The sequence below is a fragment of the Mytilus galloprovincialis genome, chromosome 2, assembly GCF_965363235.1.
Source record: "Mytilus galloprovincialis chromosome 2, xbMytGall1.hap1.1, whole genome shotgun sequence".
Classification (NCBI taxonomy): Eukaryota; Metazoa; Mollusca; class Bivalvia; order Mytilida; family Mytilidae; genus Mytilus; species Mytilus galloprovincialis.
The window spans coordinates 83,262,374-83,326,714 of record NC_134839.1 but is presented as its reverse complement, the minus strand read 5'-3'; the positions used below and the strand labels follow the sequence as shown (position 1 = coordinate 83,326,714).

General features: G+C 32.1%; 5 protein-coding genes and 1 long non-coding RNA gene across 7 annotated transcripts; 4 read left to right on the top strand and 2 right to left on the bottom strand.

The window, feature by feature from the left end:
• Nucleotides 1–3,643: 3,643 nt before the first annotated feature.
• On the bottom strand, nucleotides 3,644–11,951 carry LOC143064621 (acyl-CoA-binding domain-containing protein 6-like). Its single transcript, XM_076237567.1, has 7 exons — nucleotides 11,788–11,951; nucleotides 8,078–8,142; nucleotides 7,434–7,530; nucleotides 6,893–7,084; nucleotides 6,212–6,301; nucleotides 4,605–4,635; nucleotides 3,644–4,133 (listed from the first exon to the last, which is right to left on the bottom strand). The coding sequence occupies exons 1-7, from the start codon at nucleotides 11,941–11,943 to the stop codon at nucleotides 3,994–3,996; spliced, it is 771 nt and encodes a 256-aa protein (XP_076093682.1). The 5' UTR covers nucleotides 11,944–11,951; the 3' UTR covers nucleotides 3,644–3,993.
• Nucleotides 11,952–13,862: 1,911 nt separating this feature from the next.
• Nucleotides 13,863–16,282, top strand: LOC143064620 (protein meiotic P26-like). The gene has a single exon (XM_076237566.1). It carries the CDS (start codon nucleotides 14,097–14,099, stop codon nucleotides 16,212–16,214), a length of 2,118 nt encoding a protein of 705 aa, XP_076093681.1. The 5' UTR covers nucleotides 13,863–14,096; the 3' UTR covers nucleotides 16,215–16,282.
• Nucleotides 16,283–17,395: 1,113 nt separating this feature from the next.
• Nucleotides 17,396–32,896, top strand: LOC143062435 (Golgi-associated plant pathogenesis-related protein 1-like). The gene is made up of 4 exons (XM_076234130.1): nucleotides 17,396–17,516; nucleotides 21,432–21,726; nucleotides 23,288–23,386; nucleotides 32,177–32,896. The coding sequence occupies exons 2-4, from the start codon at nucleotides 21,456–21,458 to the stop codon at nucleotides 32,356–32,358; spliced, it is 552 nt and encodes a 183-aa protein (XP_076090245.1). The 5' UTR covers nucleotides 17,396–17,516; nucleotides 21,432–21,455; the 3' UTR covers nucleotides 32,359–32,896.
• Nucleotides 32,897–37,288: 4,392 nt separating this feature from the next.
• On the top strand, nucleotides 37,289–41,891 carry LOC143064619 (Golgi-associated plant pathogenesis-related protein 1-like). 2 transcript variants are annotated; one of them, XM_076237563.1, is made up of 4 exons: nucleotides 37,289–37,441; nucleotides 38,094–38,403; nucleotides 40,692–40,775; nucleotides 41,082–41,891. In XM_076237563.1, the coding sequence occupies exons 2-4, from the start codon at nucleotides 38,142–38,144 to the stop codon at nucleotides 41,312–41,314; spliced, it is 579 nt and encodes a 192-aa protein (XP_076093678.1). In that variant the 5' UTR covers nucleotides 37,289–37,441; nucleotides 38,094–38,141; the 3' UTR covers nucleotides 41,315–41,891. The 2 variants fall into 2 exon arrangements, with proteins under 2 accessions (XP_076093678.1, XP_076093679.1); XM_076237564.1 differs by lacking the exon at nucleotides 37,289–37,441 and adding an exon at nucleotides 37,565–37,738.
• Nucleotides 41,892–50,022: 8,131 nt separating this feature from the next.
• Nucleotides 50,023–59,996, top strand: LOC143062433 (arylsulfatase J-like). The gene is made up of 7 exons (XM_076234128.1): nucleotides 50,023–50,208; nucleotides 50,747–50,916; nucleotides 54,042–54,156; nucleotides 56,322–56,417; nucleotides 57,760–58,003; nucleotides 59,133–59,284; nucleotides 59,655–59,996. The coding sequence occupies exons 1-7, from the start codon at nucleotides 50,034–50,036 to the stop codon at nucleotides 59,918–59,920; spliced, it is 1,218 nt and encodes a 405-aa protein (XP_076090243.1). The 5' UTR covers nucleotides 50,023–50,033; the 3' UTR covers nucleotides 59,921–59,996.
• On the bottom strand, nucleotides 59,623–62,827 carry LOC143062434 (uncharacterized). The gene is made up of 2 exons (XR_012974748.1): nucleotides 62,662–62,827; nucleotides 59,623–59,969 (listed from the first exon to the last, which is right to left on the bottom strand). It is a non-coding gene; the product is annotated as an uncharacterized LOC143062434 (long non-coding RNA).
• Between the last annotated feature and the right edge of the window lie 1,514 nt (nucleotides 62,828–64,341).

The following is a 64,341-nucleotide window of genomic DNA, read 5'->3' as shown; positions in this document are numbered from 1 at the left end:
TTTCAAAACTAATTCAACTGCACATGTAAAATGTAATTTACGTAATCTGAATAGTTACAAAATAGCCAATCCCGGATACAAGTGAACAGTATGAACACTGTACTTATTGTGTTTTATTTTTGTACTATCAAAGAAGGTATTTCACTTCGTATTTCCTACGTTAATTCTAGGAGGAACCCCATTCCTAACTCTATAGTTACAGTCATGCCTTCAATTGCAAATGTATTCCATGCAAGCATACTCAGTACAGCATTATAATTTAAATGTAACAAGAAAATGTTTCCCTGTGCAATATGTTGCAAAGGCATTTCAGGAACTTAATTAACTTTTTTAAAAACTTTTAATATTAATTGGAACAAAATTCGTGGAGCTATGATTTTTGTTCCGAAACTTATTTCACATTTATTCATAAAATTAGTTCCGGAACAAATTTTACAGTGCTGGAACATATTTTTTGTGAAATAAATGGAACATATTTCCTATGAAATGAGTTCCGGCGGAACAAATTTTTTGTTACACATGGTCCTGAGCCAATGGTATAAGTCTACAGATTGCTTGAAAGCAACCGTATCCCCAAAAAACTAGATGTGTCAAAGCCACACGAATGGCCCCATCTCAAAAGTTGAAAAATCTGCAATTTCAATAACACATGTGGACACAAACATGATGGTAGTCTCACATATAAAAAAATCAGCTCAAAATCTGGAGGCGTATAGAAAAAGTCTGAATAACTGTGATTTTCAACAATTTTCAAAGTTGCAAACCCTTAATTTTAGCAATAATAAGCGGAGCGGGACGAAAGTTGAACTTGATCTTTAACTCATCATGAGTAACTCACATACCAAAAATCAGCCAAATATCTGAAAGCCTTTAGAAAAACAGTCTGTATAACTTGATTTTCAACAATTTATCAAAGTATTTATTAGCCGAGCGGAACAAAACTTAAACTTGATCTGTAACTCACTCATCTTGGTTAACTCACATGCCAAAAATCATCCCAATTTCTGAAAGAGTTTAGAAAAAAGGTCCGTATAACTGTGATTTTCAACAATTTAACCAAGTCCAAAGCCTGTAATTTCGGAAAAAATTACCGGAGCGGAACAAAACTTTAACTAGATATCATTGAGATGGGAGCCATCTCTGTGGGCCCCGCTGTGAATAATGTGCATTAAAAAATTGTATCTTTACCATAGGACATGGGTTTGTCAACTGAAATCAAAGTTTTTGACCTTGACCTTTGACCTATGAAGTTGTAAATAAATTATGACACACCCTTTGGTGTTGGTTTATAAACATGTCAAGTATAAACTTTGAAATGATAAAGGTTCTCAAGATATAGAGCGGACACGATCTTTACCATAGGACATGGGGTTGTCAACTGAAACCAAAGTTTTTGACCTTGACCTTTGACCTAGGAAGTTGCACATAAATTATGACACACCCTTTGGTGTTGGTTTATATACATGTCAAGTATAAACTTTGAAATGATAACGGTTCTCAAGATATAGAGCGGACACAATCTTTACCATAGGACATGGGGTTGTCAACTGAAACCAAAGTTTTTGACCTTGAACTATGCCCTAGGCAGTCGTTCATAAATTATGACACACCCTCTGGTGTTGGTTCATATACATGTCAAGTATAAACTTTGAAATCATAACGGTTCTCAAGATATAGAGCGGACACGATCTTCACCACAGGACACAGGGTTGTCAACTGAAACCAAAGTTTTTTTACCTTGACCTTTGACCTAGGAAGTTGTACATACATTATGACACGCCCTCTGGTGGTGGTTAATAAACATGTAAAGTATAAAGTATGAAATCATAATGGTTCTCTAGATATGGAGCGGACACAAAGTGTTACGGACGGACAGACGGACGGACGGACAGACGGACGGACAGACGGACGGACAGACTGATCACTATAGGGGACCGCCTTTGGCGGGACCCTAATTAGATCTGTAACTCATCATGGTTAACTCACATACCAAATATAAACCCAATATCTGAAAGAGTTTAGAAAAAAAGTCTGTATAACTGTGATTTTCAACAATTTATCAAAGTCCAAAGCCCGTAAATTTGCCAAAAATTAGCGGAGCGGAACAAAACTTTAGCTTGATCTATAACTCATCATGGTTAACTCACATACCAAAAATCAGCCCAATATCTGAAAGAGTTAAGAAAAAAAGTCAGTATAACTGTGATTTTCAACAATTTATCAAAGTCCAAAGCCCCGTAATTATTAAAAATTAGCAAAGCAGAACAAAACTTAAATTTGATCTGTAACTCATCATGGTAAACTCACATACCAAAAATCAGCCCAATATCTGAAAGAGTTTAGAAAAAAAGTCAGTATAACTTTGATTTTTAACAATATATCAAAGTCCAAAGACCGTAATTTCGTCAAAAATTAGCGGAGTGGAACAAAACTTAAACTTGATCTACATGTATAACTCATCATGGTTAACTCACATACCAAAAATCAGCCCAATATCTGAAAGAGTTTAGAAAAATAATCCGTATAACTTTGATTTTTAACAATTTATCAAAGTTTAAAGACTGTAATTGTGGCAAAAATTAGGGGATCCAAAAGAAACTTTAACTTGATCTGTAACTCATTATGGTTAACACACATACCAAAGATCAGTCCAATATCTGAAGGCGTTTAGAACAAAACTCTGTATAATGGTTTATTGCTGAATGATAGAATGACGGAATTTCGGACAAGGGTAAAACTATATGGCACCGACAACTTTGTTGCGGGGCCATAAAAACCTAAACAAAATATGCGAAATGTTCATTAACTCAAATTTTGTTCAAAATTGACCATAACATTTCATCTGCTACCAGATTTTATCTAATTTATGAACAGTATTCAAAATAAAACAATGCTTACATGTCAAACCCTATCATCGTTTTTTAAGTCTCTGTTCTCATATTGGTTGCCATGTGCTGATGGAATCATCACAAATTTTTTTTCAACTAGATACTCCAAGGATGATTGTGGTCAAATTTAGTTTCAAATAGCAAAGTCATTTGACAGAAAAAGAATTTTGTAATAATTTACTGGCAAACAAAAGACGAAGGACACTGAGTGAAACTGGAATGACTCATAACGGAAAAAGTATGGTCCAGATGAGCATACAGAATCAAAATGCATAGTTTATCAAAGACAATATGGGAAATTTAATATGTATTTTGAAAATCACATGCAATTAGCCATTATATACTTAATCTGAACTTTTTTTTAAAAAGATCATGTTTGTAGAAATAATGCCTCTCATTTTCTAGTACGATGTTCAAATTTGCCAAAACTGGCTGTAGGTTTCAGAAAGCTCTAAGTTTTAAATATTCAATAAATGTATAATGAAATGTCAATTACATTATTATTCATATCATTTATAAGATTTTCTAAGAAATAATTTGCTTTATCTATGATAGATGCCACACAATTTTGTGCAAGACTATATGAATGACACAAACACTTTGTTATGAGACTAAACGGTAAAACCTGTTACATTGCATATCTAAAGTCTATTCTTTTTGTCATATGTGTCTTATTTAGAATCCAAACAGAAGAATATACATGACAATATCAGCTCCCTGTCTTCGTGCTGAATATGGCAAACATTCTAGTTAACACAAGTGTCAGCAAGTTTAATAAAATGAAATGTAACAATTATGTTGAAATAATGACTTTTCAAGATCACAGCAAAATAAGTACATAATATACAGATAATAAAATCTGTTCCCCATTTCATACCCTCCCTGAACCTGCAGATACTCCAACCTTCTCCTCTTAGGCAAACTCTGGCTAGCTTCAATCTTTCTATATAAAATAGCATTATGGCCATGACACCATAAAATGTTATGCATCTAATAGGTAGATGCAAATAAAAATAAATAAAACATTTAATGAAAATAATTAACAATAACAACGATTGTTTCCATTGACTTGTAATATAATAATGCCGATTGAATGTAGCTCATATCAAGTTCTTCCCAGTAGTGTCCTAATCTCTTCTGAAGTCTCTAACTCTGAGGGTGAAAGTCCATCACTATCTTTCAGTGATTTGTCGGCACCATGTGATAACAGTATCTGCACAGCCTTTGGATGTTCACAACTAACAGCTGAAAAAAATATAACAATTCTCATTAGTTCAATTCTATGCATGGGCCATGGGGTTAGAATAGAGATAAAAGTCTTAAAAATAAAATGAATCAATATAATGCCTTTCATCTTTATTAAGATTGAAATAAAATAATTAAATCATGCAATGCAACAATAAAATTTGACTAATTTGAAATAATAAACTAAACATTATCATTGAACCATGAAATCAGGTTGAGGCGAACTTTATTCTCAGGCCTGTAAGTTGCAATGATTCTACATTCAAAATATAATTGTACTTTAACTTATTGAACCATAGAAGTGAGTTCAAGTGTTAGAAGAAACTTCCAACCATAAGGCATCTGTATAATAGAATTTGATTAAGCAGTTATTTTACCTACTGTAATATAAAGTTTCAAACAAGGAGCTAATGTTTCTGCAGCAATTGTATGCTTCTCATACTGTAGCTTTTGTTAGAAAATAAAACTCACCATAATGAAGTGGAGTCTGATTGTCTTCATCCTATTAAGAATAAGATTTCTTGTTTAATAACTTTCAAGATCAGCAAATATTTTACATTTCATTTATAATAAGCAGTTGCTAATAGCATAAGCTTATAGGGCAATTCTTCAATTAATGATTAAAACAGTATGCTCCTATTCCACGTCAGAATTTACTCATTTTTACCCTATGAACTCACAAATTATTTTGTTTCTCAGTCACATGAGTGTTGTTTTTGGGTGTTTGTTTAAATCAAGTATTTTAATCTAACAAAATTGATGTGAATGCTTCTGTTTTCATAGCCTGGGATTTGGGGGTACTGCACAACAAAGATTTTGCAAGAATCCCAGCCTAATTCTATCAATCACAAAAAAACAAGTAAAACTGCGAGCTACTGCTCACTGATGATACCCCCGCCGAAATATTTAGGTAAACAGGAAGTTTTTGAGTGATGAACTGAAAACACATCCCACAGTATAACTGATTTATAAAAACCCCGAAACCAAATTTCAGAATTCCTTGTCAAGTAGTTCCTGAGAAAAATGCGACGAAAATTTTCAACTTGGCTTTTATGTGTAAAATGATACAAGTGTCCGGTAAACAGGAAGTTGTTGAGTGATGAATCTGAAAACGTATCACAGGGTATAATTGACTTATATAAACCCCAAAACCAAATTTCAGAATTCCTTGTCAAGTAGTTCCTATGAAAAATGTGATGAAAGTTTTCAACTTGGCTATCATAGGCGGATCCAGGGGGGGGGGGGGGCTGGGGGGCCCGGGCCCCCCTTTCGTGGGAAAAATTGTTGATTATATCGGGAATCATTGAAGCATGACTGGAGCGGGCCCCCCTTTAGTTCAGTCAGCGGGCCCCCCTTAGGGAAAGTTCTGGATCCGCCACTGGCTATTATGTGTAAAATGATGTAAAATGATACAAGTGTTCGGTAAACAGGAAGTTGTTGAGTGATGAATCTGAAAACGTATAACTGACTTATATAAACCCTGAAACCAAATTTCAGAATTCCTTGTCAAGTAGTTCCTGAGATAAATGCGACAAAAATATTCATGGGACGGGCAGACTGACGGACTGATGGATGGATGGACAGACAGAGGTAAAACAGTTTTTTTGAAAGCAGGGGTATAAAAAACAGTAACCCCCGTTTTTGAAAGCGGGGGTATAACTATCCAAAAAATTGTTTTAACGTTATCTATCCATAAAATAAAAGCAGATTTTTGACATATTCACCTAAAAACAAATTATTTAAAGATCAGTAATTACTAGGGATGTCAACAAGTACTCGAGTATCGCTCGGTAGTACCGAGTATCGATTACCAAAATGTTATCCGACTAATTGGTTTCCTGTTAGAATAGTGTTGCTTTCGAAGTTTAAACAAAAATGTTTTTATTGAGATTGCACCCTCCCTCCCTGGAAATTATATATTTGAATTAAAATTTATAAAAATTAAATTGCCATTCTAATATTTGCATTTAACTGGACCCTGGGGGTTAAGCAAGAAAGCATAACACTTCTTACACAATCATTCCATACAGAGATTAGACAAACTGAAAATTTCTTAAAATGGACTAAAATTTCCTTACCTGGATATCAATATTTGCCTTTTTATTCAGTAGACATTCTACCATTTCACTTAAACCTCTGTCACAAGCCCAGTGCAGTAAGGCCATTCCCTGCAATTAATTTGTCAAACAAATACATATCAACATGAGTAGTTAACAGTTATGTTTTAACTTCTATCGTACTGTTGTATTCTTAAAACCTTTAAAGTTAAAATAATACATTTTCACATATATATCAGATGATATTTAAAAAAAACTGTGAAAATCTTTTTGAACCTTTCGTTAAATAAATATTCTTATAATGATACTATTGATGATTATGCAACATGCAGTGGTCAACAGTCTAAGTCTAATAAAATTGATTTTGCCATGCATTGTGATCAATATACTTGAAACAATGATATAACAGCACTGCTATATCATATCAAAATAACAAGTCATTTGACTACGATCAATCTTCATTTAATAAAATATGTATGAAACTGTCATGCTTTGTTGATAAGTCTTAACAAAAAAATACTTTAGAAAAATTCTTTAAAATTCGGTTTAAATCGGCTTAGTAGTTCAATTTCATCAAATGTATTCAAGATTTCAAAAATCATATCTTCAGAAACCTGTATTTTGTTCTCTTTTCTATATATGTGATTGAATTTGTGCAAGACATATTCAGTACTTTAAATAATACAATTATTGATTACTAACTGCATCATCTAAGCCATTGATGTCAATATTTTCACTTTGCAGTATTCTAGACATTTGGTTAATGTCTCCTTCTTTACACCAATCAAACACTGTCTTGTTTTGATTGTCTAACTCTGAGTCTGTGTTAGACATCGTGCTCACTGATATCCAGGATGATCCACCAGTAGATTGCTTATCATCAATAGTATCCATCTGAAATTAAAACTGTGTTAACAATTTTTTATTGATAAACCTTTATAAAAAGAAACCTAAATGGATTCAAATTTTGACTGTATTCATCACTTTTAACTAATTAAGAGCATCAATAGAACATGATGATAAGAAAACATGGACCACTCTTAAGAAATGTTCTATCTTTAAAATTAAATTCACTATATATAAAGAAATAGGATTTTACATTATACTATTAAAACAAATACTAAAATACAACTCCTGGAAATATTCACCTGGTTGTGTTTCACTTTTTATAATCAAATATCTATTGACAAAATGATCAAGCTGGATAACTAATGTATTACTATATTGCTATAATGATATTCACCTCCGCTTCCCATCCAGGGTAAAGTGAAGTCATATGTGAAATATATTCCAACATGGCCATTTCTCTTGGCTTATCTCCAAGTTTCTTCCAAGCTTCCCTATATTACAGGAAAAAAGATTTTTTTATATAAACCCCTTAAACACAATATGAAATGTATGTGTAAGTGGTTTATGCAATAAACAAGAATCTGAATCCCCTCTCTCAATAAATATAGATAGTTGGTTAACAGTAGTCAGTCAAATTTTGGTTAAAACAGATTTGGTACAGTGTACATGTATCTGATTCAAATCATATAAACAAAAAGTGGCCCAATATTTTGTTACTTGTAAAAAAAATTCTGAAAACAACTTTTTGGGAGGGCAATGCTTCTGACAATTACATTGTGTATTTACAGCAAGTTAATTAGTTCTCTAGATTTGCTAGCAGGTCCAACAATTAAACAGTATACATTTAACCAGTGCGGAAATTGAGTAAAAATGTGTTCATATGTCAGTATTTTTTTATTTGTTTCATCATGTTTGGCTCTTTTTTCGCCTGAACTTATTTTGCTGTTTTAGTATATAATTTTGGATCTTTTTTTTTGCTTCTGCCATTCATTGTAATCCAAAAGTTTTATACATTTGTTTAACATTTCTTATAATTACCATTTCTGTTTGCCTTGAAAATCAAACATCCCTGGCTTTTTGGAATTACATTGTCCTTCTGTTGCCTAAAATGGAGTTGGAAAACTATCACATTATATTACTCATGTTACTTTTATACTTCATTTATTTTAAACACAAAAAGTCAAATCAACAACATTGATGAAACCAGCAAATCTTTGGTTTATCAATTTGCTTAAAAAAAATTACATGTACATGTATTCACAAATGGATATCAAAAACTTCTTTTGTTTAATCTATATGTTGCTTATCTTGTCAGTAACAATCCCTTAGTAGAACATTTCAGTACAGCTTACACAAATACCAAATGATGCTATAAACATGTTAAAGCAGGGATTACAGTTTCAGCTCTGCATAATGTCATAACTGCTCTCTCTGGCCTATTGGAATTTCTTTTCTGTCATCTACATTGTCAAAATTATTTTTATTTTGCTGTATAAATATTGTATTTGCAAAACAATTAAGGTCAAGAAACAATATAAAACGCAAATACAATTTTTTTTTACACAGTTGCCAAAAAAAGCTATTACTTGATAATTTATCAAACATTATCAAACAAAAGAAAAAAGAAAGAAAACAAATGTTGCTGCCATTGTAAACATTGGTAACATATATTATATGATTATTGTGTCAATTATCTAAACCATTGTAATAAATTACTCTGCTCTTGGTTATTTGGAATAAAATATCTTATCTTATTGATACTACAACAAATTCAAATAATCAGTATATTAATTTTAAGGGCGCACTACGTTTGCACGCATTTGGGGATTAAAATGTTTTACTTTTGCCCGCATTTATCTTACTGGTAAATGCAGGTAAAAAAGGGTATATAATGAAATATAAATAATATAAAAATTCATTTACTTTGAAAATATATTTTAATCATATGTTGTTTATATATATATTGTCTTCTAAGACAACATATAAAGTGTGGGTGATAAATTCTGTTATAACTTAAGGCATACATGTAACTTCATTGCGAATTTTTCAGGATGAACAAGTACCCCGAATAGTGATCTCTTTAAAATTTGTAAATAATCTAAGTTAGTTTGTAAAGTGTTGTCAAGGCACGGACATTTGAAGCTTTTTTCATATTTTTTTTAATATAGCAAACAGAGGGAAAATCCTTAATATATGATGAGTATTAAACTTTCCAGATTGATAGAATATAATGCAACCGACTTATCCTGCTTGTATCTAACTTCTACCTCCTCGTGGGTGACTTAGACTAAAGGAAAAGGTACTTTTACTTACAAATAATTGAATAAATTTATAGATAAATAAGTGTTATTGCCTAAGCTTACATGCGTTTACCTGTCAAATAAATGCGCTCAATTGTAATGAAAAGCTGTGCGCAAACGTAAGGATTTTTGCGTGCAAATGTAATGGTAATGCGCATAAACGTAAATGACACTTAATTGAATTGAAAATGAATTTGACCTCACTCAAGGCAGTGAAATATGTTACATAAATCTGTCATTCGCACAATTGATATGTCTAGGACAAATAACTAAAATGTTGAAATAAGTTTAGCATATATTTCAAAGTTTGGAACAAAAATGCCATTTTTGGCATAAAAATGGAAATATCTTTTTTAACTCATCGGTGACCTATATTTTTTATTATTGTTTTCTAATGAGCTGTACATAAACTAAATAATTATAAAATTTAAGCGATTTCTGTAATTTAGTTCTTTTTTTTATTTCAATACTACCTGTATTTCTCCTATTAGTTCAACAGATAAAAGGACATAAAAAGAAATATATGCTTCTTTCGGACGCAGATTGTGAGCTTAAATGAACTGTGACCCCATTTTTTTTATTTCATTTTTCTATTAAGTATATGATAAAAGATCATTTATAGAAAAATATAGCGAAAACCTTCATTTAAAAAAAAATATTTATACCCTCGAGCCCCCTTAAAGCGGGGGTTTAATCCAATAATTCCGTAATTTTTTACATTTTCAAATTAAATAAACTGAATGGAAAATTTCCCATGAAGATTTCTTAAATGGCTTCAATATTATTACAAACAAACGAAAAGTTTATTTAACGTCTTTTGCAACTTTTACCTTTATTTTTGTTGTAAAGAAACCTTTCTTGTTTGATAGCCAAGCTAGTTTGTGTTGATTACCATCATCTGTTTCACTAATCACTAAAGATCAAATCCCTTAATCAAGGATTTGTATATAGACCTAACCAACATGATAATTGGTATGTGCTAAAATCAAAATTTGGCAGTGTCTACCCGTACCTGCGTGCTGGTATGAATGGTCAAATTGCTGTTTGTAGGCTATGCGTACCCACATCCGGTTTTATAATAAAATGGCACAGGATCGGGATGAAACGTGAAATATATACAGAGTTTGTTGCAATAAGTGAATAAATTGATTAAAACTACACAAAAATTAGTGAAGAATTTAAGTTTAACTGATTCAATTTTTCCGGTATTCAGGGTGGCAAAACATTCCAAATAAACTTGACAGGAAAAGGGCCTTATACAAAAGATTTGTTTTAAATTTTTAGTTTTAAATCAAATTTGCCACGTTACATATGCATTCATTAGTCAAGTTTATTTTTTCTTATGTCGAATACTTCTAGTTTTTCTATTGTAAACCGTTAATGATATAATGGATATGTCTACTTTTAGTGCTTTCCAAATGGAATGTCCTTTTCACTTTAAACTTGGAGTGACTAATTTAAAAGATGGGCAAACATTGGTTTAATTGGCATTATTACTCGCTTCTTTAATTTTTATATAGACATGGAAGCTTTAATTTTAGAAGTTTTAGATATTTTTAAAATTTCAGTTTCTGTTTTACATTTTACTAAAAGATTATTTTTAAATCTGATAAGGGTATTTTTCAAATGCAGTTAAATTTAATTCTTTATATTGGCATTTACAATTTATAATAGTATTAATTTTTTAATATGTTTTTCTTTTACAGGGACTGTACAGTACGTTTCATTTTCCATCAGTGTGCACACAGGGGTTTGCATACGTATAGATAGATAACCCTTCAAATTGTAACAAACCACTGTGGTGTGCATTTAATATGCAATTTTTATTGTGTATTATTATCTAATAAATACAATTTGAAAATATTATTTTTCATACTCTTCACTCGTTCTACACAAATTCCCCATATTATTGATAATTTTGGTTTATATTTCACCACAGACATATCACGTTTCTTTTGGGATCTGATGGCATTTTATTATAAAACCAGATGTGGGTACTACCCTACGAATGGTAATCTGACAATTTGTCCCTGCATGCAGTACGCGCAGACACTGCCTTAAAATTTCAGGTGTCATTCCGTCATTTCAAGTGTTATTTGGATAATGACAGTGAAATTTAGTCATTCCAAGTCTCATTCAGATAATGACAGTGTCATTTGGTCATTTATGTTCCCTGTCACATGATTCAGTGGGATAGACAACTGTGGAATCATATAATATCATGTATATTACAAAAATTTGGGGATGACTGAGTGCATGCGGCTGCCATTTCTCAAAAGATAATGGAGATGGGTCAACCTTTTTTTCTATAAAGGGTAGTGAAAAACAGCATTGTAAGACAAGTGCTGAAAACTGTCACTTGTAATATAAATCAGTTTTTGACTTCTGTTTTGAACTATTTTTCAGATTTTTTTGAACATTTTCTTGATCAACCATATAATTTAGCACCTGTTTGTATCGGGCATAAAAATATAATAGATTGTCGCCACTCTGAGATCCGGCAACGTGTCGAAGATACTTTGATGCACCCTCAAATAAATCTTTTATATCTTCTTGCGAACAATCGCCGAATTCGTCTGCCATGATGGCGATTGTAAATCTCATCCGTTAACGGGTTTTCATTTCCGTAAACACTAAAACATGTACTACAGTATCCGTAAGGGACCCAGATTTAAAAGTCAACTTAAACACTAATATCATATTTGTATAATGTTTTGTCAGTGGCATTTTATATATGTTATTTTATTTAAACGTGTTTACATTTTTTTTGTTTAAATGTACTTAACTTATCATATATTATCTTTTCTAGCCACGATTTCTTATCTTATGATAAAAGAGGGACGAAAGATACCAAAGGGACAGTCAAACTCATAAATCTAAAACAAACTGACAACGCCATGGCTAAAAATGAAAAAGACAAACAGAAAAACAATAGTACACATGACACAACATAGAAAACTAAAGAATAAACAACACGAACCCCACCAAAAACTAGGGGTGATCTCAGGTGCTCCGGAAGGGTAAGCAGATCCTGCTCCACATGTGGCACCCGTCGTGTTGCTTATGTGATTACAAATCCGGTAAATAGTCTAATTCGGCAGGTCACATTCATGAAAGGGAAGGGGATTGTAGTTACGACGTAAGGAACATATCCGATATCATTTATGAAACGGTTATTCCATAACGGTCAACCAACTCGTGATAAAGATGAACCGATTGCATCGACGTAATATCATGGGCTTCCCGTTTGTGCCTCGGTACGCTGTCCTGAGCTGGCTCGATGAAATAAAACTGAAAATTGAAAAAAAAAATAGTGCACTGTCTCATTTATTATTTGCAATATTCCTGATTGAAATCTTACAAAATGGATGAACATTATGATAAAATTTGTCTTAAAAGCATAAAATTTCCGTTTTAATGATGCACAATAGATAAAGGGTCACCGACTTCGTTTTTACAATATGCATCATTAAAAAAATGTGTTCTTTGGGGAAACAATCCAAAAAAAAAAAAACAAAAAAAAAACACTATCTAATCGTAAAGTCATCGCGTTGCAGACCGTAAAACGTTGATTTTTGACGATTTTCACTTCCAACAAGATAACAAATTGATTATGAGACAAAACGAAGTAGGTATAACCATATGTCATAAATTATTTTACACATTAAAATAGAAATTTATGCGTCGACAACATATTAGTTTTTTTTAAGAAAAGTCTATGGAAAAGAAATTAGAGATTTGACTACTTTAAGACAAATTCAAGAAAGTTATTTGCTCCGGTTGTTCGCCGATTTTATGTGCTTTCTATACAAATATTCACCTATATTGAAATAAATAAATCTGTTATATTTCAGATTATTAAAACGATAAATGTATAAGTTTTTCGATTTTTAGTTGTAGTTCATCGAGCCAATTTATGACAACATACACAAACGGAAAGGTCGTGATATTGTTAAAGCCTGACTCTGAAATAAAGTAGAGCAAAGTTGTTTCCTTGGTTAATTATCTCTGTCAGTGATGTATGTTTAATAAATACATAATAAGTATATCATTATGCCAGCAGTATACGGGACTTCATTGTTAAAATATTGCTGATACATATTCCGATTTGAGTTATATTAAATTCTTGAAACATATTATAACAACCTTGATAAAGTTTTAATTCCTTTGCACTTCACATGATCTTCCATTTTCTTTTTAGAATAATACTGATTGATATGACTAAACACCATGGTAAACATTCAAGGGATAGATCAATTCAACGCCTTAGTTATTATTTTTAGTTTGAATTAATTTGATCAACTGCATTTTGGTTTTAGTAAAGTACTTGTTAACATCACAAGGAAAAAGTATTATTTAAATCTGTATAAATGGAAATTTCTATACATTCCTTATATATATTATTACAATTGAAACTTCAATTTTTCAATTCGATTTAAAAACCATTCACCGTTGCTATTTACCTTATCAACAAACTTTAAAATTAATAGAATTCAAATATTCAATAAATACAAGCATCACTATTCACTTCATTGTATGCCGGTGAAATGAAAAAGTTATTCATTTGGATATTTAAATTTTTCACATTAACCGAGCCAACCGTCAAAAAGAAATCATTTCCATTTCAAATTTCATTTATTTCTTTTTGCTTCGAAAGAATAGCTTTATACCAGTGAGAAGTGAATTCGATCTATCTACTTCAGATTTCAAAAACTTATATGTAAAACAACCTATTAAATTCAGCGGAAATTCTCATTATGTCAAATACGAAAGGGATAGACAGTCCATCAAAATCTTTAGTCCGATCCAAAACTGTGATTATGGAAAAATCAAATGTGATCCATCGAAAATTTGACGAAACTGTCTTGATTTGTGGAATTTGTTCAAAATGGCTAAACACACCAAGAACTCTGCCGTGTTTGCATTCGTACTGCGAAAATTGTTTGGCAACAAACATTAACGAATTCATTACACGAAAAAGCGAAAAGAAAGACGACAGCAGAAAATCCAGAGAGTATGAATGTCATCAGTGTAAAAAGACCATACAACTAAAGAGTGCACCAACTCCAAACAAATGGATAGAGGCATTTCCGGTCAATCATTTTCTAATGGATTTATTGGATATAGAATTATTAAGAAGAGGTGAGAAAACCTGCGGTCCGTGTTCTAGAAATGGTGATACAACAGTGATATTGTCTTGGTGTAAAGAATGTCGCGACGGCCTCTGTCAGAATTGTGCCAAAGTCCATAAAGGAATGCGCATATCTATGGACCATACAGTACTTTTAAAGGAGGAGTTTATGAAAGAAATGGAATTATTGAAAGATCTTCAGGAAGAATGCAACAAACATACCGGAAAAACGCTTGATTTATTCTGTGTGCTAGAAAAAGAACTTTGTTGTCCAAATTGTATTGCAGAGGAGCACCGTAGATGTGACAGAGTTATTTCCATTTCCGATGCCGTTAAGAAAAGTAAATTAGAGAAAGAGCCAGAATTTCTCAACAAAACTTTGGAGCAATACGGAAACAACATAGACGGAATGATTGGTGATCGATCAAACCACCTGATGTACTTGGAAGAGGAAAAAACCCGACTTCTTGAAAATTTTGCATCGATACGTATTAATATCATCAATATCCTGGACAAACTTGAAAAAAATCTAAAACGGGATATTAGTCAAATCCACAACGCAGAAGTTAAGAAGTTACAGATAGAGATGGACATCAGTAAACGAATGCTTTCAGCTGTATCTAACGCTCACAAGTTGATGAATGTGGCTGAAGTACATGCTTCCGATTCTAGACTTCTGCATATGATGGAATCCATTAGAACGCAATGCATTTGGTATGAGGATGCCATGGGAAAACTGCGGTCTCAAGTCCAGGATTGTCAATATCTGTTTGAGGTGGGTCATGCTATAGAAGTAATGCAAACAAAGGTAAAAGAAATGGGTAAAATATCCGTGCGGTACTCCCCGTCAAAATTACCGCCATTTCCAAATGTTATTTCCGTTGAACAGAATAATACCCATTCAAACCTTAATAAGTCTACTCTTTCCTTGCGTGGAAAACGTTCAGAGATGGTCAAAACCTTCAGTGCGCATGAACATGATGAGGTGAATGATAGTTGGTTCACAGGTGCTGCGTTTCTTTCAGATGGTCGGCTAGTTTTAGTTGATAGACAGAACAGAAAAGTTAAACTGTTTGCAAAGAATTATCGACAGCTAAACAGTATAAAATTCAACTCTAAACCGTGGGATGTGACAGCCATAAGCCCCTCCGAGGTTGCAGTGACACTTCCGGAAGAACGAGCAATCCAAATTCTGAATGTCAGCGATATCGGATTTTCTCTTGGAGATTATTTGATTACAAGTGAAGCATGTTATGGATTGACATATGTCCGTGGTAAATTTTTCACTCTGGCCTACGATGGATTACCACCATCACTAAAAATCCTGGATACTGACGGAAAAGAACTGGCATCAGTTGCATATGACGACGATGGGTCGCAGCTGTTTTCCCGTCCTATTTATATAACTGCGAACGGGAAAGGTACTATGATTTACGTTGCCGACGAACGACGTGGATCTGTGACAACACTAATCGAAACAGCAGAGCATTGCTATTCCTACTCAAGTGTAGATTTAGGTCATGCAGCCGGTCTCGCTCTCGACAATGAAGAAAATTTATACGTTTGTAGAAATCACGCCAAGAGTGTCCAAGTAGTTTCTCCAGAAGGTGACAGAGTAAAGACTCTTATATCACATGACATGATATCATATCCTCGCGCTATCGCTTTTGATGTAAATGATGAGCGTTTGCTTATAACTCAAGGAGACAAGAGTGAGGTGAAAGTGTTCCAGTTAGTATTATAACTGATCAAGTCATAAACTTTTATACTTCATGTATCTAATAACTTTAAGATTAAACTTGAAAAAATATACTTATTTGTGAATTTTTTAAAGCTCTGAAAAGATAGTTCATGTTATTAACTTCACACAATAATGATACAATAATTAGCATTTATCGGTTCCCCCTCCCTTTCACCCCCCCGCGCTTTCACCCATAACACAGACTCTCAGAACATTTTCACGTAAATTACTCATCAAAACACTATAAAAAAGGGACGAAAGATACCAGAGGGACAGTCAAACTCATAGATTGAAAATAAACTGACAACGCCATGGCTATAAATAAGACGACAAACACTTTACAGACAAATAATAGTACAGAAGACAAAACATAGAAAACTAAAGACTAAGCAACATAAACCCCAGCAAAAACTGGGGGTGATCTCAGGTGCTCCGGAAGGGTAAGCAGATCCTGCTTCACATGTGGCACGTATTGCTTATGTTATTACAAATTCGGCAAAAAGTCTAATGCGATATAAAGTGGGTTCTGACATTAATTTAGACCATTTTGGTTGCATTTGATAAAATATTCGAGATAAAATGTTACGGGATAGGATACCTTAAAACTAACTGTGTCGGAAGATGATCCTCCGTTATTGACATTTCATTGAATGTTAAAATGAGAACTTAAAAGACTTTGATAATGATTATAACTGAAACAACAATATGTCACTGCTAGAAATTATAAAAAGGTGACAATAATTCGTTACAGTTTGCAAAATAGAATGTTAAAAAAATCTGAAAAAAAGAACAAAAAAGAAAAGAGTTGGCAATACCGATTAATAATGACATACCAGTACGTTAGTTTAGGAGAGTAACGAAAATTTTGTCACAATTAGACAGGAAAAGACAACATAAGCTTATCACAAGTATACTGTAACTGGAATTTGAAAATAAAGACTGTGTTGCAGGAAAAACAAAAAATATGGAACTCTATACGATAATACATGTACTACAGCGCAACACATTCACAATTAATCACATGTGCGTCTGTAACACTGAAAACCAAAGGTCGGACAATATAAGTAGTTCTATAATACTTTGTCAACATGAATGTATTTAAAAACTTCTATGGAAAGATTAAAGGGGAAATAAGTCATTTTTAAATGAAACTTTGACATCTGATATACGGTGTTGTACATTTAAAACAAATGAATGAATTTAAAGTCATTGTATTTATGATTTTGAAAACAAAGAGTGCAGGTTACCATTGAAAATAATAGTTATTGTAGAATATTTAACATGGGAAACCATATTAAGACACTTGTAAGTAGTATTAATTATCAGAAATGTTTAAGATACATAAAACATTGTTAGTTTGCATGAAAATGTCTAAATTCATATGATAAAAAGGAAGTCTTGTTTGAAACAAAACGACAGTCAGGATTATATAACCGAAGTGGCTTAACATTGATGATTAATGAAGAGTTACCTGTACTAGACAAAAGCTTGCTTATCTTTGTTATTGGTAAAGACGTGATTGAAGACATATCGTTTCTGTAATCCAAAATTCAACTTGTTCGTAATTGCCTCAACTTTTTTTTATTTCATTAATAGACATCTCTACTTGTTGGAATAGACAACAGTTTGATGTACTAATTTATTTAACAAAATTCCTACTACTAAAGTAAATCAAAACCAGGGCTATTATTTTCGTTCTTCATCTGAGAATTGCAGTGGTGTCAACAATGGTGAACAACAACCTCTATCTAAAGAGGTTGTTCAGGCAGGCCCTTGGCACTGGCGAGGTATTCTTTTCTAGATATTGCTAGACGTAAACCAAATATCGGCAAGGTAAAGAATATTCAGAAGAATGCTTGAGACAATATTCACCTCATCATAATCGACCAATTTTAAAGTAAATATACAGAAATAATAAGATGTGGTATTATTGCTAATGAAAAAAAAAAAAACTATCCGGCAGACACCAGCAGTCATGGATATAAGCAATTATACGTCACAGTCCGCCCTTCTACAAAGAGAAAGATCCACACAACCAAACAAGAAAACATACGACTTGAGTAATGCTTTTCTGAAACAAAACCAAATATGAAAGACGGCAACCAAGACAACTACTGACTAAGGACAGACACACAGAGAAGTGAAAAGGTTTAACATCATGTTTGTGAGCAGTTAATCATTACTACCCTGTGACAACTTTGTAACAACACACCATAATAGTAAACTGTAAACAATTAAAAAAAATGAACTGACAAAAATACCGAACTCCAAGGAAAATTTTCCAATCAAATGTCAAAATTTAAAGCTTAAACACACCAAAGAAATGGATAACATCTGTCATATCCCTGACTTGGTACAGACATTTTCGTATGTAGGAGCTGTTGAATTGAACCTGTTTTTATATATCTAGCATGAGAGTCGCATAAAATTCCATTATATTGACAACGATATGTGAAGAAAACAAACAGACATCAAATGTATTATAAAAAAAACAACACTGGAAGACCATCGTGTATTATTAGTGAAGTTGATACGAAAATGTTATAAACAAGGTCTTGTAACCTTCCGATGAACTTTTTATTAGAAAAAGGACGAGGCGTTCTTTGACATACCCCTGGTACATCAACTGCCTTCTCAGACACTGGTAACATTTAGAAATGGCTTAACTCAATAGTTTAATTGATTCTTAGCACAAAACAACTAAAATTAAAAACCAATTGTTCAGAGAACAATTGAAGGTCTTTCCACATCTAAGCCATTGAAAAGAATCTAGTTCCGGTTTACTCAATGTTAAAATTGGCATCCAATCATAAGTTTCCTTATACTGATTGGATAGATAAATTGTTTCTATATATTTTTTAATTAAATAAAGGAGATAATGTACTACTTCCGGTGAAGAAAATGTCACTTCCGGTCTCATATAATAGCTTCTTTCACACTGATTCTAAAAATATATAGTTTCCATATATACTTGTTTGTGTAGAACGGGAGATAATTGGTCACTTCCGGTTTATCGAAAGTCATTTCTAGTCTTGAGTGATAAGTTTATGTATCTATATTACAAAATATATGGATTCCGAGTACTTTTAAATGAATAAAGTGCAAAAATAGGTACTTCCGGTTCTCTCAAGGAAACTTCCGGTTGTAATTTTTCAAGGTCATATGTCACCTAACCTTTAGTAAAATGTCACATGGCTTTATAATGAACCAAGTTGAAGTTATATTCAAGTTACCTTATATAAAGACATTTCAGGGGCACTTACTCCTATAAGATGCCATTAAATTCTCATCCTCATAACAATAAAGCAATCATTTTGCACGTGTTCTTTTATATATACCTTTCAAAATGTTTGAGAAAATGCAAAAATAAACAAAAGTCAAAATTTAGAGCTTGACCTTGACCTTTGACCTTGACCTCATTTTTTAAGCAAGGACCTAGGGATCTCAAATAAAAAGGTTCCAGTGTTATACGGTTAAAAGTTTATGAGTTGAAAAAAACATACCAACAAATTTATTTTGTAAAGGTAGTTAACTCATATACAATTTCATCGAATCGCTTTGATCAAAATTAGTAAAAAATTCCTGAGGATGTATCGAACAATTTGAAAAAAGAATCTTGTCGATATCTTATTTTATTACAAAGGAGATACACACATTTGATGAACAGTGAATAGGGAGATAACTCTTACAAAGAAAACTTAACAGGGTGAAATTTAAAAGCGCATATAAACTGTACAATACAATATAAAAAATATCTAAGCGACATATTGCGAAACACAAATTTTAGAATTTGGCGAAAAAAAATAATAATCAGAAGAAATACAATGGGTCTTTCCACAGAAAAGTGGAAAGACCTAATAAAAGGCACAACGTACCAAACTTAGATACTTGAGCCAATTACAACCAATAAGTAAATCATGTTCTCCCAGGCAAAAATATCAAACAGATTACGCGTGAAGACATAATAAACAATCTAAATAAACTATGGCTTTGTGCCGTGCAAAATTTATTCAAAGAATTCATAAGTGTACATTTGTCGTATCTAAATTTAGGGGCACTTTAAACAATACCCTTGTTGTAAATGAGAAATGATCCCGTTTATACAGATACAGCCAACTTCAAAGCCAAGTATTTAATCTATGAAATAATTAAGCGAAATGTTTGATCTACTAAAATTGGTTTGATGTGTGATAAATGTACTGGCTGTGTGTAGATATGAAAGACAAACATGTCAAAAGTAAAACTTACGAATTTGCATGAAGGTAGATACTATGATCTCAGTACCAGAGGGACATTCAAACCCATAAGTCAAAAATAAACTGACAAAGCCATGGTTAAAAACTAAAATAGAATCTTAGTTTCTTATGATCTAAAAAGAATATAAACGGACAGTTTTAGGAAGGTTTGTCATATCAGTACAGAAGTATCGACTATTGAGCTGGACTGATAGTCCACCGGCAGAGGAATCGACCCAGTGCTGTAAGAAAATGAAAACAACACGTCATAAAAGTCATCTGTCCGAAGCACTGCGGTAATTTACAATGACACACCTATCCACAAAAAGACAAATTCGTTGATTATGTAACCAATTGCAGGTCAGCATTTATCCTTTAAGTATTAGTAGAATCCTTTGGTATATTTTTGACATTTTTGACTTCTTGTCTGTTTGTTTTGTTCACGCATTGTTGCCAATATAGTGGAATTTGATGCAACTGTCATACAAGTTGGAGGTTGAGCTAGCTATAAAACCAGGTTAAATCCACGATTTTAATTTTTACATAAGAAAATGCCTGTACCAAGTCAGGAATGTGATCCATTCGTTTGATGTGGTTGAGCTTTTGATTTTGCCATTTGATTAGGGACTTTCCTTTTTGTATTTTCCTCGGAGTTCAGTGTTTGTTGTGAATTTATTTTTTACAGTAAGAGCAATTTATGTTAATGACAGTAAATTGGTTTAGATTAACGAAAAGCAACAACAAACATTACATAAAAGTCGTGGTGCAGCTTTTAAAGAGTGTGCCAAGATTATATATTTGTCAGCGTGCATCCTGCTTTTAGCATGGAGTAATGGTGTTACAGCATACGAACACCAAAATCACTTAAATAATTTGTGCTGCTTATTTCTATGATAAAAAGACTATTTGTACAGAAGCATTATATTATGACAGACATGTGAAAATATTCGAAATAAACAAACATGCATTTTGATTGTTTTTGTAGTTTTCGAACGTCTGATCATGAGAAATGGGGAACAAGAACAGTGTATACGTTGATGTAAATCTTAAAGATGAATTTTTGTCAGATGCGTTAAATACGCATAATAAATATAGATTAATCCATAACTGTCAACCTCTAACACACGCAGAAGATCTCAGTGAACTAGCCCATAAAATAGCGTTTTATAATTCTACTAGAAATAAAGACCTAAGAGGTCGACTTACTAAGGACAGAATAGAGAATGCGCTTGGTGAAAATACGGCTGTCAAAATATTAACACGAGACCAAGATTACTCAGGTAAACTCCAAATCAAAGAAAACTTGAATATTCTTTGGTATATACATGTATAGCTACTTCTATCATTGAAGATATACACAACCAAAGGTAAGATATAGACCTTGTATAATCTAAGGAAGGTCGCAGTCAATGTTTGATAGACATTAAAATACAGTTTTAAGGTTTCGTTAACCATTTTAAACATTTTTTTTTTATGTTTATGTTAGGTTACAGACGAAAATTCGGAAACGAAATTCCAATTGCAAAATAACAAAGTAGTTCTAAGATCACCGGGTTAAGATTATTTGAAACTAACAAAATATCAATTAATCAAACTTAGTTCAACACATTTTATTTATTGTATGTAAACTATAAACGTTTTGTGAAGTTTGTATATTAGACAAACTAAGTAGTTTGAATACTGTCTCAGTAGTTGAAAATGATTTTGTTTATTATTCATTTGTATATTTTGCCCAATGGAAAGTTGTTACTTTACTAAGTATAGTGATCTGAAATCCTCAAAATTTAACATCATACATACAGAGCATCGTTGGGCTAAACATTGTTAGACTTGGTTATACAATTTAAACATTAAGCACATTTAATACCAACGGAAGGTTGAGGGAAAATATTAACCACATTAGGGGGAAAATCAATATATAACAAATGGAACATAATTTTATATACAAGATAAAAATTGTTCTACCTACAGACATAATTTTGCATAACATAACCCTAGATATGAAACACATGCCAAAAGATGCTGCTATATTGTGAAAAAAACATAGTTGTATTTCTATTGTATATCTTATAATATTACCAATATTTTACTTACCTCTCAATTGTGTACGTTTACATTCATCATACATAACACATGCCAAATGCACATGTCCATTGCACATTAAGACATTCAACATGTAAATTTACTTCTATATTCTGTAGTTTCAACTACGCATACTTTCGAAATATAGTAACATCTTCTCATCGATCCCATCTTATGCGAATAATTTTAAAGATAGGCGGAAGATACAAAAGTGGAATTCAAAAAATAAAACCCAAATTCTTCCCAAATGCAGACAGAGAAAGCGGAGTTTTTAGTTAACTTCATATTTGATTTGTTCTTCAAACTATTTTTATTGGATTACCCTTATATACGACTTTTGTAAATAAACTCATCATAGATACCAGAATTGAAATTTTGTATACACAGCCAGCGTCTGGCGTATCACATTTTAAGCCTGTTTTTTTTGTCTTGTTTTTTTTTTATGCCGATGAGGTCACTGGTGGACCCTAAGGATAAGAATTTTTTCTACTCCATTCACATATAACATTTGTCGTGTTTAGCACAAACTTTCGAATTTATTGGTCTTTAATAGTGTTTTGCTTTGTATATATATATTGAATTGGTCGTTCAACTGTTTCGAGTACAGTACCACTGATTACTCACAAGAAGACGAAACGCGTCTTGTGAACCAAATCATAACCCAGGTATCTTCGATGAGTTTTCATTTGTTTAGGATTTCCAGTAAATACTCAGCTCAGAGAACCTTTTTATTGCTAACTGATTTGTTTTATACTATAGGAGAAGAAGTTTCTAGAGACTGGTATGATGAAATTGAGTACTATAGAAATTATTTTGATAAAGAACCACCATCAGAGCTGAAAAATCCGGATGTTAAAAGTAAGAACAAACATTTAAATGGAAATGTATGTTATAATTTTTTACTGGTGAATTTCAAGCAACTGAAAGTCCTGTTTACCCTTCGATGTAACTCCAGGTTCAAATTCTGTATGAGATGGGAAAAGTAAACCATCCTTAAAAGCAGATTCGTGAAACGATGTTTCTCCCAGGAAGCGGAAGATACCAAAATCACTTTTAAAACTCATTAGTAAAAATAATCTTACCAAGACTTTTAAAGTTAAGAGAGGCAAAAGTTAAGGTTAAGACAATTATACAACAATTCTAGTTGAAACTATATCTTTGATCAAACTGTTTTTCTATCAACAAATAAACTAAACTCAAATAAACGCTAATAATATAGTGTTGTAAAATTTAAACGAATTGCTTTGGCCATTCTACAATAATATAAATTTGTTGTTCTGTTCATTAATTCAATGAAATTCTCAATATATTATAATTCATTATTGATATACTTGTTAGTCTGATTTCGTCGTCTATTTTACTTATATTTATTGAGTTACGTGCTATTTGAGGTGGTTGTTATTCAATCGTGTATTTGTGGTTCTGCTATAAGAGATGAAAAGGAAGAAAGTGGAACATAATCAAGTTTACGCTTACATTTGGCATGTGTTGTCCATATTTATGAATCTAATAAATGATTACCTTCTTTTATATCAAAGTGATTTTGATGTTGACGATCAAAAGTATTAGTTTTCACTAAATTTTCTAAACGAAATAAGCTTAAAGAGACAGGATCTAAGATTTTCATACTCATATACATTTTTACATATAAAGTACGAACGAAATATATTTGGTACACATCTTAACAATCTTTTCGCGCTAGTTTTTTGTTTAATCGGGAAGATAATTTTTGTTGTTACAATAACAAATAATTCCAAATCCACCACATATTCCTAAATTTGACTTAATTAGATAAAAGTGAACACAATTCTGTAAAATTAAATAAAAATAATAAACTCGGCACGAAAAAGAAATTTTTCATTAGTATGCTATATAAGGTTGGACCATGATACTTATTGGTAAAATGATTCAATATATGGTATAGCCAATATGTAGTTTGTTGCTGAAAACCGTGTTTGATTGACCTTTAAGTTATTGGTCTTTATTATGTTACTAGGTCGTGGCTTATTGACGTTTTCAATATCACCTGTAATTCACAAACTTCTTTTTTGGCTAAAAGTACGAAAAAGTACGAATGATATTAACACAAAGGTGTGATCGGTCATTGGCCACACGCTTCCAGTGTTCAGTACTGTATTACATCGTTGAGTAAGTCACATACTTACCCTTTCGAGTGATATATATAAATATATATCAAATGCTTTATACAAAGGCTAACAAATCACCTATACAGCAAGTGTCAATGACAGCAATATGTTAAATGATTCATTAGTAAAATCTAATTTCATCTGTCTGATTGAACTATAAGTAGACCCAATAAGTGTGCCATTTTACTTCTCGTTGTCTCCGTTCAGATATATAACTTTTCTTGTATAGTGTTGTGTTCCATAAAAATGATATGTGCCGAACGTACATATTTTAGTGAATGAAATTATAGATCTGTATTGATGATAAAATTTTTTTTTATCTTAAATCGTACATTTTCCTTCTATCATTATCTTCCCTTTTTTTCTTTAAATCACAGGTGATATTAAAAACTTTGAATTTTTGAAATACTATGGCTTTTCTACCGCAGGAATAGATTATCTTAGCTGTATTTGGCAAAACGTTTAGAAATGTTTGGTCCTCTATGCTCTTCAACTGCGTACTTATTTGGCCTTTTTAATTTTTTTATTCGAGCGTCACTGATGACTCTTTTGTAGACGAAACGCGCGTCTGGTGCAAATTTCAAATTTTAATCTGGTATCTATGATGAGTTTATTTTCTACAAATATAAAATGATATTCAAAACTTTCGCGTATTCGTAAGTTGCGTTTGTATTTATCAGTCTACCGATCATGGCGGTTCTTTGTTTTTGTAAGGCTGTGCACTCTAAGAAGCTGAATGGATATATAGTGTGTGTGTGAGGAATTTCACCAATTTGTTCGTTCGTTTGTTCGATATTTAATCGTTTATTCGTTTGTTGTTCATTAGTTTATTGGTTCCATCATTCTTCTTTCTCATTTCTGCATCCACTTCTCATCCTTAATCATTAGATATAATGATGTGAAATTGTCAGATAATTGCGTAATCGTCGACTATTTTTGCATGAGGACAAATTTTACAGTGGAAGTCAGGGGATGAAGATAATTCGAAACTTCAGTAAATATTTAGGGTTTACTTCCTCAGATGTATCTTTCATATCTATTATTCAAAATGATGATATGACGATATGAACAAATCACTTTTTTCTTATTGATTTACTCAAGTACTTGCATCTCACAAAGCCTTTATGGGAAACTTCAAAAATGTTGAGCTCTATGTACGATTATCTTTCCTTTCGAAGAATTTTAATCCAATAAAGATGCCCAATTTTCAATTTAGTCTCATTCTAGCTAGGTTCAAGGGTCACAGTAACAAGGATCACATTAAAAAACCGAGCTGTAAAACTGGTGTAGATATTAAAATCACACAATTTAAAGAAAAGGTCTTGTCCCCAAACATTAGTTTCTCAAAACTCAAACATTGTTAACACTACAGCCATTGCTATAACGTTTTGTTTTTGTCAGGCAACACATGCTTGTGTTCTATTGTTAAAACACAAACACGCACGAACTTTATTAAAACAGGAAGATGCAATTTGCTACTCGAATTCGTACAAGTTAGAACCGGAACAGTTAACGTTAATTGTTCCACTCAATGAATATTTTTTTAGTAGAGTTATTAACCCACCTTTGGAAGAATACGTGTTGTCATTCGTTTTTGTCTCCCCATCGTTAAGCGATCAGAATTTATATGCTTATAAATGTACCTTACAAGATTGAAATCCTATTTTTTCATGAACTGGACGGTTTATTGTGACATTTTAGTATGTAATCTCTGGATTTTTCCCGTATGGGAGTAAATGATTAGCTAAAGTGGGCATATTTTGGGTTGTCTATGATGTATTCAGCCACATCTGTTTGATTTAGGAACTTTATTTCGGAAAACTTTTGTCGGGTAAACACTATTTAATCTGCATGGTAAACAACCATTGAAACAACTATCTGAGTAGTCAAGAGGTGACCTTTTGCAAGGCAAAATTTCTGTCCCATTCCAACATTCCATTTTTTTCCAGTGGCAGTCTAAATTGCGGTATGGTAAAATTTTGATTTCTTGTTTTGAATTTTTGCTTATGTTCTTTGTCTGTATGCCTTTTTGTGTTTCTTATTTTAAATATGACGTATCTGTACTAATACATCCTGTCGTTGTGCTACTGTGCTATGGTAGATTCTTGTATTCTCGTCTTTCATTTTTACTAATTTCCTTTGTTTATATGCCTTTTTGTTTTTCTTTTTTACATATTTGTTTGTTATTATAGTGATTAAGATTAAACACAATGCTGACTGCTGTACAACATTTTATTTTTACATTGGTACCTATTCTTTTTGTTTGTTTTGGTCACATATCGTTGCCAATATAATGGAATTGAATGCTACTGGCATACATGTGAGAGGTTTAGCTAGCTATAAAACCAGGTTTAATCCACATTTTCTACATTCGAAAATGCCTGTACAAAGTCAGGAACATGACAGTTGTTTTTCATTCGTTTAATGAGTACTAGATTATGTTTTTGACATTTGATTAGGACTTTCTGTTTTCATTTTTCCTCGGTGTTCGTTCTTTTTGTGATTTTACTTTCAATCCCTTCTTTTTGGGACAGTTTTTTTTTAGTCGGCAAGTTAAATTTTGTTGGTACAACAACAAGTCATTCGCAAATTGGCACATATACTAGTATTCATTTAATTTTAATTCACTTAATAATGCAAAAGAGCACAAAAATCTGTAAAATGAATAGATAAGGAAGCTTTGTAGACAATAAATTCAGAACCTGGCTCGAAAAAGAAATCATATATAAATTATAGATAGTTTTGCCCGGATCACGATACATGTTTGAAAATTAACTCTTTATATGGTATAGCCAATATGTTGTCTGTTGCTGAAACCGTGTTTGGTTGACCTTTAAATTAGGTGTCTTTATTATATTATTATGTCGTGGCTTATTGACGTATTCATTATCACCTGTAATTCACAAAAATCATCCTTTGTAATTATTCTCCCACTTTTTTTGCTTAAAGAACGAAAAACTGAAAATTAAAAAAAAACAACTTTATAAACGGCAAACTATTCACCTACGCAACAATAAGTGACAATTACCAATGACCTTCATGTGTTAAATGATTGCCGCTTAGAATCTCATCTGTCTGAATGAGCTCTGAGAATACCAAAGAATGGTACAATTTCTATATTATCGTCTCAGTTCAGATATAATTCTGTTCTGGTAGGGTTATGTTCATAAAAATTACACATGCCGACAATTCTTTTAATCTTTGAAAAAGTGATTGAAAATATAGATCTGATTTTTTTTACTAGAAATCGCACTTTTTCCTTATCTCATGATTTTCACCTTTTTTGAATTATATAGAATGATATTGTTCGCTTTTTTTACGCGTATATATATTATATATATATATGCATCGGTGGTATTTGTATTAATCATTCATTTATTTGTAAGCATATTTTATTCTTTCATAGTTGTTCTATTTTTTTTTGTTGGTATCGTTTAGGCTCCGCACTCAGAAACTCACCGTATATATAGTGTGTGCGAGAGATTTCGTCGATTTTTTTGTTTGTTCTTTCGCTTTTTCGTTCATTTGTTCATTCGTGTGATCTTCCACTTCTTAATTTGTTCTTACATTCTTCTTTCTCATTACTGCATCAACTTCTGCTCCTTATCACATGATTTAATTTCGTGAAACTTTCAGATAATTGTGTAACGGTCGACCATTTTGACATGTGCCTTACATATCTTTCTTGGCATGAAGATACAGCCCGTAACAGAGAAGTGATCGAATTGATGTTTCTTTACCGTCAAAATTAGCTACGTTATCGACAAACTTAATTGAGTAGTGACCGAACTATTGGTTCTATAACGTTAAAAAGATTGACAATGCTGACAAACTTTCATATGTCGATAATCAAGTTTAATACCGATAATATTGAAAAAAATTCTAATAATATGAAACAAAATATGTCCATGCACCATTTCGATTGGGCGAAAAATAGTCATTTCTTCAAAGTCAGAACAGAAAAAAAAAGATTTATGGAAGGACGTCTTGATAGTATTATTTCCTTTACAATTTTACCCAAAACTAAAAGAAATATACTGGTAAACAAGTAAAAAGGTGTTTGATAGGAATGAAGTCCTTTATTTTTTCGGACTACAATGTGTCCTCGTAGTGAACACACCCGACTACGCGTGCAGTAAAAAGTGTACTCTTACGTCGGATACCGGGCAGTTTCTTTGTTATATCTGTACTTTATCAAATACATGTACATGTTAATATTTACTTAATATTAAATTGGTAAAAACTATTGCTGAAAGCCTGTTCAGGGTTTCTTTCTTGTGTATGATTATATAATTTTTCACATGCCTGAACTCATTGACGATAATGTAAGGTGCTCTATCAGACAAAAATGGATTTCTAGTTCGGGTTTGAAAAAGAAATTTCGTCTTTTCTTGAGCCTGTTTTGTACATTTAGTTTAACAGATATGATCCAATGGAAATTTTCACATGGAATCTTCGGTAAATAGGAAAATGAAAAGGTATGGGGTAATTTACAGAGAGACCACACTCCATCCATGAGAAAAACGGAGGGAATTTAAAAATCTAGAGGTCTCCACAAGGCTTTCAACAAGGGTGGAATCTCACTCCTTCTGAAAAGCTCAAAATCGCCCCAACGTGTACATACGTTTGGTCATCAAGAGATTCTGGTTTCTCTTTTTGTGTCTCATAAACATTCAATTCGGATTTGAATTTAATTTACCGAAACATTTCCGTACATTAAATCTTAGGACGGTCAGAACATTTTAAGGACGCAACAGATCGAAGTACAATTTTAAGTAGTACATAGATGTGCAATAATTCAGCTTCCTGTACATGTTCATGAAGTTCTAAATTTTGAATGTTGATTTCTTTAAAAAAACACCATTTTTTTACAATAATAAATCTCAAAATGTCCGTTAAAAAGGAAAAAGTTTGACCATGAAAAATCACATATCTAAGAAAAGCAGTCGTTTAATTGATTATAAGAAAGTTTCAGTATATCATGTCAAATTTCTTTAATTTGGGAGTTTTCCTTTAGTTACAAATGTAGCTCCATGTCTGATGGTGAAATAAAAATGAATGTCTCAGAAAGTGGTGAATTAGTTTCCATAAATGACAGATGAATCGGGCCAAGCTTAGTAACTTACAGTAAACATGCAGACTACTGTAACATTGACGCACGCGTCGAACTGTTTAAAAGATTTGTGTTTATGACCAAAAATTTATATACAACTTCATTTAAAAATTAATCTGAATTTCATAGCGCGTCGTCACAATAATGAGTTATAAAAAAAAATCTATAACCAGCAGATCTATACTTTTATAAAGAAAGTATTCTTGTACAAAAGGGTATTTATTATAAAATGGTCCTAACAATAGAATAGATAGTTTACCCAAGGAGGTTATATTATATAACCTCCTTGGTTTACCACAGAAATCTTAAACGGAAGTTTCGACAATTTTAAACAGAAGAGATTTGAAAATAAATTTAACTTAAAATAAACACTGAAATAATTTTTTGTCTTCATTGCACTAACCGACGAGTTCATGTTTACAGTAGAAACAGTGGATTTGACTCCAATAAATTCATTATCATTGTAGTCATGAATATTTATCGCTTATATTAAATTGATAACGATTTTATCGACAGGTCGCACCAACTGTTTCTACAGCTAAGATCAGTTACATGTAACATGATCTCGTCGATTCGCACGACGAAGCCATATGACAGAACACACATTCAAGATTATGTATTTTTGTTTTCGTCAGTTCGAAAGTATTTGATCATTTCAACTCCTTTGTATTTCATAATATGTGTCATGAACAAAGACATATGTTCGATTGAATAATGATTTCCTCGTAACAAATGATAGAAATTTCGGAGATCCCGTATTTGATCCTTTACCGTTAAAATGCCAATGCCAATGACAGAGGTTGATTATAAAAAACGTTTTACTGTGTTAAAAAAAACTTCGACTTAAACAATGAAAATTTACACGTTGGACATGAAATATTTTGTCGATGAAGAAAATTAAATTATATCACTTCTGAAATAAGTTTGTCGATAACGTAACTTATTCTGACGGTAAAGAAACGCGAATTCGATCACTACTCTGTTACGGGCTGTAACAACATTTGGGGTTTACTTCTTTAGAAGTTCCTTTCATATCTAATTGATTTGTTTATAGATTGTGTAAAGTGCAAATATACCTTATCGACATTCATTACAATCCGGATCAGTTCTGAAATCCAACTTTTTCATGAAGCCACAAATCAGTTGAAGCTAACTGGGCACTGTTTGAAACGTGCATTTTGCTTTCACCAAAACGTACGCTTGTTTAAATCCTAATCTATTGAATCAAAGCATTATTATGACTTTTTGTCTTTAACAAATTGGTTTTATAAACAAATCATAGATTCAAAATGTTCCTTTTCTTAACAGTTTCCCTCCGTAAGCTCATCACTCGTGAGCTTTGTATTGATACCAGCAAGGAATTTTCTAATTTATTGTTTCTCTCTGGATTGGACTGTGAGGGATTGGAATTAAACGCAATATGATATATGATATTGTTCAAAATGTGTGGTTACAAAACATACGGAAAAGTGTTTCAAATGAAACGCTTATGAGAGCATTTGAATTAGTCATTTTTACCTCATCTGAGATTTGCCCTAATTTTTGTAAAATTTCATTAATTATCACAAAATATTTTAATATTTGATACCGTGATATTTCATATGTTATTGAAGATAATAATTCTAGTTGACATATAAACAGTTACTATAGCTATATATATTTCTTAATTTTACCGCCTTGGCCTTTCTGCGCGATAATTTTCCGTCTCAAGCTGCTAGATTTAAATTGGTTTTTTTTTTACAGTCGATGAGAGTGGGACATCAATGATGTTATAGTATAAGACAATGACGATGACTACTGAGGAAAAAAACAATTCCAGAATATATATGGTCTTTCAACTATATTTTTGTCTGATTTATGTCAAATAAGTTATTGAATTATCGCCTTTAAATAGAATGAAGCCGAGAAACTCCCTCTCGATTTCAGAACCGTGCGTTTCTTAAACTATAAAAACCAAATCATCCATGCACTTTAAAAACAATGAAACTGTTAAATTTCACGAAAAAAAAATCCATGAAGTTAGGTCAATCTTTAATTTTATCCTCCAAGAAAAAAATATGCTTCAGTGCACATATTGATTGATTTTTTTAATCGTAAAAAAATCAGCGTCTTATATAATATTTATTCACCCCCCTCCTCGTCTTTTATATTAGTAGTTGAACTACTTAGGAAAAAACACTCTAAACGAAAACGCAAATCACTTGTAAATGATACTATCCAAGCACAATATTTCGCTTTTTGGTAAGTGTCACTACTACCTAGTTTGAAGGCTTTTAAATGTAAGTTTAAATCTAAAGTAAATCTTCAGTATATATGATGTAGTATATTATAAAATTATGTAATAATAACTAATTATTGAGTAATTCATATTTTTTTTTATTTAAATAGATTTCACAAACTTCACACAACTTTTATGGAAGAATAGCAGAGAAGTCGGATTCGGTAAAGTTAAAGCTAAAAACCGTGTAATAGTTGTAGGCTGTTACAGACCAGCAGGAAACATCAAAGGACAATATCAACAAAATGTTTTACCACCACTTCAAAAATCGGATTGTTGCTCTTGTTGTTAACTGTGAGGAACTCTAGAACTATTTATCAAATTTTATTTCTTGAAAGGTTCTTATCAGCATTTTGAAGTTTTGAACTACATTTGTTGTTCTAGAATAGTATAAGAACATGTATCGAAATGGTTCCCGAACTTTTCGTCAAATGCTTCCACAGCAGTATCTAACTTACATAAAGACCTGTCGAGATTTGTTAAAGATTGGCATATGAAAAGTCTTAAATTGAACCAGATCTATATAAGTTGTTAAAATAAATGAGAGTCAAAAATGAATGAAGAAATTCAACTATTGATCGAATACTTATAAAGACGACGAACACAACTATGCAACGTGCACAAGTAAATTACTAGTTTACTAGTATGTGTATTCCCACATTGTTTTTCTTTTTTGAGAATCAGCAAGGGTGCGTTCACTTTTAAAATTATATTAGGTTAAATGAAATGTAATAAATATAATATATTAATTATAGGCTTGGTGATTGTTTTTTTGGAGATGCTTTCATATGCTGCTAATTGACTGCTCAATAAAATAATGAATTTATGTGTCACTGTTTTGAAGTTCAAAAGAAACTATTTGATTAAAGAAGGAAAGAAAACCCAACCTATCTCGTAGCAGCAAAAAGAAAAGCATGTCTATCGAATGCTCCTAAATCACAACATAGTTCCAACCCGACTATACTATACACAATTGAAAAATCGGCACAAAATGAGTTATCAGTTCTTATGTGCACAAAAAAGCGTTGAGTGAAAAAAAGAGAGGGTATGAGAGACGTGTTTTACATACAGAATAATAAACACCTTAAAAGAGCTTTATTTAAGTCATAGACAAAACGTAATGACTTTTTTGTTTCAAAATTTTTAAAAACGAAATATTGTAATAATAATTCGTTGTAAACATGTAGTTTTTGTTCAATTTGGTCACAATAACCTTTATGAATGCATTCTTATTGTATTATTTGTCAAGAAATGTATTACAAGTCAATAATTCAATACATTTGAATTCGTATCCATGTGACGTTTAATTTAACCCTTAACTTGATATTATTGACGCATGGGTTAAGCATGCTCTGTAATTAGAAAGAAAAGAATGTCAACATTGAAAAGTAATCAAGGTAGCCAAAAGGAAGAATAATTTTTTTTGACTGACTTGGCCCACAAAAAATATTGTAGTATAGGTAATACCATGATTTCCATATCATTAATCTTTGAAATAAAATTAAACGGACCTAGACAAATCATCATCATTCGATTGCACGTGTGTCCGTCCCTCTGTCTGTCTTTTCATGTTTATCCTGCAATTAGCTAACTGTTGTTGCTTTATTTTTACATTTACCTGCTCCCATGCGGGAAACATGTTGATCAAGCGGTTAAATGGATATTTCTCTCTGGGGAACTGTCCTTTTGGGGGTCCTCTTCGTGGTCCGCGTTTCAAGTGTGTCGTTTTTTTTTCGAAAATTCAAAGGCAAAGATTTGGATTCAAACAATTAATGCACAAGTACCGGGGGTAAATTGCTATCAAAAACAATAAATGAACATTTTCGAAAAATACAAAATTTATTTGAACTCACTACGAAACATGGGAAAAGCTCGGCGAGCCTCTTTTTTTAGTCCTCTATCTAAATCTCATACAAATACATTTTATATTTTCCGACAATGTACATATATTTTGTATATTTCCGATGCTGTGATTAGTTCTATTATCGACATTACAAAAAGGTTGGATAAGAAGTAACCGATAGTATTATACTTTTACAAGAAACCTTATATTTGCAGATAAGATGGTGATGCAAACTGTAAAATGTTGTGGTTTTAGTACCAACTATGCCAACAATATAGCAAGGACATAAAACATAGTTCATTGGTATTTTTTAACTTGCAACGATACAATATATTGTATATTCAGATATTCATGAATACTATATTAGATGATATGACCATCGGCAGTTTTCGATGGACCTCTGGAGTTTTAATCAGATGGCCTCAAATCTGAAATTCACAGGAAATACTAGTCGATTGTAAACTGTTTCTTTCGTACTTTTGTAAATTAATTAACTAAACGTTAATATCAAATATGACAAATTGTGTCACACCAGTTTACATGAATTTGACAGCTATAGTCCCTGTAATCAAACGTGTGTATCTTACACAACAGACAAAAGTCAAGTTGGAGAATATAATCTTTAAATAAACTTGCAATCATCTTTCAGATGTATCATAATGCTCGACTCTCATTGGCGACATGAAGAAGGAACGTATCTTATATCATGACACTAAAGCTTACAATAGTGGATATTGTTGAAACAATACACCTTAAAATAATTAAAATGAACTTAGCTTACATTGCTTGAAAACTGCCTATTCTTTTATCTGCCTGCTTTGGTTTTCATATTTAACAATTTTTCTGAAAACCTTCAGACAGCTGTAGCATTAAAATAGACCAAGCCAACACTTTCATCGACTGCGACTTCAATGCAAAATATTTGCGATCCTTGATCTATCATGTATCATGATCACAGCAAAGACACCCCAAGGGTGACTGGGGTATAGAAATATGGTCACTTGGTCTTTTCCCGACCGGCAGTAAAACGCTTGCCGAAGTGGGGCGTCCGTTTGGCTGTGCGGGATGTATTAAGTTCGCAGTCACGTCCGGTCAGAATGGGGACGTTAAATCCGATGCCTCGTGTAAAGAGAGTGCCACGCTCTTTGCACGTTAAGAACCCTTGCAACAACTCTTTGAGGGGTCCGTAGGTGGCCTGTTGCAAGGCAAAATTTCTGTCCCTATCCAATATACCCTCATTTTCCTGTGGCAGTCCAAATTTCCCCGACCATCATCCCAGATGGCCTCTATTGTATCAACCTACCTATTGTATTAATTGTGAAGTTGTTCTCGTCCTGAATATGCATGAAATATTTGCCACTGGACGTTAAGCAACAAACAATCAATCAATCACAGCAAAGCACACACTCATCAACATTTAACGATAGACTAGAACTTCCCAGTTACAGACACTTGCATCAGGATTCATTCACACATATCAGTTATATTGCAATGCGCTGCCAGTATGGTAGAACATATAACTACAATTCACAATCTTCTTAGTTCTGATGAAAAATCGTTCGTTTGGAATATGATAGTAAATAAAAGGGATAACAGGAATCTTCAATTCTAGACAATACTACAGACCAATTCAACCACACATATCCGACTTCTCTTTATATTTACAATAGTACAGTAAGTGTTTGTCTCTCATCATGACTCATGAACTAGAAGGTCCTCAATATAAACAATGTTAGACGACTTCAAACTTTTATTTGAGAAACAAAATAAACTCACCACAGATACCAGACTTGAAATTGTATAAGCCAGAACCGAATTTCGTCCTCAACGGTATCTTCAATGACGCTTGTATCAAAAAAAGTTAAAAGGGTAAAAGAAAGTAAGCAGTTGAAGATCACTGAAGATAACAAATTCCGATAGTTTAAGTTGAAAACAGCTACGGTAATCTATTCCTGGAATTGAAATCGCTATTATTTCGAAAAACCTTAAATTGTGTAAACAGTTAATTTATAATTATGACCATATCAAAAGTGCTTACAAACAGACCCTATGCACCTTCCTATGGCGTTTAAATATCTTAATTCATAAGGTACGATCGTGTGTGTTCATTCTATACGGATTTTATTAGCAGGAGGTTGTTTTTGCTTAAAAAACCTGTTCCAACGGAGTTATGAGGAAGAGAGGCTTAAATTGACGATACATAAGTTTAACAGTCACATTTCTGTGTCTGTTTAATGATCTTTAATCGAAAGTAGATTGAAATAACAAGAAATAGGTTATTTAATTTCAATAATCAACCGGTCATATGTATCGATTCAATTATTCTTAAAACGTGGGAAAATTGATATTGAAATAAGCGGACTTTATTTACTAAACAAATATATTGATGTTATTTTATTATTAATATTTTCCAAGATTAGGGTTCACTAAACGTAAATAACTCTTGTGTAAATGATAAGTATAAAGTTTTCATGTAGTTGGATTTATTATATGATTTTATGTAACAATATGTATGAAAGTGAATCATATAATAAATATCTTGTTTTTATGATCTTGACATTAGATTGATTCAGGCGCATATGTCGGCTAATGTTTACTATAATGGTCATTTAGCATGAAATTTGATTTGTAGCTGAATTATGAATGTACTTTTGAATGCTTTAGCATTTAATGCAGCAGAGTTAATATTAAATTGACTGAGAAAGTTGCAGTCATTTTATGTTAATACCGCTGTGTACAAACAATCCATATTCCTATATATGTTTAGTTCTGAAATTATCTACGCAACCTTGGTTTTCAAATTGTTTGATTTTGGAGGTGTTTAAAGCTTCTAATGAACATCTCAAAGAACACAGCTCGGACGCACTACATGAGTGAACTGTCATTGTTTATTTACAGCAGAATATCAGGAGTACAAATACAAACATACATGTATTAACATATTCGATTTAATAAATGTGCATAGTTTCATTGCTATCTCTCAACGATTCCTGTTTATATATAAATATGAGTTCTTCAAAGTTTTATTACATTATGTCTTGGATATAGTACGTACTAATACATATGTGAAGTTTTTGTTCAAATTTAAAAAACGAATGTCATAAGATGACAAGCGTGTTATTAATATACTGTGGTTTGAATCAACTCTTATATAACTTAATACAAAATTGTTCTATAAAAAAAGATTTGAAGACTGTAAATCAAGTAAACTACCCCTAAAAACGATTTGTGTTTGTACATGTTGACAAATTAAAACAACCAAGGTATATACTGACCAAACATATTTCAAACACACACGTCATTTATACATCTACGTTAATCTAATTAAACCTTTCTAACATTGATTACTCTACATATATTGTTCTTTAAATGATATTTGATCTATATAGGAAGATTAGGTAACAAGCGAAATAGTTTCACTTGGACTGTTTTTGACAAAACATGAACTTAGACCAAATCTTCATTGGAAACGACTAAATGTTTACCTTACATAGTTATAGTTTATATTGTTGTTTCGTCGGTTATGTGTAAGGTACGTATATTCCTGTTTTGTATCATTTTTCAGTATACTCGTAAAACATTTAAATGTAATGATGTGTATGAAGCACAAATTATTCTTCATATTATATATAGATTTACGGTTGAACTTTTAATTTTATATAGTTATCAAAGGTACCAGGATTATAATTTTGTACGCCAGACGCGCGTTTCGTCTACATAAGACTCATCAGTGACGCTCATATCCAAATATTTATAAAGCCAAACAAGTACAAAGTTGAAGAACATTGAGGATCCAAAATTCCAAAAAGTTGTGCCAAATACGGCTAAGGTAATCTATGCCTGGGATAAGAAAGTCCTTAGTTTTTCGTAAAATCAAAGTTTTGTAAACAGGAAATTTATAAAGACTTTCCATTATGTTAACGTTGAATATCAAATATGAATGCAAGCTTACAAAATGTTTTCGCTATTCATTGTATAAATTCATTAAAAAAAAACTATAATAGTTTATGATTTCAAATTTCAATCTCTGAACTTATACATGTATTTGTTAATTTTTTCAAAATCTTTCCTACATTCTGTTTTTTTTTCGGTTTTGATAAATAAAAAAATATCTTTTTGATAATAGCACGCAAATACTTTGAAAAAACGGTTGTAAAAGACATGTTAACGACTTTCTTATACAGACTACACAAAAGCCACAATGGTAATGACTAATATTCCATCTTCGAGATATGGGAGGAAAACCAAGTGTTCCGGAAATCAAGAAGGATGACTGGAAAGATATCGCTCTGCGTGCGCATAACAAAGTCAGAAAGCTACACAATGCACCACCTTTAAAATATTCCAAAGATCTTAGCATGTACGCCCAAAATCATGCACTTTATTTAAAGACTAAAACAAAAGTACATAGAAGTGGCATGTACTGTTCAGGAGAGCATATTGGTGAAAATATAGCAGAACGTAATTTACCAGCATCCGTCAAAGAATATGGAGGTATGATATAAACAACTGTACAATGGTCTCTTCTTTGGAGTTTCAACCAAAAATGGAGAATTGAATCTTCTTTCATTGTACTCGGTACCAAAATTACTTAAGTGTCCTTACAAACATAGAATTATTAGGTCTGCTAAATGATCCATCGACCTCTTTCCTAATTATTTTAAACGTCTACATTTTATCTAATTAGTTATATGAAAAGATTGTACTCACGAATCGCCGTCGATGATTAACATGGGGTGGAGGGCAGAGATTTTAAGAAATTTTAGATCAATCTTAAAGGTACATATATTTATCATCTAAATATAGACATTACAGACACAAGGACTTCTGAAAAGAAATAACAATGATGTTGAATAAACAATCAATTTTCTATTGTAATCTTTGTTGCCAAATTTTAGTTGGTACATTTCTAAAATTAAATATAGCTACGATATTCGATTGATTCAGTGATATTGTTGCCTTTTTTCAAAACTACCTCTACCCCTTTTTATTGGGAAAATAAGCGCAATGTTCATCAAATTGGGAAATTTAGAATAAACCATGAATTTGACTGAAACTTCAATTTACAGACCCCCTTTCAAGAATCAAACCCTGTTTTGAAATAAGACCCCTTTTTGACAGTGATGACACATAAATAGATCCTCAAATCTGCATATATAGTCATTTTAGACATGAAAAATGTATGAATAGGTGTCTTTCAGTTTGTATTCATGCACAATTACTACTGAGACTGCACTGTTTGGGAAAGAAGTTGTCTTTTTGGGAATAATTTTAAGCCATATTTTTTTCAAATTGGGATTCTTCTCCATGCAGGGGAAAAAGCCTTTATTCTCCACTAATTTAAGGCAAACAATATCACTGTGATTTACATCTAATTCCTAACTTTTACTATCAACACGTGTCTTTATTTTTTGCTTGGGTAATCTTGTCTACACTACTGTAAACAAAATGTTTTTTAGGTATCGAAATAGCATAGATGTCATTGAACTTTCATTGATACAGAACGAAAAAGACATTGCTGCTCACCTGATCAAAATTTAAAGAGACAACGACAGCTTTTCCATGTTTCTGGTATCTGATCATGTCTCAACGCCGTGCCATATAAAAAAAATTGGGGTATGATTGCAAATGACACTATTCACCCCAAGAGACAACATGATGTTGAAGTTAACGATACAATTCACCATACGGCCTTTAACAATGAGCTAAACCCACCACATGTTCTCTTACTCTTTATATTATCACAAAGTCATTATTCCTCTAGGCTAGTTTGAACTATGTTTTGGTAATAACTTAGTGGCCGCGTTTCCTAATTACACACTGGAAAAAAAAAAACATTTGTTTATCCGCTCCTCTGGGACTTTTCGACAATTTTAAAAAGAAAACCTTTTTTAGAAAATTGTTTGGATTTGTTGTTGTTGACTACTTTGTGTACTTAATACGTTTAACATTGCGAAAGGACTCAAGTCAAAGATTCGTTCAAATAATGATGTAAATAAGTGTGGTGAATGTGATTATAACAGTACAAATAAGGTAACAATGAATAAACCAGGTGAGCCATCATATAGACCTGTACTTTTTATTCTTGTAAATAATAATCACATAATAAATAACACCATAATCATACGTAACATGTTTGTTGTGGGTGAAATTACATTTTCTGGTCAATACGATATACTCTTAGTAGGAAATGTCAAACAGGAAGTTAAAAATACGATGAATAAAGACTAATTTCATTGGATGATTGGAAGGCTACTCTAAATCTGGTACAAACTCTAAGCAGAAAAATGCAAACGCTATATTAGACAAAACAATTATGAATATTCATTACTCTGTTTTAAAATAACAAGCTTTTTAAAAGACTGCTATGAATTGATAGTATATAAATAAAGAAATTAAATTTTGCGGGAAATAAATTCTCTTGATTTTTCGTACATTTTTCATTGGCACCTCTTTTCTTTTTTTTTTTAAAACGCTGAAAAAATAACAAGGATTTAACAAAATTTTCAAAGTGAAATGTACAAATAAATGTAATCAAATCATGGAAAGAAAAGTAGGGATAATGGGCAGTGTTTTTTAATTGCATTACATGGATAAAACCAGAGGACTTCCGAATATCTGGCAAAAAAAAGTAAAAACTAGAGGAGCGAACGTCCATAACTGTTATTCAACATAATTACATCCTAAGTATATTACAACTGTTTTTGCTTTTTTTTTTCAACTTTCAAAGGTGACTGTGTATATCGAATGTAATGCATGTAACATTGTATCTTTTTAAACAGGAAAGGAGGTGACAAAAGACTGGTATAATGAAATAGAGCAATATAGTTATTACGACAACGATCCTCCAAATCGAACCAAGACAAGTAAGAAAATACATTGAATTGTAAAGTTTATCTTCAAAGATTTGCCAGTAATGTATGTTAAGTGTTTTGCTAAATTAAACGATTTACATTTTTATACCCTAATTAAATTGCAAATAGAAGCATTCAATTCTTATACTTTGCTACGATCATGAACTTGCGATTTATAGCATTTTTTTTTCATTTAGTTTCCCATGCTGCCTCGAAATTTCGAGGCTTTCAATCACTCAAAATTATTGATTATTATGAAACATACGTCTATTGTAATATTAAACATAACATCATAATAATGATTTTTTAAACTTTCAGAATGCCGAAATTTTACACAGCTGATCTGGAAGGACACAAAGGAAGTAGGATTTGGTATGACAGTGAAAGGAAAGCGCGTGATTGTAGTGGCATGTTATAAACCAGTTGGTAACGTAAAAGGAAAATATCACGAACAAGTTTTGCCACGTCTAGTTCAGGAACCATCTGAAAGAAGATTTTCCAAGTGTTTATCTCCACGTGATAACGAATCAGATGATGATGATAATATTTGACATTTGTATCAATAGTAATATTTACGGTACCAATTTAAATGTACCAGATACGCATTTCGACAATTAATGTCCCTTCAGTGATCCTCAAAGCAATCGAGAAGCTTTTATGTATCCCTTATATAAAATTACAAAATCATGGATATCTTAAATGTAAAACATCTCTTAAGTATGTGTTTAAGCTTTTCATTTAATATGCTGTTCCTATGTTTATGGAGCTACCATTTGACCTTTATGGGGTGGGGACTAGGATGAAAATTTTTGTCCAGCATTTCTTTTTTAAAGTTTTTATCTCTGTCCTGCCTTTTTATCTTTCACTCTATAAGGTCCGACCTTTTTTGTCAGTTAATCCTAACTTTTTTTTACATAAATTGTCATCCTCCCACTTTTTTTATTACTAAAAATACCTGTCATGCATTTTTTTAAATTTCATCCTAGAACCCCCCCCCCCCCCCCCCCTTCATAAAAATCAAATGGTAGCTCCCTTAACGACATTATTTTCAATGGTTTTTTAATTTGTTTTATGCATTTACATCTCATTAACTGCATCTTAGTATTAATAAATGATATGTGTAGCATTTATACTTTCATTTCAAAAATTGTGACACAAATCTATAATTATATTAAATAAACGTAAGAAGCGGTAAAACATCTTCTATACTATTAAACGAGAAAACCTCATTTTGTGTGTCGCCTCTCTTCCTTCCACGATTAATTAATCACCATGCCTCTGTGTTATATATGTTACATGCATAGTCGCATCTGTCATCCTTTCTTATGATTATTCAAATTGAGTTATTTTTGGAGAAAAACGACAAAAGAAGTCCGGATATTGATTCCGTCATCAGACTGACTTTTAGTCATAGATAAGACTTCCGGTTTAAAACAAACAATCGTATGATAGATACTAAAAATCGAAAAATAAATAAGCCAATCAGAGCGTTCTCCATATCATCTATACTATTAAACGAGAAGACCTCATTTTGTGTGTCGCTTCTCTTCCTTCCACAATAAATCAATCATCATGCCTCTGTGTCCTATAGGTAACATGCATAGTCGCATTTGTCATCCATTCTTACGACTATTCAGATTGAGTTATTTTGGGAGAAAAACAAAAAAAGAGTCCGGATATGATTCCGTCATCAGACTGACTTTTAGTCATAGATTAGACTTCCGGTTTGAAACATGCACAAATACAACCAATCGTATGATAGATAACAAAAATGAAAAATAAATGAACCAATCAGAGCGTTCTCCATATCATGGTGTTTACATCGCAAGGCCCACAACTATTATACCTCCTTATAGAGGACAATTATTTTTCGCGTTTATCTACATGTAAACTACGATTATACTACTTTAATATATAGTCTAAGAGACTCTCTGTATTCTGTCTACTGTTTTCTTTGAAACGTTTACTATTTAAGGGGTCATACCAGTTGCATATATATTAAAATAAGTAAAACATGTTACACAAATACAACCAATCGTATGATAGATAACAAAAATGAAAAATAAATAAGCCATTCAGAGCGTTCTCCATATCATGGTGTTTAGATCGCAAGAATCACAACTATTATACCTCCTTAGAGATGACAATTATTTTTCGTGTTTATCTACATGTAAACTACGATTATACTACTTTAATATATAGAGACTCTCTGTATTCTGTCAGGGACTTTCTATGTTAGTATAGAAAGTTCCTGATTCTGTCTACTGTTTTCTTTGAAATGTTTACTATTTAAGGGGTCATACCACTTGCATAAATAAGTAAAACTTCATCTAAAACTACCTCGACCAAAAACTTTAAACTGAAACGGGACAGACGGACGGACGACGGAAGACCGAACGAACGAACGCATGGATGCACAGACTAGAAAACATAATGCCCATAAATGGGGCATACCAATTTATTGTTGAAAGGGAAAATAATGATTTGGCAAAAATGAAAGTAAGGTAGAGATTAGAGGAAGGCAGGACCTTTTTGGGGGCGTCGGGATCGGGTGTTTTTAAGCTCCTGGTTTTGGGATTGATCCTTACGTGATCCGGTAATATATTTTTCTATTTCGGGATTTCGGGATATGAAGTTTTTTAAAATTCTGCATCTCGGGTTTTCATGGTTTTAAGCCCGGGATTTCGGGATCAGGACCCCTCCGACCACCCTTCAAATTAGCCTTAGTCGGTCTTGGTCATTTATACAAGATTCATATCCTACCATTGGCATTTTAATAAGGCTCCCAAAAGATAAAGCACTGATGGATTGTCCTAGCAGCATATTTTATTAGACTAATAATGGTCTATATATAAGCAGTTACATTTATTACATGTTTAAAACGGTGCAAATTTTTAATTTGATTTGACTTTTACCAAATTTTAAAGAAGCATTGTAGCAAAGGAGAAGAATAACTGTGGTCTGAGGCCAGAAACACGAAATAATTGAATTTAACAGAAAGGAAACAAATATCGGACTTTGGAAAAAGGAAGAGAGCTTTTCATACCTTTTATGGAATTCTCCATACATAATATCTTTGACAAAAAATCATCCTGTAATAGTTCACAAGCTGTATATGCCCGCGATTTCGCGGGTGTGTTCTAGTGGTGTTTAAATGGCAAGAACCACAACTATTATACCTCCTTAGAGAGGATAATTTTTTACGCGTTTTATCTACATGTAAACTACGATTATGCTATTTTAATATATAGATCCTCTCTGTATTCTGTCTACTGTTTTCTTTGAAATGTTTACTATTTTTACTATTTAAGGGGTCATACCAGTTGCATATTATATATTAAAATAAGTAAAACATGTGGAAACACGAATTGTCCATAGTACACAGATGCCATCTCGGCACTATATTTACTAAGTTTCGAGTTGATTGGACTTCAACTTCATCAAAAACTACCTCGACCAAAACTTTAACCTGAAGCGGGACAGACGGACGGACGTCACGAACGAACGAACGAACGAACGCACGGATGTACAGACTAGAAAACATAATGCACATAAATGGGGCATAAAAATTTATTGTTGAAAGTGGAAGTAGTGTTTGGCAAAAATGAAAATAGGGTAGAGACTAGAGGGAGACAGGACCTTTTTTCGGGACTTCAGGATCGGGTGTTTTTAAGCTCGGAATCTGGGGATTGATCAATACGGGATCCGGGAATATATTTTTCGATTTCGGTATTTCGGGATATGAATTTCTTTAAATTTTGCATCTCGGGATTTCATGTTTTTAAGACCGGGATTTCTGGATCAGGACCCCTCCGACCACCCCTCAAATTAGCCTTAGTAGTAACATTTATTTCATGTTTGAAGCGGTGCAAATTTTTTTAATTTAATTTGACTTTTACCAAAAGATGCATTGTAGCAAAGGAGAAGAATAATTGTGGTCTGAGGCCAAAAACACGAAAATAGTTGAATTTAACAGAAAGGAAACAAATATCGAACTTTGGAAAAAGGGAGAGGGCTTTTGATACCTTTTCTGAAATTCTCCATGATACATAATCATCTTTTACAAACATCATCCTACAACAGTTCACAAGCTGTATATGCCCGCGATTTCGCGGGTGTGTTCCAGTGCAGTTTAAAGCTCCAAAAAGCGTTTACTAGAATATCTTCCACAACATGTGATGTCAGCCTATTCTAGTCATTAAGATTCAGATTTAATATTTTAAACATTAAATTTCTTGTTCATCAACCAACTTTTCTTAAATCGATTATTGTAATAAAGTGTCACCAATTATATTCAATTGTTTGCTTTGAATTACAAACATGTTCGTTCTCATTGATTTTTTTAATGAACTGAACTTATTGAATCTTAAACGTAGAATTTCTGATGCATACTGTCCATCATAAAAATAGTCACATGTGTTGTCTGACAATAAGATAATTTATGCTTAAATTAAAACTAAAATGCTTGTCTTGATTTATTCAAACATTCGGTCAACTAAGTTCATATTGATAAAAATAAAGACCTCAAAAAAATGCAAACAAACAAATCAAACCAACAAACCAACAACCAATAAATGACAACAAACAAACAAAAACAAAACAAAACAAAGGAAGAAGGAAATATATAACATAGACAAACCCAAATGTGCAAAATACCAAAGGACTTTGATTTAATGATTATTATGCATATGATTTTGCAATAAGTTAAATTTAAGTATTTTTCCATTGGTGGGTTATAAGTAAAAAAAGTTGTTGTAGTTGCAGTAGTATCCCTTATCATGCTTGTATAGTATGGTTATTTAGCGAGGATCTTATAGTGCTAAAAAGTCAAAAACTTTGTTTTGTTAAGAGTAAATAACACTTTTTAGATTTGATGCGTTCAAAGCACGTATCTGGGTGCAGCTTCACAAGGAACGCTCAACCCCAAAATTTCCAAATTTAATACACAGAGAGCCTTATGGGCGAATATGATTTGATAAAATTAACAGTCAAATCCACCTAACGTCACACGAGAAAGGTGTTATCCTAGTTTCCCAATCATTTCTTTATTTATCTTGAAGTTCGTAGAATTAAGGAGGAGTATTAATAAGAATGAGGAACTATATGATGATCTAATTACTACTCTTGGAGATATTTCACCAGTAGAGAAATAGGCGGTTCTTTTCCTTAATATTTTTGCTTACAGTACATGCATGTTGGAGAAGTGAACCAATTGTTGATAGAAGCCATTAATTCACACCATTTAATGAAACAAAAACAAAAAACAAAAACAACACAAAGCTGAACCCCCATATGAATTCAAGAAAATGAAATACGTCTTTGTCTTCACAAAACAAAACCTTCTCTAAATCTACAAACAAATCCTTCACAGAATGAATTTTGACCATATATTTCTTCAATAAAACAGAAATCCCTGAAGTTTTTAGTGTGATTGTTTGATAGTTGTTGAAAATTGTGCAACTGTCAGAATTTCAAATATAAATTATGTTTACCTTTTGTAAGTCTGATGATAACTTGAACAGATTTCAAATTTTAGATTTTCGATCTTCAACGATCGAAGCAGCTTTGAAATAATGATGGCTATCTAAGACTTTGTTTTTTAGAAAAGGAAAATGTCACATAAAAGTGTACATTAATCTTAGAAGACTGATAAAAGTCTGACAGATTGATATTTATTGCGGTTGGGTTCAGCAAAATTATAATGCATAATAGACATAATATTTATGAACTAGTTTTTTGCCAAGCTGTTGATTTAACTGTTTAATCTTACATGTCTATAATGTATGATTTCTTCATTTAATGCATATACGATAATAAAATTTCCAGTCATATTTCTTTCTTTATTTTTAGACAATATACGTATAGTGTCTTGAAATATGAAATTTATTTGTATGAGGCTTAGAAACAGGAAAATGCGAGGTTCTACCGAGCATTTTCCCGTTTCGTGCCGAATACAAATAAATTTCATATTTCAAGACACTATACGTATATTGTTTTTATACTGAAATCGATAAAAAAAATAAAAAAATAAAAAAAATATGTAACAAATATTGTTAAAAAAAGTGTTTTGAATTTCCCTCTTGGGGTACCATTTTGGGGTATTTCCCTATGAGCGTAGTCCAGGCGGTAAGACATTGACATATTAAGGGATTAGAAAGGGAAAATGAACTTAATTAATAACATTTGATAAATATGGTATATAAATAACCAATTTGAAGACATAAAAGTTTAAATTCATAAAAGTTTGACCATTGTTACTTTACGTTGTCATGGTCGTGACGTGACGTTGTTGATGAAATACAGTAGTTCCGGTAAGGAGGCGGGGCTTATAGGTTAGTTGAGGTCATTGACGTATAAAGCTAACGTTTATACGTATAGCTTTATCTGTATAGTAAAATAGCTGATTGCAGTATAATATAATTTATAACTCAGGAAAAGACGATTCTGTTCGCATAATTGATGACATTGAAAATCATGTATTTTAATTTCAATTATACGCTTACTTAGGCAGCAACCATTTGATTTTCTGGGGGGGGCTATGGTTTTTTTTGGAAAAAAAAGTTTGTTTCCAGTTTTTGGAGAAAAAAATAATTTGTTTTTGATTCTGAAAAAAAAAAATTGTTTGTTTCACCCTCAGCTGCCACTATATGTAATGCTAAAATTGAAAGAAAAAAATTGTTTTCGGCTTGTCACGAAAAAAATAGATTGTTTTTCGCCGCAGGCGAAAAAAAAAATTTGTCCAGAAAAAAAAACCATAGCCCCCCCCAGAAAATCAAATGGTTGCTGCCTTACATCTTTGTTATTTCAATATATATTTGTCAATGTAAATGACATTCCCCTTCTTCCTCCGTCCATCTGTTCTGAAAACAAATAACCGATTGAAAAAAATGCACGCCTTGAAAAGTTTGATTTCCATAGCATACATCTGTTCCGAAATCGCATTATGAACATCCCCGTGACGTTTACATAAACGTAACTTTCTGTTTATGAAATCTTCCTTCGATTTTAATTCACCAAAGGCGTCCTAATGTTCTGTGTTGCGCTGTTATTGGTATTTTCCGTCTTACAGGATGTGGTATTGAGTAAGCCCAATATTATCTTTATTCTGGTAGATGATTATGGATTTAATGACATTGGATATCACGGATCAGAGATCCGTACCCCTAACTTAGATAGGTTGGCAAACGAAGGAGTTAAATTAGAAAACTATTATGTACAACCAATATGTACACCTACTAGATCCTGTCTCTTGTCTGGAAGATACCAGGTAAGAGAAGTATGGACTATGGTACACAAAATTTCATTTTGCATTTCCAAAACGTCATGTCCTGTTTGTCTGATAATAAGTTAACTCAGCATAGATACCAGGATTGGTATATGTATTTGAGTCAAACGCTCGTTTCGTCTACAAAAGACTCATCAGTGATGTCGCCCAAATATTTTTTTTTAAAAAGGACAAATAAAGTAAGAAGTTGAAGAACATTGAGGATCAAAAAGTCCTAAAGGTTTTGCCAAATACATCTAAGGTAATCTAATCGTGATGTAGAAAGGCTTTAGATTTAAAAATTTAAGGTTTGTAAACAGTTAATTCATAATTATGACCATATCATATAATTTATTATTTGCGATAAGCAAACAATGCCACGCTCAAAACAGAGGAAGAAAGTAAAGTAAGTAAATAGTTTATTAAAGTCTCACATCTTTATTGATATGAAAATAAGTTCAATTATATAGATACATACACATAAAACAATCAATGTCTAGCCATAAAAACGACTTATGAGACACTAATAAAAGAGCATGCAATTCAGTGTAAGTCATCTGTTCTGTCTGCCAGATTTTTTTTTTATGTATGGTTTAATTATTTATCAGGCCGTTGCTATTCTGTTTGAAAAGTGTCTTATCGAAGACTTTTATAGCTTATTATATGGTATGGGCTTGGTTCATTATTAACATAGAGCTACTTATATCCATGCCATTTGCTCTCTAGTGTGGACAGTCGTCACATTGGAAATCATTCTACATTTCCGGATTTTTATATGTACTATGTTTATTATATTATGTATTGTATGTTCTATCATCTTATGCTGAACCGTTCCTATTATTCCAATCACAATTATTTTACGGGCACACAGTGATATGTCTAAGTCGCAGACTTTACAAACTTTAATGAGACAACCCCCACCAGAGACCAAAGGACGTGGAAATTAAAGACTGAAAAGTGGTTACCAGTAGAAATATTATATCAGATGTCCCTATAATTAGTTGGCGGAAATACTGACTTTAAGCACAGGGGCTACAGGGTACAGTAATTCATTTTGTTTCATTGTTGCATTGAACATTGATTGTTTTTAATTTAAATACTACTTACATTAACATGACTAAGCTTGTCTTACCTTTTTTGGATGAATTCATCCTCCTTTTCTTTCACTTTAATGTCCAGCCATAAAAACAATGTGTTTAATAGTAGATAGTTAAATAACAAAAAAAAAAAATAACAATATACTTTATTTTGAAATACTCAGCCACATATATACATGTGTAACAGGTAAAATACATAATGATTAATAATAAAGATATGCAGTATTCCTTTTCCAATAGCGTCGTAATTTATTAACAGATATTGTGGATTTTACGTAGCGATGTATATTTACGAATTTGAATATCTAGCTAGTACTAACCAAAATGTATTTTAAGTTTTTTATATTACAAATCTTTCCGATGCAACCTACAAGTACTGTTCACATAAAATTTATGAAGGGTTATCAATTAAGTATGATAAATAAAAAAAGAATAGAATAGAGTTCCAATGACGCCCGTGTTGCACATATTTTATTTATTCATTACCTTTCCAAGTGCAAAACAGAAAACTATTCTTTTTTTAATCTTTAAATCTTTTTACAACTATCTTAGAGAAGCGAAGTCTTCCATGCAATTTCTAATATAATCAATATTTCTAAAGGACATAATATTTAAAAGAAAAATGATCGGCACTGCAGGTACACTCGAGAGCGCCAACAAAACCGGGCGGACAGACGTACGGACGACACATCAAGTGGGGACAAACAAGGAATATAAACATGTGATTTTTATTATAAAGCCACGTGTAGTTCAATTCTAGGCTATAATAGATCGTGGTATACCATGATTTTTGATTTCATCTGTAATTAATTAAAAGTCAACGGGTGCCATAAACAAATGCAATATCTTGCTTGCATAAAACGTGATTAATTTTATGGTTTTCACATATATTTATAGATTCGTACTGGAATGCAACATGGTAATATACAGCCATCTATACCGACTGCCTTGCCAACCGATAGTCTGACTATAGCAGATAAAATTCAACAGGCTGGATATAGTACCCACTGTATTGGGAAATGGCATCTTGGTTTCTACAAAAATGAGTTTCTTCCAACACGTCGAGGATTTGATACATTTTATGGTGAATCAAATGATAAAATTTAAATAAACTTGGCGATATTAAGAAGGCTTAGGCAAAATTATATCTGAAAGAAAAAAATAAAGTTTTAAAGATAGCAACTATGAATGTAGAAAAAAAATGCATTCACCAATACAGTCAAGAACTTTTTTTAATATGTGGATGATATTTGTATCATTGGTAATCATACAACATCTATATAATGCATTCGTAAAAGACAAACCACTTTTAAAACAAAACAACACACGGAAAAAAATAAACATTGACTGAATGAGTAATAATATCGTCAATTTTTTTTAGTATAACAAAATCATAATTGTAAAATACGTGTTGAAGCCCTGTCATTTAAATTCATACATAAAGATGAAAATCCTTTATCTTCCCGGTGATGCATGGTTATGATATTTAAATCTGCTTGTAATGCGTTCTTTGAATAATTTAATAAACACTGAAGAATTGACTTGCAATATACGAATGCATAGAAGAAAAAAAACAATAACATAATTTTGTCGATTGATGTCTGTAATTTTTATCTAAACAGGTTTTCTGGTCGGTTCGAAATCCCACTATGATCACAGACGTTGTGACCGAGGAATGTGCGGGGATGATTTTAGAGAAAATGAACGACAAATACGAACCAATCGTGAATATTCGACAACTCTGTTTTCACGACGAGCTGTGGATATCATCAATAGTCACCAATCGTCTAAGGTATATTTATTGATGCAACAATAAGTTATTTTTTTTCTCGATATATTAAATTATTCTGTAAAACGACGTTACTTTTGCTTATAGCAGAGGGAAGTTCTCACTGTCTTGAATTAAACATTACGCCACTCTTTATTTTCATCAAAACGGTACAATTATCCGTTACAAAAAGTTATTTTATATACTAATTCACGGCCGGTACTCGGCTAACCGAGAGATTGGTCGGATAATCTATATTAAGTACGCGGCTATATCGGCGGTTGGTTTGTTAATCGGGCTGGCTAAAGTCTGTTTAGCAGGTGTTATCGAAAAAATCATTCCAAGTTCAGTATGTTTCGTTGTATAACTTTTTAAACATATTTTTATCATAAAAAATATTCATGTCTGACAAAACAATTCAATTTTCTGAATTCAGTGGTGTAATTTTTTTTCCAGCTTCGATAACCGATCTATAAAATGAAAAGGCGGGTTACTCATCAATAAAATTATACACATTTTACACACACAAATGTACACAAAATGACACGTTGGTTGAATTTACTTGCATGCAATATTTTGAACATCGAAAAAAGACAGGCATTAATTTTGTTAACCATAATAATATCATTGTGTGAAAAATCTACACGAAATTCTGTATTTTGGTGACATTAATCAATTTTTATTTAAAATCTGGTCTGTTAATGGGTCGGATGTATAAAACCCGGTCTGTTAATTGGTCTGTTAAGAGTTATGAATGGCAATAAAAGTATAATTTTATTGCTACATGGGGTGTTATCGGATCAAATAGGTAGGCTCAAGACGAGCGGTTAAAATATACGGAAACAACACATGAACAATGAAACATTAAACATATACGGAAACAACACATGAACAATGAACAATTCAGACAATGGAAATTGAAAATTGATAAAAATGGTTTCAAAAAGTGTAATATTAAAGTAATAATAATTTCATCCAAGACTGGTCAAATATAGCATGTGGATTCTGTTTAATTGTCAGGAATGACACCAATTTGTCATCTACATTGGTAACCAGTATATAAATCAGGGATAAATGTCGTAATGAAACTAAACATCAGTAAGTAAAATATATTGGGATGCTAGAAAATAAAGAATTTGTATGAAAACGTATGTTCAAAAGTCAGCACTAATCTGATATATCTTGATATGAGTTCATAGTCAGTTCTGGCAGAATATTTGTAGTCAACAGGTAGTACAAAGTCCACAGTTGCACATTCACCGTTTACAAGTTTTGTATTTGTTCAAGAAGGAAGTCCATCTTTCATATTTCCGAACGGGTGCTTTACAGTTACAGGTTATCATCTTTATGTAACTGTTGTCTGCAGTTTCAATAGCACATCGACAAAAACAAATATGTTAGGATGGCTAGCGTAAAACTGTTCGTTCAGGTTAGCACGAAAAGACTCTGCACGATTCGTACATTCTCTTTCCTCGGGGGTAAGGAGGTGATGCCCAAATGGTTGGTGGAAATCTCGAATTGCCATCTATATAAAATTCCAATAAATAATCGGCAAACTTCATGCATTTATCGTCAGATGGATCATCGGCTATTAATTTAACAAAGTATTCATCAATCATGTCAGTTGGCAAGTAAGCCAAACCAAGGAATTGTATTTCTCAATGAAGTTTAACTAATTAATCCTTACCTGAGTGAACAAGTTATATCTAGTAAATTGTAGATATAAGATCAGAACATTTTCTTTATTAAAAAGATAAAATAAATAATTTATCTAATATATTTCAAATATTTATAATTTACCAGGTAAATTTCCGGAAAAGTAATAAATACAGATTGCGGAAACGTAGTATTGGGACTTTGAAAAATTAGCGGAAATGCAATACGCCCATGCAGACAACTGCTCCTTCCCATTTAATTCTTTAGAATGATTTGTAAACAATATATAATTCAGTAACAGAAGAAAAGAACCAATTGGACAGTGCTAACGAATAAGGGTTAACGTCTAGTGAAGTGACAAATATCATGTGCATATGAGAACGACAACACGTTATAGGTACCCTGTGTTGTATTAGAAAGACACTTTCAGTCGGATTTTAGAACGTGCTACTTTGAACAGACACACAAATTGAAGCTGAATGAAAATGTTAATAATAAATTCATGCATATTCCAGCGACCAATCCTTATAACGCTATATTGAAGTGACACACCCTCCAATAAAATGCAAAGAAAATCAAAATAAAAATGCTCTTACTAGAAGGATACTGTTGCACCGTACTGTCATTTTTTTACCCAAGAATATCTCATTCTTAGCTTTTTCAATGGGAAAATATAAAGGTAGCAAAACTATTGTCGTGGCTAAATAACTCTTAACTGACACAATTTTAATTGTCCAACTCATTAACAGACTTTATTCCCACAATTTTCACTAAAACGTGGTAGTATTCACGTTATATTACAATTATGAAATATTTACTAATGTTAATTTATGTTTTAGACCCAAAGTACTATTTTGTGTCCTTTAAATGATATCTAGAATTGTTTTTTTTTCGCCTTTTATTAAAAAATTGCTATGCGTATTATAAGCATAAATACTACATACCTGCGCGACGCCTTTTAGTTTTGCTGAAAACTGCGCAGACTATGAAATGTTTTTACAGGTGGAACATGTTCTATGATAGATATCATTTTGTCAGACACATTTCTTTTTTTGATTTGGTTCTTATAATATGCCAAAAGTCTGACATTCAATTGTGCGTTTTACTCTTAACAGACGTATAACCAACCCGATTAACAGATCAAACGCTCATATAGCCGCATATTCAATATAGATTAACCGACCAATCTCTCGGTTAGTCGAGTGTCGGCCGTGTAATTAGAACAAACAAAACCCAAGACCTTTGTTTACAATTCGAATCTTTTACATTAATATTTTAAACAAATTAAAATGTTATTTGTGTTATGGAAAAATATCATAATAGTTTTGTCAGTTTTAAGAACCATGAGTACACAAAAAAAAACCATAGTGTTTACCTGTTTAATGAGTATATACATTTTCAAATTAGTCCTTTAGCAGCTATTTTTTTTTATTAAATTTATGTATTGTAGATTTATACAGTATTGCATTTTATCTAATTTTTGTCATTTGCAGCCTTTGTTCATGTATGTACCATATCAAGCTCCTCATTCCCCTCTACAAGCACCAAAGAGATATATTCATCCATACAAAAATACTATTCCGGATATACACAGACGAAAGTATGCAGGTAAGAGATAATATCGTGAGATATCCACTAAAATATAATATAAAAAAGAAGATTTGGTATGATTCCCAATGAGACAACTCTCCACATCAGACCAAATGACACAGATATTAACAACTCTATGTCACCTTACGGCCTTCAACAATGAGCAAAGCCCATACAACATAGTCAACTATGAAAGGCCCTGAAATGACAAATGTTAAACAATTCAAACAAGAAAACTAACGGCCTTATACATATACAAAAGATTAACGAAAAACAAATACGTAACACATCTGCAAACGACAACCACTGAATTACAGACTCCTGACTTGGGAAAGGCACATACATACATAATGTGACGGGCTTAAACATGTTAGCGGGATCCCAACCCTCCCATAACATTGGACAGTGGTGTAACAGTACAACATAAGACAGCTACCTAAACTTATGTTTGCTCGAGATATCTAGAGATTACTGTACACCTATAAAAAAAAAAGAAAAAAAGAGAGACATTTATTTCCTGTATTGTAGATATGCATCTTGAGACGAGGTTATATACAGGTTGAGTTAACATATTCCAATGCACTGTATATTTAACACTGCTTTTTAAATTCGAGCGATGAAAACAAAAGAGAAATGGTTAAGTGAAAAATACACGCTGAAATCAATTTTATTGAAAAATACACAGCAGTCACTTAGAAAAATAAGAAAAATAAACGACAAAAAGAAGCATAAAAATTATCAAATAACATCGTTTCAATTTTTTTTGCTATAACCTTTTAAAGGAAAGTACTTAAACGCACTATCATACTGGCAACAGAATTGAACGATTACCACTACCAAAAGCAATCAATGCATACTTAGTAATTATTATAGTTAAATGACATATATTTGCAAAGGCATTGAACGATGAAATCAAATTCAACTCCATAATAAGAAATGAAGCTAGTCGATAGAATCGATCAAGAGTTCCTTCGTCATGTATGAGTGAACGTATGAGTTATACGTCATTTCGTCATGTATGAGTGAACGTATGAGTGATACGTCATTTCGTCATGTATGAGTGAACGTATGAGTTATACGTCATTTCGTCATGTATGAGTTAACGTATGAGTGATACGTCATTTCGTCATGTATGAGTGAACATATGAGTGATACGTCATTTCGTCATGTATGAGTGAACGTATGATGTCTTCATTGAAACACAATATAAACATCGCAAACTTACTGCATGAAAAGTTTCAGTATCCAAATACTTGAATTGAGCAACAGTTTAAACAGTGATGTAGTGCGGTCGAAGTTTGTTCAAATAAACATTGTTTGTTCTACATGATGAATATGCTTCAAATCTTGGTCTATCTTCATGCTTCTGATACTATGAAAGGGATGAAATATGATTAAACAGTCTGTTACCTTGTGTAAAACAACTGCCTACACCGTTTCTTTATTTTTCAATATAAACCTAATCAGAGAATGCATAAATATTAATCAAAAGACACAACAAAAGTTGAATAGTGAAAACAATTTCAGGACCCTTTTTACATCGAGATGACCGTGAGGGCATTCCGATGTATTGCTATCGACTAGATTTGCACACGAAACTTTCGGTTTGGGTTTGTAACCAATCTATTAACATGATAAATACGCGGATTTTAACAAGTGCAAACTAACATTCCATATCGTTTGTTATAAATACATCTCTTCAATGAATACTAATAAACATATTTTTGTTTAGAACATAACTTAATAATATGAAAATGTTTTGTCGTTAGATATATAGTCATATATAAGTAAAACATCAATGGTAATATATATGCACACGTACCGAAAAATTGTGTGAATGCATGCGGAAGAATATCTCAAGAACGCTTTGCGACAATCCCGACAAGGACCGGTAACTCTGTAATAGTTTTTGCGGGAAAATATGAAAATAAATCTTTGTACATTAACCGGAGTTTCAGAGATGTGATCTTTTTCTCTGACAAGTGCTTTTGAACATCTACAAGAACTATCGGTCATCTGATGTTCAGTACTTCAGTTCTTTGATTATTACCTCGTAGCGAAAAAAGGACACAAGTAACGAATGAATTATGGACATACTTGATTGTTCGACATGAAATACAAAGATGAAAATTTGGTGATTACTACAAGCATGTACAATTGACATTTTTGTTGTTCTTTAAAAGGAATGGTTTCTGCTATAGATGAAGGTGTTGGTAACATAACGAGAGCGCTAAAAAGAAAGGGACTCTGGGAGAATACTATCTTTATCTTTTCAACAGGTAAGGTCATACTGATACAATTTAAAGTACTAGCTCTCAACAGATTTTAACAGATTATTACAATGATTTTCAAGCATCTCACAGTAAAATGACTTATTAACCCCTATTTTATTGTACAATTACAACTGACTTACTTTCAGCTTTTTTGTGTCCGAATATTTTCAATAGAAATCCAAGCAATATGTTGCCTTTGTATGAAAGAGAATTTATCTAATGAGACGAACTTTCAATTTCATTGCTTTTTATATTGAACATTTCCACTGTTTGAACCACTTGTGGTTTCATAGTTTTCAAAATGTGATAGGGACATTAGTAGTTAATACAATTTTGCTAAAACAAAATAAATGATTATAATTAATATTTTACAACTCTGGTATAGAAAATACATAAAACTTTTCATAAAATTGGTTAAGATAATAAAGAAATAAAGCTAGAAATCTACATTAAGTTTTTATGTGAACGGTCATTTTGGTCTGATCAATGTCGTAATCGACTGGATTTACAGCTAGAGAAAAACGTCTAAATTCTTTTAGACTTGAAATGTAAATAACTTTCACTAAACATCTGTCTGTCAAATATTAAAAAAATAAAGTAAATAAGTTACTCAGAATATATTTTCCTTGAGAAATGTTATATGGTAAAGAATCATTATTCTTAATCACGGATGAAAATTTGTTTCAGAACATTTTTGATATTTATTAATAATCATCATATCTTTACAGACGGAATGAATAAATACTAGATTTTGAAAACATTTTTTTTAATGAAATAGACATACACTATAACAGTAAAAAGACCAAAAAAGAATATCCTCCAAGATTTTATTCATAAAGGAAGAACAACCCTTGATAAATGCAGAGTTAATGTGCATCCGAATATTTACTAAACACGATCTTACCAAATCTTAACAGCGGTTTTACCTTTTGTCTGATTTGATCTGAACATGGTCTGATAAAGTCTTGTTTATCTTGATATGACTTAACGGACTTAACACGGTATATCGTGACAGCGTCTGAAAGTCTTGACCTAGTAGTAAATCCAGTCGATTAAGACTTGATTAGACCAAAATGACCGTTCCAGACTTGAATATTGCTGCTAGTGCTTAGAAATCTAGGTTCTTACCAAAAATCCCAAACTTAAATGTATAAAAGAGGGACGAACGATACCAAAGGGACAATTTGTTTTTATAACATATATGGAAATACGACACTACATACTATATGTAATATTTCTATATCTTAAAACCATTTCAAGCATACCACTTTCAACCTTTGATCTTTTTTTGTCTTGTAGTTGGCTTAATCTGACAGACCACACTTTATTAAATAATTATTCTTTCAAGATAACGGTGGTCAAATCAGTAGAGGTGGTAATAATTATCCGTTGCGGGGAAATAAAGGAGGTAATTTTGAAGGAGGAATTCGTGGAGTAGGATTTGTGTGTGGCGGACAAGTAAGAAATAAAGGGACAGTGTCTCGAGAACTAATGCATGTTACCGACTGGTTTCCAACACTTGTAAATCAGGCCCAAGGAAACTTAGATGGGGTTAAACCTCTCGATGGTTTTGATCAGTGGAATGCGATAAGGTATGTCAACATTCTGCATTTAACTAAATCATCAGACACATAATATCAAACCTAACTCAATATGTCAATTTGATTGTTTATGTGGATATCTATATGAAAAAACTTTTATTTTTTTTATTTTAGTTAAAATATTGTTAATCTCAACAAGAGATACCTTATTTCTGAACTGAGAAAATAAAATATCCCTTCTGATCTTCAAAGTATGTTACAGCGTGTATAGTATAGCCTATGTCCTTATTACAGAAAACTTTATACACCATTTGAAAGCCTTTTAATAGAGGTATAACATGGATATAATCAATTGTTATTTACTCTTTTATTTGTTATCCTTGAATGCAATTGTTACAATCCTTCAAAGACAGGGATCACCCGCGTGATTTATAATACAGTCTATTATTTTGACAAACAAAGGCTACTGATTGCTTTAATTCGAAAAAAAAACAAACTTACTTTTAGAATGAATATTAACTCCGTGATTTTAATACCAAAATTATTCTTAATATGTTGAATAATTGTACGAACGATTCGACTTTTAGATATCGACTATCATTAGGTCTTTCCACTTTTCGTGGAAAGGCCTTTTGTTTTTCTTCTGATTATTTTTTTTAGGTCTTTCCACTTTTCGTGGAAAGACCTTTTGTTTTTCTTCTGATTATTTTTTTTTCTTCTTCCGTCTGAAATGCTTTTTTGTCTTACAACATATCGAATGGATTTTTTGGCCAATGATGTTGTACAGTAATGGGGGTTTCTAAACTCACCCTGTGTGACCGAACACTTATTCTTATAGGAGTTATCTCCCCGCGTCCCCTTTTTCTTGTTATCGCTATATCTCTAAAACCGTAAAAGATTTTAGCAAACTGTTTTCACCAAATTGTTGTCTACTCTTGAGAATGATTTGGTTTATTTTGACTTTTGACTGGAGTGATCGGAAGACATCTTATGGGAGATATTTCCCTTTAAAAAATTTAAGATAGGCGATTTGTTGGATAAATTCATACGTTATAACTCGTAGAGGCCTACAGTCTTTTGATATATGCTACTGCATGTTTTAGATATTATTATATTGTTGTAATTTTTGCATAAAACATATATGAATTTATTTATTTTTTATTTCTATTGAATATATAAGTGGTAGAGAGAAGAGCCCCAGAGAAGTCATTCTTCATGGTATTGATCCTTTAGTCCGACCGGTTGGCAGACCATTGTTTAACAGTAGTTTTGATACTACGAAACATGCTGCTATTCGATATAAAGACTACAAACTTCTGACTGGAAAACCTGGTAAATATTAAGAACTATGTACTACTAATTACCTTTATAAAAAACCTCCGTATAATTTAGTGGAAACGATTTAAAAAACAATGTTTACCTGTAATTTTATTTGTTTTTTCGTATGCAAGGCACTGCTTTTCTGTCTCTCTCTTAAACTCTAGATGCAGAAAAAAATATTAAGCACCGAAGCTGTCACCAATACACATGGTAGCAACACATTAATATTTATTTGGATGGTGTTGCCTAATTGATGTATACGGCGTATTTTCGTAAATATTAGATAAATGTCGTTGGGCAAGTATATATATTATCATGAATAAGTAGAAACAACATTATTACGAAGTTACTGCATTCATTACCATAATCTATTTTTTCTAAGGGTACAAAAATTATAACCCAAACCCGAGAACGGGTTTGGCAAGAACAACACCGAATGATTCAAGAAAGAAAAACGTTTGGTTGTTTAATATAAAAGACGATCCTTTAGAGACAACAGATTTATCAGCAAGCCGTCCACAAATAGTTAAGGAGATGCTAGATATGCTGGCGGAGTATGACAAATCTTCAGTACCAGTAAGATTTCCGGGGAGTGATCCACAGGCAAATCCTGATCTACGTGGTGGCTTCTGGGGACCATGGCGTTAAAGATTATTATTCTCCATTAAGCTTGTGTCTTCAAAACTCGCCGATAGTGCTAAGGAAAATTAAAATTAAAATAACATTTATATTACAACATAATTTTTGTTTGTTTCATTCATGTATACAGTATGTAATTATGTTTATACAAAACGGCCAATTAGTAATTGAGGGGATATATATTTAATATAAATCCGTTGAATAAATTGGCCAAGTTGTCTATCTTTATCAGCTTATCAAATATAGAATCAAGGTGGTGTATCTCAAAAGGCACTTAAGCAGGATATATCAACACTTGTTTATAAAATCAATTTACTCATTGAACATTATGTATCTAAAAGAAAAAGCAAACTTCAAATAAGGTCAAAGTTACTTAAGGGAGATGGAATCTTAGTTTACTTGTAATTCAATTCTTCAACTAACGGGGAATCTAAAAAAATATTGATATGCTTTAACCCATGTCAGTATCATCAAAGCGTTGTTTATGAAACCATCTGGGACTAACAGTCTAGCTTCCACTATTGAATCAGTACTATAGTTGGGATGAAATTACACTTCGTGTGTCCGAAGTGCTTTTCTTGATTTAACATCTTGAACTATGTAACCTCTAGTCCAGATAGCCTGACTGGATACAATCACAGCATGTCATTTGTATAAACTAGTTTTACGTATGCAGCCATGGATACATCTTTTAACCTAGCTATCTAGCCCATCTTATTAAAGTGCAACCTTGTAATGTTAAGTTTTACGTATGCTAAGTACTGCGAGATGTTGACGGGAACTGCTATATTTGTGATTGATATGCAATTACTATAAAAACGTGTACAGATCCTCTGAACTTTGCAATAGCGTTTCGGTCCAACGATTTACAGAAAAGAGCGACGATTTACACAAAAGAACCGAAAAGGACCGAAAAGAACCGAAACGAGCATACATATAATTATTGATTATTATTTAAAGTTAAAACAATGTATATATCTATACACCAATGTCCCCCCCCCCCTCGTAATAAAGGAATGTATAATTCAAATGTAGATTGTACATTTATATGGATATGTAGACTTACAAAAAAATTAGATTTCTCTGTATTAGATTAAGGCATTTAAATATTTTTGAAAAAAAAATCAAAGTGTCATTTCCGTTGTTTTCGAAAATAGAATTGTAAAAAACATTTGAAGAAAATTTCAATTCCTGCTACATATAAACCTTGGCAAACTTTACGATGTTCTTGATTCGTTTCAATTTCTTAATCCAATTTACGGTATTAAACGATGGGCTACATGGGAATAAAAGGAGATTAGTCAATAAAAAAAAATACATCATTATCTATATATATTATAAATTTTGTGCAAAACAGAGTCATTTCATTTCGTCTTTCAAGAAATATAAATAAATGAAAAGCGCACCCGCTTTCGGTATAATTGATAATTGTTTACTCTTTATATAGCCGCCATAATAGCGTATAGATTAAAGGGTGTGAAAAAGTTAATGGCCTGTTGATTTCTATTAATCTTATCTAATCAACCACTTAAAACAGATATGTAGATTAGTGGAATGATGTCAGATGGTGATAAATGTTGGCCTGTGGTGCTACATGTATCTATAGAGAAACTTGTGCATGGAGATCACGGGGCTTTTCCTTGACGAATTCAAATCCTTGACAGGTTTAACGTGTCAAAGTAACAATCAATGTGTTTTCATTTAGTATTTAATACACATACACACACAAAAAAAGAACGAAATATTCGTATTTATTCAATAACTCCAGTAAAGTTTTCCGTCATGTTTTAAACGATATTTTGTTTTATTTTGTTTTTGTCCGATTGTCCGAATGTCCGTGTTATATATATTCACTGATGAATGGAACACATTCCAAAAAAATTATAAGGAACTGTTGTAATGTTCGAAATGAATTAGCGACCAAGATTGAATAAAATAATGGCACTTAGCTTATAAATATAATTCACGTAGAACGATTGTTTGACAGTAATGAATTAATATCTTTTATTTTTTTGTCTGTTCTATGTTTTCTATTCCATAAGATAGGCATCTGTATTGTCTATCTTCTGCCAATTTAGGCACACCTCCACAAAAAATCGACCCTACCTATAATTTTTTACATGTACAGTAAGTTATTATATGTAGTCCTGTCGCAGTATAAGGTTTCAAAAACCAAGAATAAACGTTTGTGAAAAATATCTTTTTATTTATAATAGACTTATATAATTTTGCAATTTGCTAATTTTCTTTGATTACAAAAAAACTTCGATCTCCTTTTCGGTTCTTTTCGGTCCTTTTCGGTTCTTTTTGGTCCTTTTCGGTTCTTTTCTGTAAATCTTCGCTCTTTTCTGTAAGTCGTCGAACCCTTAGCGTTTACAATTACACAATTGCAAAATTAGCATATCTACTGACTCTTGTGGCGTTGTTATTTCGAAGTCCTTCTTGTTGCTTTTGTTGGCAACGGGGTTTTTGTTCAGAACAATTGACTAGCAAAAAATGTTTCCATTTTAGATTTTAGAATTAAATCATGTAATAAGGGTTAAACAATTAAGATTATGTATAAATTTTAAGATAGGATGGGAAGTGTCAATAGTCTTGTGTGATTTTAAAAAAGAGTTGAAAATAGCAAAGGGACTTTCCAAATTCATAAGTCAAAGAAAAAAGGAAGTGGCATGACAAAAAAAATAAAACAACGAAAAGGCTAGTCTATACTCAATAGAAAACACAAGACGTGATCAAACAACACAAACCCACATCAAATCCCAGGTGCTCTGAAAGCATAAGCAGTTCCTGCTCCACATGTGGCACCTTTTCTTTGCTCATACTTTTTGTCGTAAAGCGTTTTCTCTGCCAAGTCGGCCCCTCATTGTCAATTTCTAGTTGTAAGTCAAGATATGAGGAAGACTGAATTTGTCTGTGGTATCCTGAATTTCAAGTTCAAATAATTACATTAGATGTGTGTTTCATTATAATATTTTATTCTGATTGGCTAACTGCACATCACGTGTTATTCCGTAAGCAATTGCATTGCTCAATACAACTTTTCATTCATGATAACACGTGCTCCAACAATAAAGTGCACAGGTGAATTAAATAATAAAATATATAAAATTCGTGTTTTCATGATCATAGCTAAAAAATGTAATTATAAGTATTGAATGCTTCGTTTTGTAACTTTATAGGGTTGTAAAAGCGTTGACCGTGCGTACATTTTTAGAATGAAGCGCTTCCGCGCTTCATACAAAATGTACTTCGGTCAACGCTTTTACACCCCAATAAATTTACAAAAAGAAGCATTCAATTCTTAATTGAATAGATGCATTCAATACAGTCACCACACCTTAAAATATTCAGTGAGAGGATATCATCTATGCACAAGAACATCAAGTTAATGCATTATGATAGCTTCTATGTATTTGGCATAACTTTTAGGAATTTTGGTCCTTAATGCTCTTCAACTTCGTACTTTATTTGGCCTTTTTAACTTTTTTGGATTCGAGCGTCACTGAAGAGTCTTGTGTAGAAGAAACGCGCGTCTGGCGTAAATTTAAAATTTAGTCCTGGTATCTATGATGAGTTTATTTTCTTTCATATTTTTTTTCTGAGATGCTCTTGAATGAAATTTGCCTCGTATGAATAAAGGAACAAGTCGACTAAAAGTGGATCATTGTTGGTTCTTATAGGAATGCCGATTGTTTGTCGAAAAACATGTTGGCATTAGTGAAATTGAAGGTGCTAACTTTTCTACAGCTGCATATTTTGACACGATTTTCGGTGATAATCCTTTGATCAATGTTTTAATTAGTTTTCTACATAAGAATGTAAGGTATGTTTGATGTTTTTTACCCATTATTTTCCTTGGTCACGATGCTGTCTGACTTTATTTAATTAATGATTCTGTGCTATGAAAGTGTTATCTTTCCTCTTTATTCAATTGGAGATGCAGTTGTCATTCTTATCTTACTTTTAGTTTGTGATCCCCCGTTACCTTCTTATTTCTATATAAATGAATAAGATATATTAGATTTTCCTTATATTTTACCACCTAGCGATTATTTTATATATCAGCTAGCTACAAACCATTTCCATTAAACTTTATTTTCTGTAATTTCAATTAAAAAGAATTAAGTATGTCACATGCAGAGGAACTTTAAAATGTCATCATAATTAACCATTGACTTCTGTAAAAAATTTGTACAACTTCTATTTCAAGAAATCCAATGACAAAAAGCTTGTACTGGTCATTAAGACTGAAACACGCAGATTACAAAATGGATAAACAGCTTTTAATCAACACTTCTTTGCAAATAAAGTGTATGCACCTAAATATCATTTGGCATTACATGAAAATAACAAACTCGCTAGAAAGTTATTGCTGTATGTAATGTTTACCCTAAGCTGTGCAATATAATCTAAGTTGAATTGCTCTG

Excerpts from the sequence above, each read along its gene's own strand:
- LOC143064620 (XM_076237566.1), top strand. The coding sequence starts at position 14,097 with ATGTCAAATACGAAAGGGATAGACAGTCCATCAAAATCTTTAGTCCGA.
- LOC143062433 (XM_076234128.1), top strand. The coding sequence starts at position 50,034 with ATGCAACATGGTAATATACAGCCATCTATACCGACTGCCTTGCCAACC. Across the intron at positions 50,917-54,041 it reads ATAGTCACCAATCGTCTAAG|CCTTTGTTCATGTATGTACC; the intron begins GTATATTTATTG and ends TGTCATTTGCAG. Across the intron at positions 56,418-57,759 it reads TATCTTTATCTTTTCAACAG|ATAACGGTGGTCAAATCAGT; the intron begins GTAAGGTCATAC and ends TATTCTTTCAAG.
- LOC143064619 (XM_076237563.1), top strand. The coding sequence starts at position 38,142 with ATGGGAGGAAAACCAAGTGTTCCGGAAATCAAGAAGGATGACTGGAAA. Across the intron at positions 38,404-40,691 it reads ATCCGTCAAAGAATATGGAG|GAAAGGAGGTGACAAAAGAC; the intron begins GTATGATATAAA and ends CTTTTTAAACAG. Across the intron at positions 40,776-41,081 it reads TCCAAATCGAACCAAGACAA|AATGCCGAAATTTTACACAG; the intron begins GTAAGAAAATAC and ends TTAAACTTTCAG.
- LOC143064621 (XM_076237567.1), bottom strand. The coding sequence starts at position 11,943 with ATGAGATTTACAATCGCCATCATGGCAGACGAATTCGGCGATTGTTCG. Across the intron at positions 8,143-11,787 it reads TTTATGCCCGATACAAACAG|GCAACAGAAGGACAATGTAA; the intron begins GTGCTAAATTAT and ends ACTCCATTTTAG. Across the intron at positions 7,531-8,077 it reads TTTCAAGGCAAACAGAAATG|GGAAGCTTGGAAGAAACTTG; the intron begins GTAATTATAAGA and ends CCTGTAATATAG.
- LOC143062435 (XM_076234130.1), top strand. The coding sequence starts at position 21,456 with ATGGGGAACAAGAACAGTGTATACGTTGATGTAAATCTTAAAGATGAA. Across the intron at positions 21,727-23,287 it reads ACGAGACCAAGATTACTCAG|GAGAAGAAGTTTCTAGAGAC; the intron begins GTAAACTCCAAA and ends TTTATACTATAG. Across the intron at positions 23,387-32,176 it reads GAAAAATCCGGATGTTAAAA|ATTTCACAAACTTCACACAA; the intron begins GTAAGAACAAAC and ends TTATTTAAATAG.